This window comes from Pelophylax lessonae, assembly GCF_965119305.1.
Source record: "Pelophylax lessonae genome assembly, chromosome: 5".
Classification (NCBI taxonomy): Eukaryota; Metazoa; Chordata; class Amphibia; order Anura; family Ranidae; genus Pelophylax; species Pelophylax lessonae.
Window position 1 is genome coordinate 397,720,083 of NC_138772.1, and position 72,089 is coordinate 397,792,171.

Here is a 72,089-nt window from a genome sequence, read left to right on the forward strand (position 1 = left end):
TTTCAATAGTGAATACCAACCAAGAAACGAAAATGTGGAGCATCAGAGCTTTACTAGAGAAGAGGCCTCTGGAGCAACAGAGGAAAGAGGAGGAAATGCCAAGAAAGGAGACAAACTATAAGGAAGAATTTGCACTGGGATTTAGGAGGAAGATGTTGGTGAGGAAGGTGTTTTACACCAATGTCCCAGTGGAGGTGAAAGATGAGGCAATGCCTTGGAAAGAGGCAATTGAAGTGAAAGAACTGGATCTGGCAGTTCAGAAGACGAGAGAGATGCTGAAGGTGCTAGACACCAATGACTCAGCGCAGGGGAAAGATGAGGAAATGCGTCGGAAAGAGGCAATTGAAGTGAAAGAACTGGATCTGGCAATTAAGAGGACAAAATGGATGATGAAGGTGTTAAACACCATTTACCAAGCGAAGAGGACGTAAGTACACGTTTTTCTATATAAATTTATTTTAAGAATATATATATATATATGACAAATAAAGCCGTCACATGGCCTTCACGGAGGATTAGATGTCAGTATAATATAGAACTCATTCATCTACATGTCTTATAAACACCCCCAGGAATAAAGAAGAGAAACCACTGGGGGGGGGGGGCTTTTTATGCCCCTCTGACTTTCATATTACTCAAACTAAAGAATTAGATTTATGGAGATCCATAGGACTGATCAGTAAGCAGAGTCCCTCCAATATCCAGTGAGATTTTATATAACTTCTCACAGAGTTTCCATGTGACGCTTCTTACAAGTATCTCTACTACATGAAAATGTTTGGAATCAGTTATATTCTTATGTATAGAACCTATAACTCACATACCTTTCTTTCTTTGTCCTCAGGAGAACCATGCACAAAGTGGTCGCCCACAGGCTTATCAACAAAGTTCCCTCTCCATGTCCTGAGGAAATGCGCAACAGGTAAGTAAAGAACTCACTTAGAAGTCTTCTTTATAATGGAATTCTTTGGAAGAGATTTAAAATGCAGAGTTATTGGTGCTTAAAGAGAAAACCATTGAAGATAACCAGAGCCCAGCGATGTGCATTACAAATGTGCATTGCGCTCCGCCGCCTTCCGGAGTCTGAGAGTTGGCGGAGAACAATGAGAATAAATGGAGTTTGTGAGAGAAAAGGGAAAGCTGGGAGGAGACCCCGGTATGGTGATCTGTTAAAGTCAGATGACCGTCTCTCCTCTCTGCTGAGACAAGTGGAGGGAACGCCATGAACTAGCGCAGGCTACACATGGTGGCCCGCATTTTATAAATGAGCTGTAAAATGTAGGTTGCGGCATGCATAGCCCTACATAGTATACTGGAGATTGGATAACAATGTTCGCCCTTTGTTATTATGAACTCCTTAGCTTTGAGATTGTTTTCTTCTGGATGATGATGCTCCACAGACCCCTCTCACTAGATACAACCTTCCATTTATATGCATATGTAAAGGCAAAACTAGGGATGCACCGAAATGAAATTCTTGGCCAAAGCCGAATAATAATGAAATGCTTGGCCGAAGGCCGAATACCGAACGCGGTGTTTCGCATTTTTTCCATTTATTTTGCCAATTTTTAGGGGGCACGCTGATGGGCACATTTTATGTTAGGGGGCACTCTGATGGGCAAAACAAAACATTTAAATCAGCGTTGCTCTTAACATAAAATATGCCCATTAGCGTGCCCCTTAACATAAAATATGCTCATCAGCATGTCCCTTAGCATAAAATAAGGGGCACGCTGATGGCCACATTTTTTTTCTTTTTTTTTTTTAAGGGGCACTTTATAGGGCACTCTAATGTAATGAGCATGGCAAGTGGCAACAACATATGGCAGTCTGCACACTAATGCTTGTGCAGCTACCGTATTCTCCCCCAAATGTGCTCCACATACCTGAACTGCAGCCAGGTCGGAGCCAAAAGCCGCGAACAGGGGGGCGGGGCGTGCACACAGTGTCACGCTCGCTGGACCTAGTGTGCAGGAGCCGCAGTCAGGAGCAGGGGGCGGGACGCGCGCGTGACGTCACACCCCCTACTCGCGGCCGGACAGGACACCGGCGGTGTGTGAGCAGGGAGCCGGGAGCCACAATGAAGAAGGGGAGCGGTCCGGGCGGAAGCATCGCGCGGGCCGCCATTTAGTGACCGCCGCTGACATTGTTCGGCACAAAATTATTCGGCCTTTTGACTTATTCGGCCGAACACCGAAAGTGCTACTTTTTCTATTTTCGGCCGAACAATGTTCGGCCGCCGAACATTCGGTGCATCCCTAGGCAAAACTCTGTTATTTTTAGTTGGGATCGAGTGAGGAAGTGTTTGACCCTCTGCCAAGTTTTCATAGCTGCCTGTGTACCTGCTGGGGTCATTTTTCCCTCTACATTTCCTGGAGAAAATTGTCACTGAGACACAAAGTAAGGAGAAATCCAAAATTTTCGAGTTGCCATGACAGCAAGAGGTGGGGGAAAATCTTCCCAAGGGGACAATGTGGTGACATCTGTCCAAGATGAGAATTCTCCTCACTTTGAGTAGGTTTGGTCTTATTTCTTGTAGCATCACCAAGACGGGAAGCAATAGGAAATCAGCCTAATAGGACAACAGATAACAAAAAATAAGCGGATTGGGGATCTAACCCTTACCTACTCTATTCAATGCAAAGAAAAGTTTTGGCTAGACATCACTTAAGGAGAGGAAGGTTTAAGGAAATTAGAGGAATATTTTAGCTAATGGGCATCTTTAGAATAAAATATAAAGCTCATACATTCTCTGTTTTAGTTCACTTTAATCCCAAAATTTTGGCAAAACAAAATATTTCACATTACAATTTCTCTTACAGGATTCCTGCCAGAGCAGTGGAGCGGGAGAAGGAAGGAGTCCAAATGCAGCATTGTGTGAATATCTTGGAAAGGAGCGCTGATCCAAGAGAAGAGAAGAAAGAAGTCAAGAAAGAAAGTGTATTCAGGCGCTTTCTAAAATCATTCCGTAGAGACAAAACATCTGGGAGCAGCCAGACCCCAAAAGTAAGTATTCTATAATGGGAAGATGAAATGAGATCCTCTGCCAAGTTTTTATTGCAGTCTGTGTTCCCACTGGGGAGATTCACCCTTTATTTGTTCAGGTGACAATTCTAAATTTTAGAGTTATTACGAGAACAGGAGTTGAAGGTGGATCATCCAATGTTTTGGGAACTACAGTCTAAGATGGAAATTCCCCTCACTGTAGGGAGATCTCTTCTCACTTCCTGCTGGATCTCCAATTCAGGAAGTAAAGAGAAATCTCCCTAACAGGGACTGGACTGCAAAAAACCCAACTTGACAGGGGTTTAAGCCTTCCCCACTTCATCCAAACAAATAGCATATGCTGCTTCAGTTGGTCGTTGGGTTCCTATTAGGAGCTGGTATACCCCCTGAACACCCGATGGGAAACCCAACGGCCAACTGAGAGACAAAGTTTAGAATTTAGTTCTATTTTAAAATTTGTATATCAACCTTACAATTTTTTTTTTTTTTTTTAGATGTCAATTGTGAATAATGACCAGGAACCAAAGGAGGGAAGCATCAATGCTTTCCTAGAAAAGGGGCCTATGGAGAAAGATGAGGAAATGCATCGGAAAGAGGCAATTGAAGTGAAAGAACTGGATCTGGCAATTAAGAGGACAAAATGGATGATGAAGGTGTTAAACACCATATACCAAGCGAAGAGGACGTAAGTACACGTTTTTCTATATAAATTTATTTTAAGAACATACACAATATATACATGATAATTAAAGCCGTCACATGGCCTTCACGGAGGATTAGATGTCAGTATAATATAGAACTCATTCATCTACATGTCTTATAGACACCCCCAGGAATAAAGAACAGAAATCACTGGGGGGGGGGGGGGGCTTTTCATGCCCCTCTGACTTTCATATTACTCAAACTAAAGAATTAGAATTATGGAGATCCATAGGACTGATCAGTAAGCAGAGTCCCTCCAATATCCAGTGAGATTTTATATAACTTCTCACAGAGTTTCCATGTGACGCTTCTTACAAGTATCGCTACTACATGAAAATGTTTGGAATCAGTTATATTCTTATGTATAGAACCTATAACTCACATACCTTTCTTTCTTTGTCCTCAGGAGAACCATGCACAAAGTGGTCGCCCACAGGCTCATCAACAAAGTTCCCTCTCCATGTCCTGAGGAAATGCGCAACAGGTAAGTAAAGAACTCACTTAGAAGTCTTCTTTATAATGGAATTCTTTGGAAGAGATTTAAAATGCAGAGTTTTTGGTGCTTAAAGAGAAAACCATTGAAGATAACCAGAGCCCAGCGATGTGCATTACAAATGTGCATTGCGCTCCGCCGCCTTCCGGAGTCTGAGAGTTGGCGGAGAACAATGAGAATAAATGGAGTTTGTGAGAGAAAAGGGAAAGCTGGGAGGAGATCCCGGTATGGTGATCTGTCAAAGTCAGGTGACCGTCTCTCCACCAATCATTGCTCTCTCTCTATAGATGAGATGTAAAATGCGGGCTGCGGTATGCGTAGCCCTATATAGTATATTGGAGATTGGATATCATTGTCTGCCCTTTGTTATAATGAACTCCTTAGTGATGAGATTTTTTGATTCGGATGATGATGCTCCAGAGACCCCTCTCACTAGATACAACCTTCCAGTTAAAAAGTTTATGTAAAGGCAAAAATCTGTTATTTTTAGTTGGGATAGAGTGAGAAAGTGTTAGACCCTCTGCCAAGTATTTATAGCTGCCTGTGTACCCTGTGATATCTATCCAAGATGAGAATTCTCCTCACTTTGGGGAGATTTGCTCTCATTTCTTGTAGCATCACCAAGATGAGATGTAAGAGAAAATCTCCCTAATAGGACACAGAGAGCAAAAAATAAGTGCATAGGGGAGCTAACCCTTACCTACTCTATTCAAGGCAAAGAAAAGTTTTGTCTAAACATGCACTTAAAGCGGAGCCCCAACCAAAAGTGGAAATTCTGCTTTCAGCATTCTTCACCCCTCCTATGCCACATTTGGCATTTCATTATTTTTTTTCTTTTTGGGGGGGGGGGCAGGGAAAGGGGTACTTAGTTTTGAAATATACCCGCTGCCACTTCCGGTGAGGCTGTCTAGGTGATCCGAGCACAAGTTCTCACCCCCCCTCCCTGCAATCTTCTGGGACACATCACAGGTCCCTGAAGATTGCCCGACTATTGGGGAGGGGCAGTGTGACTCGTGCATGCTCAGTGAGCACCCGACTGTAAAGTCGCAGGCTGTCACAGCCGGAAGCCCACACTTGTAATGCCGGCACCAGGGAGAAGAGAGGCAGAGAACCGAGGGTTCAGGTGGCCACATCGCTGGATCCTGGGACAGGTGAGTGTCTGGTTATTAAAGGTCAGCAGATACACTTTTTGTAGCTGCTGATTTTTAATAGACATAAAAACGACTGGAACTCCGCTTTAAGGAGGGGAAGGGTTAAGGAAAGAAGATTTTTAACTAATAGGTATCATTTTAGTAAAATATAAAGTTTATAAAATCTGTTTTAGTTCATTTTAATCCCAAAATTTTCTCAAAACATTATATTTGACATTACATTTTCTCTTACAGGATTCCTAGCAGAGCAGTGGAGCCGGTCTTGGAAAGGAGCGATGCTCCAAAGGAAGAGAAGAAAGAAGTCCAGAAAGAAAGCGTATTCAGACACTTTCTAAAATTATTCCATCGAGACAAAAGATTTGGGAGCAAAGAGAAGGAAATGCCACGAAAAGAGACAAACTATAAGGAAGAATTTGCACTGGGATTTAGGAGGAAGATGTTGGTGAGGAAGGTGTTTTACCCCAATGTCCCAGTGGAGGTGAAAGATGAGGCAACGCCTTGGAAAGAGGCAATTGAAGTCAATGAACTGGATCTGGCAATTCGGAAGATGAAACAGATAGTGAAGGTGCTAGACACCAAAGAGGAGGTAAGTACAAGTTTTTCAATATAGATTTATTTTTAGGAACATATGAAATATATCTACGACAATTGAAGCCGTCAGATTGCCTTCACCGAGGATTACACTTCAGTAAATGATGTACCTAGTTCATCTTCATGTTTTATAGCACCCCCAGGTATAGAGAATAAAAATCACTGGGGGGGGGGGGGGGGAATTTTCATGGCCCTCTGACTTTCATATTACTCAAACTAGAGAACTGGATTCATGGAGATCCATAGGACTGATCAATAAAAGAAGTCCTTCCAATTTTAAGTTAGATTTTATATATCTTCTTACAAAGTTTCCATGTGACACTTTTTATAACTAGGTGAAAATGTTTACAGTTATATTCTTATGTGTGGAATCTGAGAGTTGGTGGAGAGCAAGAAAAAGCTGGGAAGAGATCCGGGTATGGTGATCTGTCAAAGTCAGTTGACTGTCTCTCCTCCAATTATGGATCTCTCTCTGCTGAGACAAGTGGAGGGAACACCATGGACTAGAGCAGGCTACACACAGGGCCCCACACTTTATAAATGAGCTGTAAAACGCAGGTTGTAGTATGTGTAGCCCTACATAGTATAACAGAGAGCACATAGCATTGTCTGCTCTGTTATAATGAACTCCTTAGTGGAAGAATTGATGGATGATGATTCTCCAGAGACCCCTCTCACTAGACATAACCTTCTATTTCAAAGCATATGTGAAGGCAAAACTTTTTTATTTTAAGTATGACATAGCGTGAGAAAGTGTTAGACCATCTGCCAAGTATTTATAGCCGCCTGTGCCCCTGTTGGGGTGATTTGTCCCTCTACATGTCCTGGTGACCATTGTCACTGAGACACAAAGACTGCCAGGTTTTTATTGCAGTCTGTGTTCCCGCTAGGGAGATTCCCCCTTTATTTGTTCTGGTGACAATCCTACATTGTAGATTTGTCATGAAAACAAGAGTTGAAGAAATGTGGATATGTAAATGCAGCGCTGCTTAAAAATATCAATATGAATAAATAAAAGTGTAAAAAACTGACGATCATATACTCATAATTATCATAAAATTATACAAACATATATTTCTAATAATCAAATAAATAGGATTAAATAAATATATTGTGCTTGAAATAAAAGTCCATTAATAAATCCTTCCGGAGTGGTGTGTCCTTCCCCAATATTTATAAAGTGCTTGAGTGCTTGATCTGTGCTTTACATGGGGTTTCCCCCTTCAGATGTCTACTTACCACTAAGTAGATATAAGCAGGCATGAATAATTAGACTTTGCACTCCGCATCTCCAATAAGGGAAGGAAAGAATGTTGCTGGAAGATCAAGGTTCATTCCCCGTGTCCTCAAGGAAAAAGACTATTCATAGTGAAGTTCGTTTAAACATCACATTTATTGGATATACAACGGGGGTTTATACTCACAAACATCACACAGTTACATGCAGGGAATAAAACAGAGCGGCTCGGTGGTGTGCTGATCCCACAGCATGCAATCCTCCGGCCGGAGATCACGTGGTACTCGCTCTACCTATCGCTAGACGCGTTTCGCTGTGACACACAGCTTCATCTGTAGCTGACATGAGAGGCGTACCACTCGGTTTAAGTATGTTGCATTGCCACTCCTACTTGCTTTCAAGTCCGTAAACTAATACTTTGTATTGTATATGTTGCTACTATTCTCAATTGATTGGAAACATCGGAGTGGATGCTTTCTTATGTGAATGCTAATAGAGATAATTTAAAACAGTGATTATCTTTATTTAATATTAACTGATTTTGTTTAAAAACAATACAGGTTACTCCTTATTGCCCTCTCCTGGTGAGACCTGTATTTTTTTTTTTTGGCAATAAAGGTTGATTCTAGCCCATACATCTTGCGATTGGTTATGAGCGATTCCATGTATATAGTTGGATTAAAATATCATTCTTAATTACACATGAATATTCAGTTTACAAGGCTGGGAAAATTAAATATCATAAGTAAATATATTATAAATACAGATTTATGCAAACAATTTATAGAATTATAAAATTTATTTTAAAAAGTCCTTAAAATTATTAAATACGTTAAAATTATTAAAAATCATTAATAAAACAATTTATATCTAGGTCAACATTCAAACCTTTAGGTGTCATACTGTCTAATTTATGAATCCACCATGTTTCATTTTGTGAGATGGCTCTTTTCATGTTAGTGCCTCTCCAATGTTTTTCTACCGTATCTATTGCACAAAATTTCAATTTACTCGGATCTTTATTATGTACATTTCTGAAATGGTTGGACAGACTATGCTTTTTAAAGCCTTTTTTGATGTTGGCAACGTGTTCTCTAAGTCTGATCCTGAGTTCCCTGGTAGTCCGTCCTATATACTGGAGTCCACATTCACACTCCAATAGATAGGTGACATGGGTGGTCCTGCAGGTTATAAACTTTTCTATTTTATATTGTCGTTTAGTAACATTTGATTTAAAGTGCGTTTCTTTTTTGGATTTGTTATTTTTTCTACATGTGCGGCATATGACACAATTTCCGCACCTGTAGAATCCTTTTTGATCTAGGAACGTCACCGTTTTTTTCGGAGGGTCAGGTATATTTTTAGCAATTTTGTCTTTAAGGATAGGTGGGAAACCCCATGTAAAGCACAGATCAAGCACTCAAGCACTTTATAAATATTGGGGAAGGACACACCACTCCGGAAGGATTTATTAATGGACTTTTATTTCAAGCACAATATATTTATTTAATCCTATTTATTTGATTATTAGAAATATATGTTTGTATAATTTTATGATAATTATGAGTATATGATCGTCAGTTTTTTACACTTTTATTTATTCATATTGATATTTTTAAGCAGCGCTGCATTCACATATCCACATTTTTAAAGAGCACTTGCACTTTTTTTGCAGCTAGCAGCTTTACTAAAAACACTTAATTTATTTATAGCACTGAGTGAGCACTCTTTCACTCAAATCCATAAGCGCAGGGTCCCTCAGTTCACATTTGCCAAAGTTCACTTAACTTTATCACCTGAGCAGCTATGGAATTGTTTGACTTTATATCAAAGAGGAAAATCAATACAGAGGAAATATTCTCCAGCAATCCCACATCATTAGACATTGGTCAAAGCTGCAAAGCATTAAAACACACCCTTGATAAACAAGTAAGGGTGTGGTGGGATATCACAACATTAGAGCAATATATCAAAGAAGGCATGACACCCAGAAGACTACGTTGGGATTTGGCCCCCAATGATGGTCTAGATAATAAGGAACTCAATGAAAGTTGGTATACCTTCTTTAATACATGCGAACAAAAATTGCTGGATCTCATCTTAGTAAGACGGAAAAACAAATTAAAAATGCTGGAAAGTAAGATTCTTAACTTAAAAGAAACACTACAACCACATGCTAACACCAACGAATATAAAGATAGAATGAAAAGCATACAAGAATTTATATCAAAATTAGACAAAGATACACAAAGGAAAAAAATAAAAAAATTCCAACGAGATTTAACTGATTACAAGGCAGGAAACATTTACAAATGGCAAGAGTTAATGGAGGAGGAGATCATTCTCTCAAGAGATTCGACTCCAGAAAGGGAAAGTGTTTCATCACCCTTTCCCTCTAATACTCCAACTCCAAGCACCTCTAGAGTCAATCAACCCCCCCAACAGTATGATGATACACCTCAATATAATGTATCCACACATAATAGGTTTGAACCTATTTATCAATACTCCCCATCCCCTAGACCAAGAGGTCCCCCACCTTACTACCATCAAGGTTACCAACATCAACCCTCATATAGGGGGGATTTTTGGAACAGGGGACAGGGCAGACCCCCTTGGAGAGGAAACAGAGGGAGAGGCTCATATTGGGGTCCACCAAGGGGCAACCCGTATTATTGGAGACCGAGAGGTTACCATCAAACACAGCCTCCATACCAAGGACCCCCTACACAACCACAACACAACGAAAGAAAAGAGGATGTAGAGGGGGGAAAAGGAAAAAGAAAACGAACCAACTAGGAGAGGGCATTTATAATTTGAGTAGCGTGACCCTGACAGATGAGGAGTTACGCATCCTTGATTTGGGGCTCAAATTTGCCCCCCCTAAAAATATAAACAAATTCAAGGCGTTCATTGACTTGCACAAATTTGTAAGAACATTGAATATTAAAAAATTCTTTGCAAACAAAATAAATGATAGATTAGAACAACCACAAGAAAGTAACATAGTACACAGTGGTCTTAAAAATAGATCAACATTCAACCCAAAAACGAATAACAACCAATGTTTAGATGTCTTCAAACTTATGGTACAGCAAGATATAGAAAGTATATCCATCCACCCTATCCAAGGAAGTAAAAAACTACAAAGAAGTATAGAATCACTAGAGAAAAAGAAAAGTATAGTAATAAGGCCTGCGGATAAAGGAGGGGGTATTGTAATCCTAGACAAAAAACAATATATGGATGAATTGGACAAAATAGTAAATGATAGTGAAACTTATGAGAAATTAAGAGGTAACCCGCTTAATAAACTCAAAGCAACACTGACCAAAAAAATAAAAAAGGCGTATAAAGATAAGATTCTGAATAAAAAGGAAATGAAATATTTAATACCTGAAGCTCCCAAAATGCCAATTATATACCAGGTACCAAAGATCCACAAAAATATGGAGAAGCCACCCGGACGTCCGATTATCAACGGAATAGAATCAATTTTTTCACGGGTAGGTGAATATGTGGATTTTCATCTACAACCATTGGCACAGAAAACAACATCCTACATTAAAGATAGCAAAGATGTGATCAATTATATCGAGCAATTAAAAATAACGGACACTACAATCTTAGCGAGTGTGGATGTCAATTCATTATATACTAATATATATCAAAAAGACGCCCTAGCAGCAGTCAGATGGGCTTTAAAGGCAGACAAGAAATTACCTCCGTCCCAAATTGAGTTTTTATTAGACATTTTAGAATGGGCCATGTGCAATAATTACTTTTGGCACTGCAAGCACTTTTACAAGCAAACTAAAGGCGTAGCTATGGGGGCTAAGTATGCCCCCACAGTAGCTAATATATTTATGAATAAATGGGAAGCTGACTACATTTTTAACAAACCACACCCACAATTAAAAGGTTTTAAAAGATTTATTGATGATATTTTAATTATATGGGAGGGATCGCAAGAATCCCTGTCAAAATATATAGAGTCTCTGAATATAAACAAATATCAGATTTCTTTTACAGCAACGATAAATGAACAAGAAATTAACTATCTAGATCTTACCATCTTCAAATCAAACAACCATATGTCCACCAAAACGTACTTTAAAAGTACGGACAGAAATAGTTACATACCAACCAGCAGCAATCATCATCCGAATTGGTTAGCAGCAATCCCAAAAGGACAATTGTTGAGACTTAGAAGAAATTGTCAATCTGAAAACGATTATCTGCAGCAATCTAATATGTTACTGCAAAGATTTAAAAATAAAGGATATAAAACCACAAATCTTAATCAGATCCAACAAAAAGTCATAAATATGGACAGAAAAGAATTACTTAAACCCAGAAATAAAGTAAAGAAAACCCATCAAATCGCCTTTTGTACAGATTTTAATCAGCAGTACAAGCAATTAGAGAACATTTTTAAAACTCACTGGCCCATTTTAATGAGAGATCCCACTTTTAAGAATATTTTACCAACAAAACCACGATTCATTTACAGAAGACCACCTATCCTTAAAGACAAAATTGCTAAAAATATACCTGACCCTCCGAAAAAAACGGTGACGTTCCTAGATCAAAAAGGATTCTACAGGTGCGGAAATTGTGTCATATGCCGCACATGTAGAAAAAATAACAAATCCAAAAAAGAAACGCACTTTAAATCAAATGTTACTAAACGACAATATAAAATAGAAAAGTTTATAACCTGCAGGACCACCCATGTCACCTATCTATTGGAGTGTGAATGTGGACTCCAGTATATAGGACGGACTACCAGGGAACTCAGGATCAGACTTAGAGAACACGTTGCCAACATCAAAAAAGGCTTTAAAAAGCATAGTCTGTCCAACCATTTCAGAAATGTACATAATAAAGATCCGAGTAAATTGAAATTTTGTGCAATAGATACGGTAGAAAAACATTGGAGAGGCACTAACATGAAAAGAGCCATCTCACAAAATGAAACATGGTGGATTCATAAATTAGACAGTATGACACCTAAAGGTTTGAATGTTGACCTAGATATAAATTGTTTTATTAATGATTTTTAATAATTTTAACATATTTAATAATTTTAAGGACTTTTTAAAATAAATTTTATAATTCTATAAATTGTTTGCATAAATCTGTATTTATAATATATTTACTTATGATATTTAATTTTCCCAGCCTTGTAAACTGAATATTCATGTGTAATTAAGAATGATATTTTAATCCAACTATATACATGGAATCGCTCATAACCAATCGCAAGATGTATGGGCTAGAATCAACCTTTATTGCCAAAAAAAAAAAAAAAAATACAGGTCTCACCAGGAGAGGGCAATAAGGAGTAACCTGTATTGTTTTTAAACAAAATCAGTTAATATTAAATAAAGATAATCACTGTTTTAAATTATCTCTATTAGCATTCACATAAGAAAGCATCCACTCCGATGTTTCCAATCAATTGAGAATAGTAGCAACATATACAATACAAAGTATTAGTTTACGGACTTGAAAGCAAGTAGGAGTGGCAATGCAACATACTTAAACCGAGTGGTACGCCTCTCATGTCAGCTACAGATGAAGCTGTGTGTCACAGCGAAACGCGTCTAGCGATAGGTAGAGCAAATACCACGTGATCTCCGGCCGGAGGATTGCATGCTGCGGGATCAGCATACCACCGAGCCGCTCTGTTTTATTTGCTGCATGTAACTGTGTGATGTTTGTGAGTATAAACCCCCGTTGTATATCCAATAAATGTGATGTTTAAACGAACTTCACTATGAATAGTCTTTTTCCTTGAGGACACGGGGAATGAACCTTGATCTTCCAGCAACATTCTTTCCTTCCCTTATTGGAGATGCGGAGTGCAAAGTCTAATTATTCATGCCTGCTTATATCTACTTAGTGGTAAGTAGACATCTGAAGGGGGAAACCCCATGTAAAGCACAGATCAAGCACTCAAGCACTTTATAAATATTGGGGAAGGACACACCACTCCGGAAGGATTTATTAATGGACTTTTATTTCAAGCACAATATATTTATTTAATCCTATTTATTTGATTATTAGAAATATATGTTTGTATAATTTTATGATAATTATGAGTATATGATCGTCAGTTTTTTACACTTTTATTTATTCATATTGATATTTTTAAGCAGCGCTGCATTCACATATCCACATTTTTAAAGAGCACTTGCACTTTTTTTGCAGCTAGCAGCTTTACTAAAAACACTTAATTTATTTATAGCACTGAGTGAGCACTCTTTCACTCAAATCCATAAGCGCAGGGTCCCTCAGTTCACAAGAGTTGAAGAAAGATCATCCGATGTTCTGGAAACTACAGTCTAAGATGGGAAATCTCCTCACCGAAGGGAAATTTCTCACTTCCTATTGCATCTCCAACTCAGGAAGTAAAGGGAAATCTCCCTAGCTGGGACTAGACTGCAAAACAAAAACTTGATAAGAGATTTAAAACTTCCCTACGCTATCCAGGCAAATGTTTGAATTTAGTTCCAGTATAAAATCTGTACATCAACCTAACTTCTTTATTTTCTTTATAGACTCCCATCATTGATGTGAAAAAAGCAGAAGAGCAGAAGAAGGAGCCAGAGAAAGAAGTGAAAGTGATAAAGCAGACGGAAGAGGTGGAGAAGACAAACACTTTCACTGAAGAGGACAGGATTCTGGAGGAAGAAGTGGAAGAGAAGAGAAAGACGGAAAGAAGGATTGGAATTCTCAGGGGTGAAAGGCATAGGATGGAAATGATAAGAAAGATGACAAGCGTGGAGGACCCAGAGGAGAGGAGGTAAGCAGACATTTTCCTCTGTAGATATACTGGGGGTTATTTACTGAAATTGCATGGTGCAAAATCTGGTGTCAGCTCTGCATAGAAATCAATCAGATTCCAGGTTTTATTGTCAAAGCTTAATTGAAGAAGCTGAAGTTAGAAGCTGGCTGGTTTCCATGCACAGCTGCACCCGATTCTGAGTGCTAACATTTTAGTAAATCTCCCCCACTGTATTGTTAGGCCATATGGAATATGTAAATATCATTTGGAGCCGTCACATTGCCTTCATGGAGGATTACACTTCAGTAGTAAAATATATAACGAGTTCATCTACGTGTCTTCCAGACACCCCCAGGTATAGGGAGCAGAAATCACCGGGGGACCTTTTCATGCCCCTCTGACATTCATAATACTCAAACTAGAAAACTGTAATTATGCAAATCTATAGAACCGATCAATAAACAGAGTCCTCTCCAATTTCCTGATAGATTAGAACAGAGGCAGATTTAGAACAATGGGATTGGTTTGTACCTATATGAGGGGCTTTGGGAAGAATTTGCCTAGACTGTTCGATAGATTTTACATTCATAAAGTTTTAGATATTACAAAAAATATATATATATATGGAAATGTATTTATTGAAGGTTATTTCAGAAGATTACGGAATATTTTGTATTCTCAAATCCAGGCAGCAGATGGAGCTCTGGATGACTTTTTATATTATTTCCAGGCTGGCGTTGCCTTCTTTGCTGAAATCAGCCTGTTTGCAGAACTCAAACTCCTAAGATGAAATTTCCAAATATAGGCAAACAAGTCAGAGTAATAATGCCGCTCCCTCTCTGCTCTGATTGGAGAAGTCATTTTAAACACAGAGAGATAGTATAAAAGTAATCAGCTTCCGCTGTACTCTTCTATTAGAATACCTATAAAGCTCCGTCATCTGAGACTCAGCATTCATTTTTTCCTTTTTTCTTTTTTTTTAAACCAGGGTTTTCTCTAAATAGTATAATAAATATAATAAAACGTTAAAAAAAAACATATACACTTTAAAATAAACCCCAAAATATTATGCTTTCCCTTTAAATATACATTTATTCCATATATCATTTCTCCCAAAGTTGGCATGTGATGATTTTACAAGTTCCTATAGTAAGCAGAGATGTTTGGAAGCAGTTATATTCTTATATGTAGAACCTATATCTCACATACCTTTCTTTCTTTGTCATCAGGAAAATCATGCAGCAAATCATCGCCCACAGGATCATCAACAAAATTGGCGTTCCCTGCAGGACAGAAAGACAGGAATCGTAAGTAGAAATTTCCTTTAGTAGTCTTATTTATAATGGAATTCTTTGGAAGGGATTTAAAAAGCAGAGATATTGCAGCTTATAAAAACCCGAAGCATTAAATATTATTAGAGCCCAGCGATGTGCTTTAAAAATGTGCATTGCACTCCACCTGGCTTCGGGAGTCTGAGAGTTGGCGGGGAACAATAAGAACAAATGAGGTTTGTGAGAGAAAAGAGAAAGCTGGGAGGAGATCCCGGGATGGCGATCTGTCAAAGTCAGATGACCGTCTCTCCTCCAATCATAGAACCCCTATGTGCTCTGCCATGAACTAGCTCAGGCTATGCATGATGGCCCAATTTATTTTTTAAATGAGCTGTAAAATGCGGGTTGTGGTATGTGTATCCCTACATAGTATAACGGAGAACACAGCATTGTCTCTATTATAATCACCTCCTTAGTGTAGATATTTTTGCTGTTGGATGATGATGCCCCAGAGACCCCTTTGAAGCCTTCCATTTCTAAGCATATGTAAAGGCAAAACTCTTTTTTTTTTGTTTGATATAAAGTGGAAAAGTGTTGGGCCCTCTGCCAAGTATTTATAGCTCTGTGCCCCTGCTGGCGTGATTTGTCCCTCCATATATTCTGGTGACCAATGTCACCGAGACACAAAGTAAGGGGAAACACTAAATTTTAGAGTTGCTATGACAGCAAAAGGTGAGGGAAAATCTTCCAATGGGGACAATGTGGTGATATCTTTCCAAGATGAGAATTCTCCTCACTTTGGAGAGATTTGCTCTCATTTCCTTTGGCATCACCAAGATGGGAAGTAATAGGAAATCAGTCTAATAGGACCCAGCAAAAAAACATCCGGGTTCTAACCCGTACCTACTCTATTCAAAGCTAAGAAAAGTTTTGGCTGGACATGCAGTAAAGGAGGGGAAGGTTTAAGGAAACATAAAAAAGATATGAACTAATTGACGTATTTTTAGTAAAATATAAAGCTCATGCATTCTCTGTTTTAGTTCACTTTAATCCCAAAATGTTAATAAAACAAAATCTTTAAATTAAACTTTCTCTTACAGGATTCTTTGCAGATGAGTTTTGCGGGAAGAGAAGAAAGAAGACTAGAAGGAAGACCCAATCAGACCCTAAAATCTGGAGGAGGAGGAGTGGAGGGGAGGAGGAGTGGGAGGGGGAACAGGAGGGGTAAAGGGCAAGAAAAGGAGTAGAGGAGGGGGAGGCAGAGGAGTGGGAGGGGAAGAGGCAGGGTGAGGAGAAGAGGGAAGAGGAGGGGTGAGAAAAGGGAAGAGGAGGGGAGAAGTAGGGGGAAGGGAAGGAGTGGAGGGGGGTGTGGGGGAGGAGAAGAAGAAGTAGGAAAGGGGGGGTAGGAGGAGGGGGGAGGGTGAGGAGTGAGAGGGGGAAAGGAAGAATGGGTGGTGAAGAAATGGGAAAGGAGTTTGACTCGGAGAGAAGAAGGGGAAGGGGGAGGATGGAGGGAAAGGAGGGAGGGTAAGGTCATATTCCTCCCCTTGCTTCTCCTCCGGGGGGGCGGAGGAGAAGGAAGGGGAAGGGAAGCAATGTGATCAACCCCTCCCTCTTTTCCCTCCATCCTCCCCCTTTCCCTTCTTCTCTTAATCCTCCTCCTTCCCATCTTCCTCACCACCCATTTTACCTGGCAGAAGGGGGAGAAGGAGGAGAAAGAGGGGGAGGATAGGGGAGAGAGATGAAAAAGAGGGGAAGAGGAGGTGAACGAGTAGCTGGAGAAAGAGGGGAAGGGGGAGGAAAGGGAAAAAGGAGGAAAAGGTATAAGAATAGTAGGTGGGGAGGGGGAAGGGGAGAAAGGGGAAGAAGAGGGGGAAGAGGAGGTGAAAGAATAGGAGGAGGAAGAGGGGAAGGGGAGGAGAGGGAAAAAGGAGGAAAAGGTATAAGAATAGTAGGTGTGGAGGGGGAGAAAAGGGAAGAAGAGGGGGAAGAGGGGAAGTGGGGGAGAGGGAAAAGGTATAAGAATAGTAGGTGGGGAGGGGGAGAAAAGGGAAGAAGAGGAGGAAGAGGGGAAGTGGGGGAGAGGGAAAAGGTATAAGAATAGTAGGTGGGGAGGGGGAGAAAGGGGAAGAAGAGGGGGAAGAGGAGGAAGAGGGGAAGTGAGAGGAGAGGGAAAAGGGGGGGGGGGAGCAGTGTTTGTGCTCCAAGGTGCATCACTGCTCGCAGTACTCTGTTCTCCGTGTTCCTCCATGCATGACCTGGTTTGGCTGACGACATTCCTGGCTCTCGATTCCGCATCGGCAGACGACCCCGGCATCGGCAGACGACCCACCTCTGGACTCTACCCCGGTTTGGATAACTACCCGCTTCTAGACTCGATCCCATCTTGAATGACTACCCCTCTGGACTTGATCCTGGCGGTTCCTGATTTCGCTCCTCACTCTTGTTGTGTTTTATTGTTGTTCTAATAAACTGCTTAACTTTACTTTCATCTTCATGTGGTTTTATTTCCTGGCACCCTGACACTGCCTCTAGGAGCACAAGGACACATCTGTACTGCCTTCACCGTGAACCCACCCACACACTCTCAGGAATATATTATTTTAGCAAATAAAAAACGGCAAGATAGACTAGGGACTGGCCGGGGGGGGGGGGAGGGATCACTTTGACGCAGTTGGTCGGCTTGAACGTGTATTGCAATATATATGAACTTAGAACTCCTATTTTATAAGCAAAAGTTTGCTTCAAGTAAGGGTTAATAAGTGGTTACACCTCCTAGTATTTCATGTGTTGTACAGTGCCTTGAAAAAGTATTCTTACCCTTTGGAATTTTCCACATTTTCTCATGTTACAACCAAAAACATAAATGTATTTTATTGGGATTTTATGTGATAGACCGACACAAAGTGGCCATAATTGTGAAGTGGAAGGAAAATGATAAATGATACAAATAAATCTGTGAAAAGTGTGGCTGCATTTGTATTCACCCCCCAGAGTCAATACTTTGTAGAACCGCCTTTCCCTGCAATTACAGCTGCAAGTCTTTTTGGGGATGTCTCTACCAGCTTTGCACATCTAGAGAGGACATTTCTGCCCATTTTTCTTTGCAGAATATCTCAAGCTCTGTCAGATTGAATGGAGAGCGTCTGTGAACAGCAATTTTCAAGTCTTGCCACAGATTCCCAATGTGATTTAGGTCTGGACTGTGACTGGGCCATTCTAACACATGAATATGCTTTGATGTAAACCATTCCATTGTAGCTCTGGCTGGATATTTCGGGTCGTTGTCCCATTGAAAGATCAATCTCCGCCCAGTCTTAAGTATTTTGCAGACTCTAACAGGTTTTGTTCTAAGATTATAAGCAGCGGGTGCAGAGCCAATAATAATAATGATCAGTCCGATGAAAAAATGGCCATAAATTAAAATGGATTTATCAAAAATAGTCCCCACACCCAATTCCATGAATCCTGGAAACACGCGTCACCACTGTGAGGGGGGAGGGGGTCCTGCTTACCAGATGGTTATGACCCTCAAATTATAGAGAAGTCAATACAAGTGTGTAGAAAGCCAATACACTCGATCAATGGCTAGACCAGATATCCATCGTATCATCTGTATTGAATCTACGGTTCACAAACACCTCCTTTCCAAATCCTTATTGCACTCACAGCCGGGAGGCGAACGGGAGGGACCAACAAGCCCTCCTCAGAAAGGTAGAAACACTGACATGGTGAAGTAGTTCTAAACAGTTAACTGTAAGTAAAAAATGATGTACACTCACATGTGAATAGAATAGATCAAAGCGTGTCTATCGGTACACAATAATGGCCGCGGCGTAGCGTGCTTGCGTCATGTCGTTCCCGCCTACAGATTTTATTTGTGTAATTTCTTCTAAGATTGCCCTGTATTTGGCTCCATCCATCTTCCCATCCACTCTGACCAGTTTCCCTGTCCCTGGTGAAGAAAAGCCTCCCCAGAACAAGATGCTGCCACCACCATGTTTCACGGTAGGGATGGTGTATTCAGAGTGATGTGTAGTGTTAGTTTTCCCCCACACATAGCGTATTGTTTTTAGGCCACAAAATTGGATTTTTGACTTACCGTAAAATCCATTTCTCTGATGTTCATTGACGGACACAGCTCCTGTCATTCTGCACCATTGGGTTATGCTGCCCCCTACAGTAGAAGGACACTGGGCAGAAAAAACTTCTGGCTACACCTATGGGGTATACTCCCTCCCCCTGCTATATTCACCCAGTTTTGTTACAAGCAGTGTCAGGAGAATTATAACTCCACAGAGGGGTGAGTGCTGTGTCCGTCAATGAACATCAGAGAAATGGCTTTTAGAGTCAAAAATCCCATTTTCTCTTTCATTCATTGACGGACACAGCCCCGGTCATTCTTCACCTCTGGGACTTCCCAAAGCAGTGTTAAACATGAGGGGTGGGAAAAAGAAAAAGATTCCAAAGGCTAAACAGTAGCCAACCAGGCAACAGGGGATCAACCAAAACAACTGGAGCCCACCCTAAAAACCTAATCCTGGCTTTAAAATTCTCCACAACTTTTTCCCTGACCTATCTGGTGTGTTCCTTGGCCTTCATGATGCTGTTTGTTCACTAACATTTTCTAACAAACCTCTGAAGGCTTTACAGAACAGCTGTATTTATATGGAGATTAAATTACACACCAGTGGACTCTATTTACTAAATAGGTGGCTTCTGAAGGCAATTGGTTCCACTAGATTTTAGTTAGGGGCATCATAGTAAAGGGGGGTGAATACAAAAGCCCCCCAACCTTTGACATTTATCAGAATCAGTCACTTAAATATACATGACTGTTTTTTTCTGGATCTGTAGACGCATGTATACACGCCCCCTGCCGGCCCACGCTGTAATTGGACACAGCAAGATTTTGCCAACAGGTTCCAGCCAATGATTTTGACTGAAACCTGCTGGTCGGGTGTGTCCAATCACAGCCCAGAGTCCTGCGTTGACAAACACACAGGACTCTGTGTAAACAGAAGAGTGATGTTGAATTTTCTACTCCCTGAAAAGCAGGGAGCAAAAAACAGCCAAATCTGCAAGTAAAAGCAGCACCCATTACACATTGTTACCTACACAATTAACCCCTTGATTTCCCCTAGATGGTAACCCCTTCCCTGCCAGTGTCATTAGTACAGTGTCAGTGTACAGTATTATCACTGATCATTGTATTAGTGTCACTATTGATGTCAGTGTCAGTTACCGTTCCTCCCAGCTAGCACCAGATTGTCCGCCACACTATCCCAGTCCCACACAAAGTCGCTGATCACTGCCATTACCAGTTTAGCGTCATAGCTGCGTAAATTCCAGTCTATATCCCAGTTTGTAGAAGCTATAACTGATACACAAACCAATTAACCATTTCCGGACCACCCGCCGCAGTTATACGTTGGTATTCTGACGTTAAATACCGGTGTCATGGCAGCAGATAGCAGATAGCTGCCATAACCCCGGCATTTTCTTACTCAGCCGGCGTCCCTCTTTCACATTAAGGTGGTCCCAGTGGCGGATACGCAGCGGGATCAATTTTATGGGCGGCAGGAGAGGTGCCCTCCCCCGTGGCTTCCCGTCGTTATCTTGCTTACCGGAGCCATCAGGAGCGGGGAAAATGATCCGATCCTCTGAGGTGCTGTGCAGGAAGTACACTGAGGGCAAGATGGCCGCCACTGGACTCTATAAACCTGAAACAGAGGTCATGGGACTTTAACCACCTCAATACTGGGCACTTAAACCCCCTTTCTTCCCAGACCAATTTTCAGCTTTTAGCGCTGTTGCATTTTGAATGACAATTGCGCGGTCATGCAACACTGTACCTACACCAAATTTATGTCATTTTTTCCCCACAAATAGAGCTTTCTTTTGGTGGTATTTGATCACCGCCAGGTTTTTTCTTTTTTGGTGCACAAATAAAAAAAGACAGAAAGGGTCCAAAGGGTGGTAATAAACAGCGCATACTCAGACTGGTAGTAAGCGGGGTCCCCCAAGGCTCAGTCCTGGGACCAACCTTGTACAATTTATTCATAAACAGCATTGAGGTCGGGATCTGTAGTTCAATATCAGTTTTTGCAGATGACACAAAATTGGGCAGGGCAATAACTGCACAGCATGAAGCAGATATCCTACAGTATGACCTGGACAAAATAACGGAGTGGGCAACGACATGGCAAATGAGGTTTAATGTGGAGAAGTGTAAGGTTTTGCACTTGGGGATTAGAAACATAAAAGCACAATACACGTTAGGAGGGGAACCCTTGGGAGAATCAAAAATGGAGAAGGATCTGGGAGTCTTGGTTGATGATAGACTAGGCAACAGCATGCAATGTCAAGCGGCAGCTGCCAAGGCTAGCAGAATATTAGCATGCATAAAGAAAGGGATGTATTCCAGAGATAAGACTATAATCCTTCCACTTTATAAAACTCTGGTCCGACCGCATCTGGAGTATTCCGTCCAGTTCTGGTCGCCAGTCCTCAGGAGGGATGTGTTGGAGCTGGAGAGAGTCCAGAGAAGGGCAACTAAACTAATTAGGGGATTGGAGAACCTTGATTATGAGGAGCGTCTGCAATCGCTTGATTTATTCTCCCTGGAGAAGAGACGCCTGAGGGGGGACATGATAGCAATTTTTAAATATCTCAATGGGGATCTAGGCTTAGAAGAAAAGCTGTTCAGTCGCAGGGATTGCATGAGGACTCGGGGGCATACAATGCGATTAGAGGAGAAGCGTTTTAACCTCAGGCAACGTGGGGGGTTCTTTACTGTTAGGGCTACAAGATTGTGGAATTCTCTACCACAAGAGGTGGTTTCTGCGGGAAGTATGGTGGCTTTCAAAAGACTATTAGACTTACATCTCAAGGATCAGAACATTCAGGGGTATGTGAGATGATTACAGCCACACACACCTACACAGGTTGAACTGGATGGACTATTGTCTTTATTCAACCTCACCTACTATGTAACTATGTAACTATGAGAAGTTTGAAAAAAAAAAAAAGTTTTTTTGTTTAGGTTATAAAATTTTGTAAATAGATACGTTTTTTCCTGCACTGCTGACGCCGCACTGACAGGCACTGATGAGGAGACACTGATGGGGTGGCACTGATGGGGTGGCACTGATATGCAGCACTGATAGATAGCACTGATATGCAGCACTGATGGGCACTGATATGTGGCACTGATAGATAGCACTGATATGCAGCATTGGTGGGCACTGATAGGCAGCGCTGATGGGCACTGAGCGGCGGCACTGATGGGCACTGATAGGCGGCACTGACGGGCACTGATAGGTGGCACTGATGGGCGGCACTGATCGGCACTGATGGGGGGCACTGATAGGCTGCACTGGTGGTGCAATAATGGGCACTGGTGGGCGGCACTGATAGATGGCAATAACAGGCACTGGTGGGCAGCACTGATAGATGGCATTGGTGGGCAGCACTGATAGGGGGGCACCACTGGCAGGCTCTCTGAGCCCTGTTTGCCATCCCTGGTGGCCATGGTGGGCATCCCTGGTGGTCATGGGTGGGCATCCCTGGTGGCTCTAGTGGCACCCCCTCCCCCCAGGGCTGCACTGGTAATCAATCATCTGATTACCAGCACAGACCCCCCCTGTGATCAGTGAGTACTTAGAAATACTCACTGATCCCCCCGGCTGCAGAATCGATCCTCTCCTCTTCTCCTCACTGACAGGATCTGTCAGGAGGAGAAGAGATCGAAGCCGTTACAACGGCTGTATTGACATTACATGACGGCTGTGATTGGACACAGCCGTCATGTGATCAGGAGGGCCAATCACAGGGCCCTCCTGCTGAGTCTTGTTGCTCTGTGTCCTAGGGACACAGGCACATCGAGATCGTGCCGCTGCCCATGCCCACGGCGGCGCGATCTCTCTCCTTCTGAAGGACGTTCCGGAACGTCCGATCAGAAGGACGAGACTCCCACCCGGCCGTATATGTACAATGGCCCGGGTGGGAGGTGGTTAAATGAGGCAAATCACTAACTGAGATACACAGAGATAAAATGAAAACATAGTAATTTATTGTACATTCAATGATTGATACAAATATATATCATCAGTTTCCAAATATGATGCAGACGTGTGAAGAAAAAAAAAAAGCTAACAGAAAAATGAATATAAAACAATTTAATGTAAGATAATATTGTGTAGAGAAGTACATGGTCGTCTCTGAATAATTATCATATAGGATTTATATGTTATTATTATATAGGATTTTTATAGTGCCGACAGTTTACACAGCGCTTTACAACTTGAGGGTAGAGCGTACCAATACAATACACTTTAATACAGGAGTAATCAGAGGGTCTCGCTCGTTAGAGCTTATAATCTAAGAATAATATATCTTTGTGGATCTACGCGTTTCATGGATCCATGTCCACTCATCAGGAGCTTGATGCATAAAGATACCTGGAAATATAGGTTTGTATAAAATGCAAAAAATCTCATATTTGTATTGAAAAAATAAATAAAAAATAAATGGGAGGAGGATGGCCTTAGCACTTACATGTTGGTATCAAAAATACATCCAGCATCTGGGGGGAGATGAGAGCACCAAAGCAAGAGGAGAGGGGGGGGGCAGCCAGAGGGCAAGCCAGGACATCTGGAACCATTCCATGAAATGTGAAAGCACATATAGACCAAGCTGATTCAGAAAAAAACGTATATTATGGGGTAATAAGAAGAAGAAGGGAAAGAAAAACCAGCCAAGAGCCCAGTGAGAAAACCAAAAAAAATATATATTGACCAAGATGGAAAATAGAGTGCAATGAGGGTAACCTTGGCCCCTCAAGGGTCTTAAGGGTCTTACCTCTAGTGTGAAGTGTTTATGAAAAGCAATCCCAGGGTCCCCACCACATAAGGAGGCTGAACAGAATGAAGGCCTGGCTGACCTCAGCTAAATACCGCAGAAATCACTCCACTCTATGGCCTTGGAGGACCAGAGGGGCCCATTTATTTCCTTGCTGAAAAAAATGTCAATTTTTTCTTTTTTTTGCTTTTTAGTGTAGATGTGAGGTGTGAGGTCTTTTTGACCCCAGATCTCACATTAAAGAGGACCTGTCCTGCTTATTTCTATAACAAGGGATATTTACATTCCTTGCAATAGGAATAAAAAAGATCACATTTTTTTTTTTTTAAAGCAACAGTGTAAAAAATAAAACATAAAAAGGTAAAATCAATAAGAAAAAAATGTATTAACCACCTCCCACCCGGGCCATAGTACATATACGGCCGGGTGGGAGTCTCGTCCTTCTGATCGCACGTTCCGGAACGTCCTGCAGAAGGAGAGAGATCGCGCCGCCGCGGGCACGTGCAGCGGCGCGATCTCGATGTGCCTGTGTCCCTAGGACACAGAGCAACAAGATGCGTCAGGAGGGCCCTGTGATTGGCCCTCCTGATCACATGACGGCTGTGTCCAATCACAGCCGTCATGTAATGTCAATACAGCCGTTGTAACGGCTTCGATCTCTTCTCCTCCTGACAGATCCTGTGAGTGAGGAGAAGAGGAGACGATCGGTGCTGCAGCCGGGGGGATCAGTCAGTATTTCTAAGTACTCACTGATCACAGGGGGGGTCTGTGCTGGTAATCAGATGATTGATTACCAGTGCAGCCCTGGGGGGAGGGGGTGCCACTAGAGCCACCAGGGATGCCCACCCATGACCACCAGGGTTGCCCACCATGGCCACCAGGGATGGCAAACAGGGCTCAGAGAGCCTGCCAGTGGTGCCCCCCTATTAGTGCTGCCCACCAATGCCATCTATCAGTGCTGCCCACCAGTGCCTGTTATTGCCATCTATCAGTGCCACCCACCAGTGCCCATTATTGCCCACCAGTGCTGCCTATCAGTGCCGATCAGTGCCCCCATCAGTGCCACCTATCAGTGCCCATCAGTGCCACCTATCAGTGCCCATCAGTGCCGCCAATCAGTCCCCATCAGTGCTGCCTATCAGTGCCCATCAGCGCTGCCTATCAGTGCCCACCAATGCTGCATATCAGTGCTATCTATCAGTGCCCATCAATGCCACCTATCAGTGCCCATCAGTGCCGCCAATCAGTCCCCATCAGTGCTGCCTATCAGTCCCCATCAGCGCTGCCTATCAGTGCCCACCAATGCTGCATATCAGTGCTATCTATCAGTGCCACATATCAGTGCCCATCAGTGCTGCATATCAGTGCCACCCCATCAGTGTCTCCTCATCAGTCCCTGTCAGTGCGGCGTCATCAGTGCTCATCAGTGCAGGAAAAAACGTATCTATTTACAAAATTTTATAACCTAAACAAAAAAACTTTTTTTTTGTTTTCAAACTTTTTGGTCTTTTTTTATTTGTGCACCAAAAATGAAAAAACCTGGCGGTGATCAAATACCACCAAAAGAAAGCTCTATTTGTGGGGAAAAAATGACATAAATTTGGTGTAGGTACAGTGTTGCATGACCGCGCAATTGTCATTCAAAATGCAACAGCGCTTGGTCTGGGAAGGAAGGGGGTTTAAGTGCCCAGTATTGAGGTGGTTAAAGTGCCCGTCCCTTCAAGCTCGCGCCTAGAAGCGAACGCATACGCAAGTCGCGCCCACATATGTAAACGGTGTTCAAACCACACATGTGAGGTATCGCTGCGATCATTAGAGGGAGAGCAATAATTCCATCCCCCGACCTCCTCTGTAACTCTAAACTGGTAACCTGTAGAAATTTTTTAAAGTGTCACCTATGGAGTTTTTTAAGTACCGATGTTTGTCGCCATTCCATGAGCGTGCGCAATTTTGAAGCGTGACATGTTGGGTATCTATTTACTTGACATAACATTATCTTTCACATTACAGGAAAAAAAATGGGCTAAATTTACTGTTTTCTTATTTTTTCATTAAAAAGTGTATTTTTTCCCAAACAATTGTGTTTATAAGACAGCTGCACAAATGCAGTGTGACATAAAATATTGGAACGATCTCCATTTTATTCTCTAGGGTCTCTGCTAAAAAAAAAAAATCATGTAAGGTTTGTAGGTTCTAAGTAATTTTCTAGCAAAAATTACTGATTTTAACTTGTAAACAACAAGTGTCAGAAATAGGCCTGGTCCTTAAGTAGCTAATATACAGTTTTTGGGATTTATTTATTTTTTATTTATTTTTTTCATTTTACCAAAGACATGGCAGAATACAATAAATCTAAATTTATGAAGACATTTGATTTTTTTTATATGTTTAACAGAAAGTAGAAAAATATTTTCCCAAAATGTTTGGTCTTTTTTCGTTAATAAAATAAATAATGTTTATTATAAAAAAAAAAATATATAAAAAAATCAGGTGGTAATAAATAATACCCAAAAAAAGCTCTATTCTTGTGATATAAATGATATAAATTTAATTTGAGTACAGTGTTGCATGCAAGCGCAATCACCAGTTAATAGCGCAGTGCTGAATAGCAAAAAATGGCCTGGTCATAAAGGGGTAAAACTTTGGTTAAAAAATGGTAGGGATAGCTGTAATTATTATTGAAGATCTCCAGGGAATCATCCAATCAGTCATGGAGGAACTCCCACCCAAAGGGAGACCACAGAAGACATAAAAGGGGTCCTCCGATGCCAGAACTCATATAGGGCTGCAATATATCTGCCAACCTATACAGAACATTCTGGGTTTGCCAAGTTGGTGATTAAAGCCAAGTTAAATTTCAACTTAACCCCTTCCCGTCCAGCCCCCTTTAAGAGGATTTGTACACCGAGGGGGGAAGGGAGGATTAGCCCATCACCTAACCACTGTGACAGTCACATGACCAGGAGCTGGTCCCACTGACTCCCAATCATTAGTAGGACAGGGAGGTGTCTTTGACAGCTCGATCACTGTGCTGGGAGCGTGCACTTAGTGCGTTCTCAGCACAGAAAACTCTCCTGTCCATAGACACATATGTGCGCTGTGTGGGCATTAATGCCCGCCCTCTTAGCGGCTGCACATATGCATTATGTGGGTGGCAAGAAGTCCTAAATTACGTACAGTATCTCACAAAAGTAAGTACACTCCTCACATTTTTGTAAATATTTTATTCTATCTTTTCATGTGACAACACTGAAGAAATGACACTTTGCTACAATGTAAAGTAGTGAGTGTACAGCTTGTATAACAGTGTAAATTTGCTGTCCCCTCAAAATAACTCAACACACATCCATTAATGTCTAAACCGCTGGCAACAAAAGTCAGTACCCCCATAAGTGACAATGTCCAAATTGGGCCCAATTAGCCATTTTCCCTCCCCGGTGTCATGTGACTCGTTAGTGTTACAAGGTCTCAGGTGTGAATGGGGAGCAGGTGTGTTAAATTTGGTGTTATCGCTCTCACTCTCTCATACTGGTCACTGGAAGTTCAACATGGCACCTCATGGCAAAGAACTCTCTGAGGATATGGAAAAAAATATTTTTTGCTCTACATTAAGATGGCCCAGACTATAAGAAGATTGCCAAGACTCTGAAACTGGGGTGCAGCACGTTGGCCAAGACCATACAGTGATTTAACAGGACAGGTTCCTCTCAGAAAAGGCCTCGCCATGGTCCACCAAAGAAGTTGAGTGCACGTGCTCAGCGTCATATCCAGAGGTTGTCTTTGGGAAATAGACGTATGAGTGGTGCCAGCATTGCTGCAGATGTTGAAGGGGGGGGGGGGGTCAGCCTGTCAGTGCTCAGACCATACGCTGCACACTGCATCAAATTGGTCTGCATGGCTGTCATCCCAGAAGGAAGCCTCTTCTAAAGATGATGCACAAGGAAACTTGCAAACAGTTTGCTGAAGACAAGCAGACTAAGGACATGGATTACTGGAACCATCGCCTGTGGTCTGAAGAGACCAAGATAAACGTATCTGGTTCAGATGGTGTCAAGCGTGTGTGGCAGCAACCAGGTGAGGAGTACAAAGACAAGTGTGTCTTCCTACAGTCAAGCATGGTGGTGGGAGTGTCATGGTCTGGGGCTGCATGAGTGCTGCCGGCACTGGGGAGCTACAGTTCATTGAGAGAACCATTAATGCCAACATGTACTGTGACATACTGAAGCAGAGCATGATCCCCTCCCTTCAGAGACTGGGCCACAGGGCAGTATTCCAACATAACGACCCCAAACACACCTCCAAGACGACCACTGCCTTGCTAAAGAAGCTGAGGGTAAAGGTGATGGACTGGCCAAGCATATCTCCAGACCTAAACCCTATTAAGCATCTGTAGGGCATCTTCAAATATGGGGTGGAGGAGCTCAAGGTCTCTAACATCCACCAGCTCTGTGATGTCATCATGGAGGAGGGGAAGAGGCCTCCAGTGGCAACCTGTGAAGCTCTGGTGAACTTCATGCCCAAGAGGGTTAAGGCAAAAGAGAGTATGTTATTAAAGCGCTCACAGGGGGTGCTGCTCTCTATTGTGGCTGCTAGTAGAGGCAAATGGTCGGGCGGGGTTCAGGCAGGACACTGGTACTTAGACGAGTTGTCAGCTGGAACAGCCTTGGGGGGGGAGTAGGGCTCAGATGCCTGGAGGCTGAGAGTGTTGGGCTGACCCCGGGTGTAAGGGGGGAGGGGGGAGGGGGAGTCCAGGTGTGGACGATCCACTGTTCAGTGGGTGGATGAGGATGGGTTGCACTCCGGGCTGCTCTCCGGGTGAGCGAAGCAGCTCAATGTTAATCATAAAAGAAAGGGGGAAAAAAGCGCCAGTAGAGTGCAGTTTTAAAAGAAAGAAGTTTTATTAAAAAAGGAACAGGTGACTCGATAATGGACTCACTTCAGTGCAGTCACTGTGGTGCCCTCCCTGGTGTTGGTCAGTTAGCTCGGTGCCTGCTCTGGGTCCTGATGCGGTCCAATCATCCGGGAGAAGTCCGGGGTCTCTCAGGCGACTTCCGGGTCGGATCGGCATAGGAGATGTGGAGCGTTGTGGAGGCTTCTTCCGGCTGCGTCTGACGTCACGGGGTGTCTGGGCTTTGGTGGGCGTATCCGGGCGTCACAACATGTTTCGGAGCATGCGCAACATGCCGCTGGCGGGCATGCGCACTCCTTTGTCAAGTGTCAAGAGGGTTAAGGCAGTGCTGGAAAATAATGGTGGCCACACAAAATATTGACACTTTGGGCCCAATTTGGACATTTTTACTAAGGGGTGTACTCACTTTTAAAATAAGTGAATAACAGCGCAAAAATGGTGTACCCACCCTCGTGGGGTAATCAATGTGTTGAATAATAGTGAAAAAATATTTTGACATAAATACTCTAAAATAACCTCTGGTGAAGTGATAAAAATCCCAATAAGTGAGCAATCAATAATCAATAATTAAATGGATACAAAACCAAAATAAAAATAAAAATAAACCAATAGTCCATAATATTAATAGCAGTCCATAAGGATGTTGCAGCAAGTAGCCAGTGAAAGTTCTATGAAGAAACAGCCAAATAAGGTGCTCAAGTGCTGGAAAACACACATATGCCACAATGGTGCGGTGCTATGGTGAGTGATTCCTCTCCCCCAAAGTGATTTCACTTACCGGACAGCGTGGACCCCCAGACCTTACGGTGTAAGGGTCTCACAAGCAGGGTCCGGTATATACTCCGGGCAAAAGATCCTTTGACCAGGGATGGTGACCAGTATGGATCCCCTAAGCTCTCTCAGCAAGTGTTAAGCCGTATATAAGGGAAGAGAAGGAATTCCAATAGTGTGATACTGCTATGACAGGTTTATTGGTAAAAAAAGAGAATAAGACTCACATTCCATAAAACAATACAGGCGATACAGGGTGAATAATCGGTAGATCCTATTCGGATGACGGTGTGCTGCGGGGCTTGGATCTACCGATTATTCACCCTGTATCGCCTGTATTGTTTTATGGAATGTGAGTCTTATTCTCTTTTTTTACCAATAAACCTGTCATAGCAGTATCACACTATTGGAATTCCTTCTCTTCCCTTATATACGGCTTAACACTTGCTGAGAGAGCTTAGGGGATCCATACTGGTCACCATCCCTGGTCAAAGGATCTTTTGCCCGGAGTATATACCGGACCCTGCTTGTGAGACCCTTACACCGTAAGGTCTGGGGGTCCACGCTGTCCGGTAAGTGAAATCACTTTGGGGGAGAGGAATCACTCACCATAGCACCGCACCATTGTGGCATATGTGTGTTTTCCAGCACTTGAGCACCTTATTTGGCTGTTTCTTCATAGAACTTTCACTGGCTACTTGCTGCAACATCCTTATGGACTGCTATTAATATTATGGACTATTGGTTTATTTTTATTTTTATTTTGGTTTTGTATCCATTTAATTATTGATTGCTCACTTATTGGGATTTTTATCACTTCACCAGAGGTTATTTTAGAGTATTTATGTCAAAATATTTTTTCACTATTATTAAACACATTGATTACCCCACGAGGGTGGGTACACCATTTTTGCGCTGTTATTCACTTATTTTATTATTCACTAAATCGTTTTGATTTATGCACAGCAGCACTTTTGGTTAAAATTTAGTCTACACCATAGCGCGGCACTAACCTTTCTTTGCACCACATGTACTCACTTTTGTTGCCAGGGGTTTAGACATTAATGGCTGTGTGTTGAGTTATTTTGAGGGGAGAGGAAATTTACACTGTTATACAAGCTGTACATTCACTACTTTACATTGTAGCAAAGTGTCATTTCTTCAGTGTTGTCACATGAAAAGATAGAATAAAATATTTACAAAAATGTGAGGGGTGTACTTACTTTTGTGAGATAATGTATAGTAGAAATCAATAACTATATATTAACAATGTATTTATAGAATTATAAATATAATAAACAATTAAGAAAATATAGAATAAAAAATGTAAAATAAAAAAACAAATATTCTTAGAGCATGGCTAAATCACAGAAAGGCTTAAAACTGATAGAATCGTTGAGGCACGGATATTTAGTTACAAAGTGTGGATCCACTTAGTTTCACGCTGCAAAAGCTGCCTATTCACATCCCCTCCTCTCTCATGTTTGGGTATATAATCAAAAGCAAAAATTGTCATTATGGATACTTGGAAGCCATGGTACAAGCCCATATGCCCGCTAATAGGGTCTCCAATTTCTTTTTTGTAACCAAAGAGACATGGTCTCTGAATCTATGGAAAAATGGTCTTTTGGTTTCCCCACATTTAGATCTTTATTTCTGTCCATTGGACAATATTATCTCTTTGGTATTCATCATGAAGCTGCAGAAATGACATTATTTGCAAGGTGCTGTACCAGTAATTCCTGTGTCACAGACCTTGGCCCGGACTGCAAATGACTATGGACCAACTGATCTTTCAGAGATCGACATCTTCTATATGTAAATTTAGGATATGAATTTACATATTTAGAGACCACATCAACAGCCACCAAAAGGTGCCAATATTTTTGAATAATATGGCGAACCTTTTTGTGCTGTCCTGAATAGTGTGTAATTAGCCTAACACTTTGGTCCTTTGGTTTATATTTTTTTGTATGAATCAGATAGTTCCGATCTTGTGATTTGGACCAATGATAGGCCTTTTTGAGACATGAGCGACTGTATCCTCTGTTTAGGAGTTGATTCTGTAATGCTTTAGCCTCAACCTCACAATCTGCCTGACGGCTGCAATTTCTTTTCAGCCGTAGGTATTGGCTGTATGGTATACTGGAGATTAGAGGCAAAGGATGAGAACTACCAGCATGTAAAATGGTATTCCCTGCAGAGGGCTTTCTATATGAGGAACAACCCATACTTCCATCCTCATTAATGAAAATTTGAATGTCCAAAGAATTAATAGATCGTTGGTCACAAATCATGGTGAGTTTGAGATTGTAGGTGTTAAAGCAGAGTTCCACCCAAAAGTGGAACTTCCGCTTTAGGGAGTCCTGACCCCCCGACATGCCACATTTGGCATGTCATTTTTTTTGGGGGGGGAGCGGGTACCTAGTTTTGACAGGTACCCGCTCCCACTTCCGCTCGGAGCGCCGCGGCGCCCTGAGCGGAAGTTCTCCTCTCCCCCTCCCTCCCTGCAATCTTCTGGGACACGTCAGAGGTCCCAGAAGATTTCCAGCCAATCACGGCACGCAGCGCGACTCGCGCATGCGCAGTGGGTACCCGGCTGTGAAGCCGCAAACTGTAACAGCCGGGTGCCCACAGCAGTGATGCCGGCGCCGAGGGAGAGGATCGAGGCTTCGGGCGGCCGCATCGCTGGACCGTTGGAGAGGTGAGTAAATGGCTGGAACTCCGCTTTAAGCTTAAGGATATCCAGGATACACAATAGTTCATCCCTGGATCCTGTGCAGATAATGAATAGGGATGATCGAATAGGGTAGTTAATGAATAGGGTAGATCCGTTGATCAGTGTCCTTACAGCTCAAGCCACAGCCAATCACAGTAGAAAGCACGCCCCTAGGGATACACACAGCCCCTCCCTCCCAAATAAAGTTAACCCCTTCACTACCAGTGTATTTTTACAGTAACAGTGCATATGTATAGCACTGATTACTGTAGAAATGTCACTGGTAACCCCAAAAGTGTCAAAAATGTCAGTCAAGGGTCCGATCTGTCCGCCGCAATGTCGCAGTACCGCAAAAAAGAAATCGCAGATCGCCGCCATTACGCGTTAAAAAAAAAAACAACAAAAATGACAAAAATCTTTCCCTTTGTTAGTAAACGTGATAACTTTTGCGCAAACCAATCAAAATACGCTTTTTGCGATTTTTTTTACCAAACATATGTAGCATAAAACAAATTGGCCGAAAATGTTAAAAAATTTTGATTTTTACATTTTTTGGGGGGGGAATTTCATATAAAAAAATGTGAAAAATATTGTTATTTTTGCAAAATGTACGCTCTTTTTTTGTTTATAGCGCAAAAAGTAAAAATCGCACGGGTGATCAAATACCACCAAAAGAAAGCTCTGTTTGTGGGAAAAAAAGGACGTCAAATTCGTTTAGGTACAGCGTCGCACGACCGCGCAATTGTCCGTTAAAGTCACGCAGTGCCGAATCGCAAAATACCCCCTGGTCGTTTAGCAGGAAAATCCTCCGGGGCTTAAGTGGTTAAAAGCCCGTGATTGGCCCAGAAACATCAGTAAAAGCCAATTGGAGTGACTAGGGGGTCCAGAGGCCAATCAGGAGTGAATACGCCCCCCATACGCCCCCCAGTATATAACACAGCCCCGCCAAACCTCTATCACTGTAATACAGAGGCTGTGGAATAGAGTAGAAGCATTTCTGTTACTCCTGCTGCTTGTAAAGCTCCAGTGTCATTTTGCAATTATTAGTGTGAGGAAAGGGATATGCAGTGTAGTTAGGGTACTATATACCACTATAGTTAAATTCAATAATCTAGTTTTTGTAGGGATAGTAAAAGTGTCAGGGTGACCGTAGACTAGTTTAGGGTGACCTGACTCTGCCATGTCAGGCTGACCGTAGTGTAGTTTAATGTGATCTGAATCTGCCATGTCAGGGTGACCGAACTCTGCCATGTCAGGGTGACCCCACTATGCAGATTCTGGGTTAGGGGTATACATATATATATATATGTATATATATACACACACACACATATTATATATATATATATATATATATATATATATATATATACCCCTATACAGAAAAAATAAATGCCCAAAAAACGCCTGAAAAACGCCCAGGTGTGAAAGGAGGGTAACACCATCCCTGCGCTACTTAAATTCTAAGAAAAATTATCTGTTTTTTTCTGGTTCTGGACATGCTACAGAGCTGAAACTTCACAGGTACACTTTTTAGACCCCCCAGACACTAAATCCAAAGAAATCTAATTTTTTTTTTCAATAATTATTTCAATAATTGTCTCTCTATCAGAAACGACAATTTTTAAGAACTTTTTTTTGCCTGATTCATAGTCGCTGGGGCATGACCCAGAACCCTAGGCACTTTTTAGGGGCATTTATTGGGTTTTAGGGCTTCAAAATTGTGTTTTTTGATTCCAGAAGTTCGGGTCCCATTGATTTCAATGGGGTTCTGGAATCCGAACCGAACTTTCGCGAAATTCGGGTGTTCTGGTCGAACTGAAATTTTCAAAAGTTCGATCATCCTTAATAATGAATAGTGATGTCGCGAACCTAAAATTTTCCGTTCGCGAACGGCGAACATCGGCAAATATTCGCTAACCGGGCGAACCGCCATAGACTTCAATAGGCAGGCGAATTTTAAAACCCACAGGGACTCTTTCTGGCCACAATAGTGATGGAAAAGTTGTTTCAAGGGGACAAACACCTGGACTGTGGCATGCCGGAGGGGGATCCATGGCAAAACTCCCATGGAAAATTATGTAGTTGACGCAGAGTCGGGTTTTATTCCATAAAGGGCATAAATCACCTAACATTCCTAAATTGTTTGGAATAACGTGCCTTAAAACATCTAGTGTGTGTATACGATCAGGTATGATGTTGTATCGATCAGGTAGTGTAAGGGTTACGCCCGCTTTACAGAGACAGACCAAACAACCGCAAACAGACCAGAACTGACCAAAATGGGACAGGAACTGGGCTTTAAGGGTTAGGTTTAGTGTTAGGGGCTAGGGTTAGGGTTACGGTGAGATACTTAGAGTTAGTAGCCCTACCCCTCTAACCCTAACCCTAAGCACTAAAAATAACCCTAACCTTAGCCCTGACCCTAACCCTAGCCCTAACCCTAATTCAATTTTTTTTCTGGTTCTGGACATGCTACAGAGCTGAAACTTCACAGGTACACTTTTTAGACCCCCCCCCCCCCCCCCGACAATAAATCACACACAAAACAGTTCTTAAAAATTGTCCTTTTTGATAGAGAGCCAATTATTGGAAAAATTTAAATAAAAATTAAAATAAAAAAAATCTTTGGATTTAGCGTCTAGGGGGTCTAAAAAGTGTACCTGTGAACTTTCAGCTCTGTAGCATGTCCGGAAACAGAAACAAATTACGAATTAGGGTTAGGGCTAGGGTTAGGTTTATTTTTATGGCTAGGCTTAGAAGGTTAGGGTTAAGGTTAGAGGGTTAGGGTTATGGTTAGAGGGTTAGGGTTAGGTTTAGTGTTAGGGGCTAGGGTTAGGGTTACGGTGAGATACTTAGGGTTAGAGTTAGTAGCCCTACCCCTACCCCTCTAACCCTAAGCACTAAAAATTACCCTAACCTTAGCCCAGACCCTAACCCTAGCCCTAACCCTAATTCTAATTTTTTTCTGGTTCTGGACATGCTACAGAGCTGAATCTTCACAGGTACACTTTTTAGACCCCCCAGACAATAAATCACACAAAAAAAATTCTTAAAAATTGTCCTTTTTGATAGAGAGCCAATTATTGGAAAAATTAAAAAAAAAATAAAAAATGTCTTTGGATTTAGCGTCTGGGGGGGTCTAAAAGGTGTACCTGTGAAGTTTCAGCTCTGTAGCATGTCCGGAACCAGAAACAAATTACGAATTAGGGTTAGGGCTAGGGTTAGGGTTAGGGCTAGGGTTATTTTTATGGCTAGGCTTAGAGGGTTAAGGTTAGAGGGTTAGGGTTATGGTTAGAGGGTTAGGGTTAGGTTTAGTGTTAGGTCAATAGGGTTAGGGTTACGGTGAGATACTTAGGGTTAGAGTTAGTAACTAGGGTTGAGCGAACACGGACTGTATTATTCGTGTTCGTACCGAATAATTGGATTTTTGTTACCCGAACACGGACCCGAAAACATTACTGTATATTCGGGTAAAAATCCGTGTTCGGTCGTTTTATTTCCGGGTTTTGTATGCATTGGCGCGCTTTTCATGGCGGGCTTTCAACAGCCAATCAACAAGCGTTTAACTGGTGTGCCTTAAGCCATCCCAGCCCTGCCTACTAATGTATTAGTAGCTGTGATTGGCCATCTGAAGCATGTGACCAAGTCTTTAAGTTCGAGGCCGAGCGCCGCTGCGTCATTCTGCTGTGTAGTTCAGGGACAGAGCACACATCATACGTGCTGGCTGCTGATTAGGGACAGACAGGCAAAACTCATTTGTGTCCGCATAGAATTGAGGGACAGGTCGGAGTGTGTTAGGCAGGGCGAGTTGTAGGGCATTTTAGGGAGAGGCTGCTGATTTTTAGGGTCAGTTTTCTACAATCGATTTTGCAGTGACCGATCTTATCAATCCTTTTAGGGAGAGAGGCTGCTGATATTTAGGGTCAGACAGTGTGTTCTACAATCAATATTGCTGTGTGGGGGGGGGGGTTTGCAGTGACCGATCTTATCAATCCTTTTAGGGAGAGGCTGCTGATTTTTAGGGTCAGACAGTGTGTTCTACAATCGATATTGCTGTGTGTGGGGGGGTTTGCAGTGACCGATCTTATCAATCCTTTTAGGGAGAGGCTGGATAGGCAGGTGTCAGTGGTCCACATCGATTTTGCTGTGTGTGGGGTGCAGTGAACACAATCTTTTTTGCCCACTGAGGAGGAGGGAGAAAAGTATTTTTCTATCAGTCACTGTGTGCAGCGTTTTTCCTTCAGCTGTGCTGTGCTGACTCTGATCATACACTGCTGTGTTCACATGTGCTATTATTGAGTGGTTTCAAAAATTATACACTTTTTTCTATTCCACTATTCAATATACAGCCTTGGGTTAAAAAAATTAAATTGTGGCCTGCAGCAGAGCTGAATGATATAAGACACTGCTGTTCACATGTGCTATTGATAAATCACACCAATTTTATATCATATTTTCTATTCCGCTATTCAATAAAAACCTTTGGGTATAAACAATTAAATTGCGGGATAGTCTGTGTTGGTACGTGTGAGATACACCTTTCCAATTTTTGGGGTTCATCTCATACTTCTGAAGATTTGAGGGTGCTGCCTGTTCCAAACTCCTCCTACTCCTCATCCTGCCTTTTAGGGGTACAAAAAATAATAATTGGGGCCTAGTCTGGTTCTGTACGTGTGAGATACATACACATTTTTTGATAATATTTTCTATTCCGCTATTCAATAAAAAACCTTTGGGTATAAACAATTAAATTGCGGGATAGTCTGTGTCGGTACGTGTGAGATACACCTTTCCAATTTTTGGGGCGCATCTCATACTGCCGAGGATTTGAGGGTGCTTCAGTCTGCCTCCTGCCTGTTCCGAACTACTCCTACTACTCATCCTGCCTTTAGGGTACAAAAAATTGTAATTGGGGCCTAGTTTGTGTTTGTACGTGTGAGATACACCGTTTTGCAAAATTTGTCCTATTCCGCTATTCAATATACACCCTGTTTGAGTGTAAAAAATTAAATTGCAGGATAGTCTGTATGGGTACATGTGAGATACACCTTTTTAAATTTGTTTGGCGCATCTCCTTCTACCGCCGAGGATTGCAGGGCGCTTCAGTTTGCCTCCTGTTCCCAACTCCTCCTACTCCTCTTCCTCATCCTGCCTTTAGGGTACAAAAAATTGTAATCGGGGCCTAGTCTGTGTTTGTACGTGTGAGATACACCGTATTATAAAATGTTTCCTGTTCCGCTATTCAATATACACCCTTTTGGAGTGTAAAAAATTAAATTACGGCATAGTCTGTATCGGTACGTGTGAGATACACCTTTTAAATTGATTTGGCGCATCTCCTTCCACCGCCAAGGATTGCAGGGCGCTTCAGTTTGCCTCCTGTTCCCAACTCCTCCTACTCCTCCCTTTAGGGTACAAAAAATTTTAATCGGGCCTAGTCTGTGTTTGTACGTGTGAGATACACCGTTTTTTATCCTATTCCGCTATTCAATATACACCCTTTTGGGGTAAAAAACATTAAATTGCGGCATAGTTTGCATATTTGACTGTGAGATACACCCGTGCGATACTGTTGTTGTTTTGTTCCGCTATTCAATAAACACCTTTCTAGGGCAAGATCTTAAATTACAGAAATATGAGGAGACCGTCAAATAGGGGCCGTGGCCTGGGTCGTGGTGCTGCTGGTAGAGCTCCTGTTGCAAGGAGAGGACGTGGTCGATCTGTGCCAGCTACACGCACAAGTGAAACACCTTCCTCAAGTGTTAGTAGGCGACAGAACCTGCATCAGTATTTGGTAGGGCATCATACGCCTCTAGAAGTGATGATGCCAGAACACGTAGAGGCGATAGTAGATTGGTTTGCTGCTGACAGTGCCTCCAGTTCCTTCACATTGTCTCCCACCCAGTCTACTGCAGAAAGGTCAGAGTTGGCACCTGCAGCCGATGTCCAACCGTCTTTCACCTCACCCCCTTGCAAATCAGGCAAGCAGTCTGAGCCCCAAGCCATACAGCAGTCTCTTCTTCTTTTTGTTGACTCTGTCAGCAGGGTTTCCCAGGGCCATCCACCTAGCCCTGCCCCAGAAGTGGAAGAGATTGAGTGCAGCGATGCCCAACCACTTATTTCTCAAGATGAGTACATGCAAGGACCATCGCAGCACGTCTCTGATGATGACGAAACGCAGGTGCCAACTGCTGCGGCACTCAGAATTGTGGAGACCGACAAGGAGGGCAGGGGTGAAGACTGGGTGGAAGATGATGTGAAGGATGATGAGGTCCTCGACCCTACATGGAATGAAGGTCATGCAGGTGACCTGAGTAGTTTGGAGGAAGAGGCGGTGGTCGCACAGAGCCAACAGCACAGCAGAAGAGGGAGCAGGGTGCAGAAGCGGAGCGGCCGTGCCCTAGACGCTACGCCTGCTACTGCCCAACGCAGCAAGGGAACGAGCGCACCAAAGCCAGCTCAAAGGAGTTCTCTAGCGTGGAAGTTCTTTAGAAAATGTGCTGATGACAGGACACGAGTGGTTTGCACCCTGTGCAATCAGAGCCTGAAGCGAGGCATAAACCTTCTCAACCTGAGCACAACCTGCATGATCAGGCATCTAAGTGCAAAGCACGAGCTGCAGTGGAGTAGACACCTTCAAAACCAAGAAACGTCTCTGGCTCATCCGGCTTCCTCTTCTGCTGCAGTCTCGGCCGCTCCAGCCACATCTGTAGTGATACCGGCACCTGCCACCCCGCAAACAGACGATCTGTCAGCAACACCACCACCTGAGTCACCAATCATCTCCACAATGTCCCGTGGAAGCGTTCAGCTTTCCATCTCCCAAACACTTCAGAGGAAGAGGAAGTACCCCCCTACCCACCCGCGATCCCTGGCCCTGAATGCCAGTGTTACGGAACAGGGCACCCCTGAGCAGGTACCTCCATTGACAGATGCTCCTAGTGCTTCCCGAGGGCTCCAAGCACTCCACCAGACACCGTAAGCACTTCAGACTCCACGAACCGCCGCAGCTTGGTTAGGGTCTTGGCATCTCCTACCCACCCTGGACCAACGACAAGGCTCCAGGTTCCTGTGGGTGAACCTCTCTTTCCCCAGAGAGTGCAGCAGAACAAGCTCTTACACAAGCTCTTACAAGAGCTTAGTGATTCTCTAAGGGAGTATGGAAGACCATAGCAATCCCTGAAGCAGATACCCCTAATAACGAGACAAAGCTCCGAGATGAGGGTAAAACAGGAACAACATCAACATTTATTGGAAGAACACAGCACACTTTTATACAGAAATTGGAACATCCTTCCCCCAACAACCGCTTTCCCATTGGTCAATTGCACAGTACTTGCAGTTCCCGATAAGGTCCTCTCCAACCCATGCAAATGAGGGCTTGAAAATGAGTCAATAGTGATTGGTCAGATAGCTTTGACCAATGCAAGGAGGGCTGCTATGCAAATGAGGACTTGAAAATGAGTCAACAGGGATTGGTCAGATATCTTTGACCAATGCAAGGAGTCAGAAGCCCCAGGGGGCAATCAATGTAAACTATAGTCAGACACAGAACAATGGTTCCCTAACGAGCCCTCAATACACATTACTCTGAGTGTCAATACCTCCCTTAGCAGACAACAGGTGAGGTCATTAGCATACCTGACAAAAGGTGAATGGGGAGCCACCTTCGACAGTAAGCAACATTTTCATAACTTCTAAAATATGCATCACATTCAAATAAAACTTACATTTTCAGAATCAGCATACTTCAAATGCAAACATAACCAAAAATCATGGAAATCCCTCCAGGGGTTAAAAAGTTAGACGGAAGTCCTTTTCTGACCGACCGCAGGCACATTTTCATGCCCAAATACAGTCTTAAAGGGGTAAAAAGCCCCTAGGTCCATAGTCATATTGCAGGAGGCGAGCAATCAGGCTTCTCCAACGCCCAGTGGCGAGATTGGTCTCGTCACAATATATAACACTGATATCTGTGCACTGAGTGTTATTCCCTATATATAACACTGATATCTGTACACTGAGTGCTATTCTCTATATATAACACTGATATCTGTGCACTGAGTGTTATTCTTTATATATAACACTGATATCTGTACACTGAGTGCTATTCTCTATATATAACACTGATATCTGTGCACTGAGTGCTATTCTCTATATATAACACTGATATCTGTACACTGAGTGCTATTCCCTATATATAACACTGATATCTGTACACTGAGTGCTATTCTCTATATATAACACTGATATCTGTGCACTGAGTGCTATTCCCTATATATAACACTGATATCTGTACACTGAGTGCTATTCCCTATATATAACACTGATATCTGTACACTGAGTGCTATTCTCTGTATATAACACTGATATCTGTACACTGAGTGGCAGTCACTATATATAACACTGATATCTGTGCACTGAGTGGCAGTCACTATATATAACACTGATATCTGTACACGGAGTGCTATTCCCTATATATAACACTGATATCTGTACACTGAGTGCTATTCTCTATATATAACACTGATATCTGTACACTGAGTGCTATTCCCTATATATAACACTGATATCTGTACACTGAGTGCTATTCTCTAAATATAACACTGATATCTGTGCACTGAGTGGCAGTCACTATATATAACACTGATATCTGTACATTGAGTGCTATTCCCTATATATAACACTGATATCTGTACACTGAGTGCTATTCTCTATATATAACACTGATATCTGTACACTGAGTGCTATTCTCTTTATGTAACACTGATATCTGTACACTGAGTGCTATTCCCTATATATAACACTGATATCTGTACACTGAGTGCTATTCTCTATATATAACACTGATATCTGTACACTGAGTGGCAGTCACTATATATAACACTGATATCTGTACACTGAGTGGCAGTCACTATATATAACACTGATATCTGTGCACTGAGTGGCAGTCACTATATATAACACTGATATCTGTGCACTGAGTGGCAGTCACTATACTGGGGAAGGAAGGAACAATCCGTCAGTCTGGTTAGTGATTATAGACACACAACGCACTAAACTGCTGTCATTATCACACTGACCTCCTGCTACACACAAGGCAGGTCAGACTGGCTACCTCCGAGGTGACTGCGCCCCACTCTGCAGCCTCCTCCCCTGAGGGGCAGTGATGTGTGGCTCCGCCCCAGGCAGAGGGGTGGCCAGAGTGCCTGTCCCTGCCATCATCCCTCTCTGATCCATCCTCACTCGCTCCTCTGATAGCCGCATCAACCACCGGCAAGGATTCCATAATTCAGTGCCTCGTGCCTCCTCAGGGTATAAATGTTCTATTTTGTAGGAGAAGCCGTGAGCACCTCAAGGGGCGGACTGAGCCTCCTATGGGCCCCTCCCCCCCTGACCCCGGGCCCGAATGGTCAGCCCGCCTCTGGTTATATGATAATGTTGAATAATAATTCCCAATAAGCCGATATTGATTGGTCTGTGGAATCGTTATCGCCTCTCCAAACTATGGGATATTATTAATGATTTTGTATTGTTTAGTAATGGTGGCGATCAGCGACTTATAGCGGGACTGCGATATTGCGGCGGACAAATCAGACACTAACTGATACTTTTTGGGGACCAGCGACACCAATACAGCGATCAGTGCTAAAAAATATGCACTGTTACTGTACTAATGACACCAGCAGGGAAGGGGTTAACATCAGAGGCGATCAAAAGGTTAACTGTGTGCCTAGGGGGTGCTTTCTCACTGCGGGGGAGGTGCTTTCTCACTGCGGGGGAAGTGCTTTCTCACTGCGGGGTAGGTGCTGTCCCACTGCGGGGGAGGTGCTGTCCCACTGCGGGGGAGGTGCTGTCTCACTGTGGGGGAGGTGCTGTCTCACTGCGGGGGGAAGTGCTTTCTCACTGTGGGGGGAAGGTGCTGTCCCACTGCGGGGGAGGTGCTGTCCCACTGCGGGGGAGGTGCTTTCTCACTGTGGGGGGAAGGTGCTGTCCCACTGCGGGGGAGGTGCTTTCTCACTGTGGGGGGAAGGTGCTGTCCCACTGCGGGGGAGGTGATGTCTCACTGTGGGGGAGGTGCTTTCTCACTGCGGGGGAGGTGCTTTCTCACTGTGGGGGGAAGGTGCTGTCCCACTGCAGGGGAGGTGCTGTCCCACTGCGGGGGAGGTGCTTTCTCACTGCGGGGGAGGTGCTGTCCCACTGTGGGGGAGGTGCTGTCTCACTGTGGGGGAAGTGCTTTCTCACTGTGGGGGAGGTGCTGTCTCACTGTGGGGGAGGTGCTTTCTCACTGTGGGGGAGGTGCTGTCTCACTGCGGGGGGAGGTGCTTTCTCACTGCGGGGGGAGGTGCTTTCTCACTGCAGGGCAGGTGCTGTCCCACTGCAGGGGAGGTGCTATCTCACTGCGGGGAGGTGCTTTCTCACTGCGGGGGGAGGTGCTGTCTCACTGCGGGGGAGGTGCTTTCTCACTGCGGGGAGGTGCTTTCTCACTGCGGGGGGAGGTGCTGTCTCACTGTGGGGGAGGTGCTGTCTCACTGCGGGGGGAGGTGCTTTCTCACTGTGGGGGGAATGGCTTTCTCACTGTGGGGGAGGTGCTTTCTCACTGCGGGGGAGGTGCTTTCTCACTGTGGGGGAGGTGCTTTCTCACTGTGGGGGAGGTGCTTTGACTAGGGGACGGCATTGATCCACTCCTCCCCCCACTGACAGAAGGGTTTTCTGCCTTGGTTACATAGACAGCTCGCCGTTCTGCCTGTGTCCTGTATAATGGGCGGGGTCGGCGGACATTGAGAGGGCGGTACCCACCACAGGGCTCCGGCTATGTGTGATGACAGAGGGGGCGGGTCACAGCCAGTGCACACGTCACCCAGACTCGGAAGGGTCACATGACATACAAGGTACATGATCCGGCACAGAGCGCCCCCCTGCCGCAGTATATGTACGGTGGACGCTCCCACAAGCGGTTAAAGTGATTCTAAAGGAGGAAGTTTTATATCTTCATGTATTATATGTGTGAAGGTAAAAAAAACCTTCTGGGTGCAACTCCGCCCCTCAGCCCCTCCCTATACTTACCTGAGCCCCATCTCCATCCAGCAATCTGCACAGGAGCCTTGGCTGTCCCGGGACTTTCTCCTCATTGGCTCACACAGCAGCGGGAGCCTGCCAATCACAGCAAGTGAGCCAATGAGGAGAGAGAGCAGGGGGCGGGGCTGAGCAGTGTTCTGTATACATCTAAGAGAAGAAAAACCAATGAAGTCACGTGAGAGCTTGTATGCCCCGCCCACTCCTGAGGGGGCGGAGCTTGTCTCCCAGGAGCCACGGGACCAGCTAAGAAAATACTCTGCATTAGTGACCAAGATTACAGAGGAGCTCCGCCCATATATACCCATCTGATATCATAAAGAGGAGCTCCGCCCACATATACCCATCTGATATCATAAAGAGGAGCTCCGCCCACATATACCCATCTGATATCATAAAGAGGAGCTCCGCCCACATATACCCATCTGATATCATAAAAAAGGAGCTCCGCCCACATATACCCATCTGATATCATAAAGAGGAGCTCCGCACACATATACCCATCTGATATCATAAAGAGGAGCTCCGCCCACATATACCCATCTGATATCATAAAGAGGAGCTCTGCCTACATATACCTATCTGATATCATAAAGAGGAGCTCCGCCCACATATACCCATCTGATATTATAAAGAGGAGCTCCGCCCACATACACCCATCTGATATCATAAAGAGGAGCTCCGCCCACATATACCCATCTGATATTATAAAGAGGAGCTCCGCCCACATATACCCATCTGATATCATAAAGAGGAGCTCCGCCCACATATACCAATCTGATATCATAAAGAGGAGCTCCGCCCACATATACCCATCTGATATCATAAAGAGGAGCTCCGCCCACATATACCCATCTGATATTATAAAGAGGAGCTCCGCCCACATATACCCATCTGATATCATAAAGAGGAGCTCCGCCCACATATACCCATCTGATATCATAAAGAGGAGCTCCACCCACATATACCCATCTGATATCATAAAGAGGAGCTCCGCCCACATATACCCATCTGATATCATAAAGAGGAGCTCTGTCTGGATATAGTATTACAGGCTGCCATATACTGATATACTAGAGAGGATCTCCGCCTAGATACATTGTTACCGGTCTGTACTACTTATGAAGTGATGATGGGGGTAGTAGTCGCACTCTTATAGGTCACGGTTGAGCTGATGACACCTCCACATCTTCCCAGCTCTGCTCCTTCTTCAGGGGGTTTGTAGAGCGATCTGTGACAAAGAAAGAAAATGAAATTTACCGACTACCAATCTCCTCCCCGGGGTGTCATGAGGACCACCGGAACCCCCGATACATGAGGACAATCAGAACCCTGGATACACACATACCGTATCTCACAAAAGTAAGTACACCCCTCCCATTCTATCTTTTCATGTGACAACACTGAAGAAATGAGACTTTGCTACAATGTAAAGTAGTGAGTGTACAGCTTGTATAACAGTGTAAATTTACTGTCCCCTCAAAATAACTCAACACACAGCCATTAATGTCTAAACCGCTGGCAACAAAAGTCAGTACACCCCTAAGTGAAAATGTCCAAATTGGGCCCAATTAGCCATTTTCCCTCCCAGGTGTCATGTGACTCATTAGTGTTACAAGGTCTCAGGTGTGAATGGGGGGCAGGTGTGTTATATTTGGTGTTATCGCTCTCACTCTTTCATACTGGTCACTGGAAGTTCAACATGGCACCTCATGGCAAAGAACTCTCCGAGGATCTGAAAAAAGAACTGTTGCTCTACATAAAGATGGCCTAGGCTATAAGAAGATTGCCAAGACCCTGAAACTGAGCTGCAGCACGGTGGCCAAGACCATACAGCGGTGTAACAGGACAGGTTCCACTCAGAACAGGCCTCACCATGGTCCACCAAAGAAGTTGAGTGCCGAGCTCAGCGTCATATCCAGAATTTGTCTTTGGGAAATAGACGTATGTGTGCTGCCAGCATTGCTGCAGAGGTTGAAGGGGTGGGGGAGGGGTCAGCCTGTCAGTGCTCAGACCATACACCGCACACTGCATCAAATTGGTCTGCATGGCTGTCATCCCAGAAGGAAGCCTCTTCTAAAGATGATGCACAAGAAAGCCTGCAAACAATTTGCTGAAGACAAGCAGACTAAGGACATGGACTACTGGAACCATCTCCTGTGGTCTGATGGGACCAAGATAAACTTATTTGGGTCAGATGGTGTCAGGCGTGTGTGGGGGCAACCAGGTGAGGAGTACAAAGACAAGTGTGTCTTCCTACAGTCAAGCATGGTGGTGGGGGTGTCATGGTCTGGGGCTGCATGAGTGCTGCCGGCACTGGGGAGCTACAGTTCATTGAGGGAACCATGAATGCCAACATGTACTGTGACATACTGAAGCATACTACCCCCCGCAGTCACTTCCGCCAGCACTCACAATGACAGCAATTCATTCATGACTGGACGCGTCTTTGTTGCCGTTGCTCATGCACAGTCCCAGAGGCAGCCGAGCGATCTCCATCCCACTACCAGAGAGAGCCGACCTACTGCTGTATAGCTGGTTCATGTCTCTCTGGTGGTTGGATGCTGATGTTGCGGCTCCCTCTGGTGGTGGGAGGGCGGTAGTGCAGCTCCCATCTGTGTATCCTGATCACTGAAAGTAGAAAAAAAAACTCCAAATAACTCTTCCTGTACTCTATGTGATTCAATAAAAAGTGTATTCAACTAAAATTACACCCAAAACCCCCAAAAAAAATTTTCATCACCCCCACCCCCATCTTCATGCACATCCATAGGTAAATACAGGCGTCAGGGGCGCCAACACACAAAAACATGGATTTCACCACACATGCTACACGCCGGAGTGACATCAATAATTCCAGGCCCATTATTCATGGTTATCCATGGCTTTTATAGCGCCCCCCTATGGAGAATACAGGGAAAAAATATTTCTCATCATTTTACTGACGCACCCAATTTTACCATGTCAGGAATCTATTTACTCGGCTCAGTGATCCTCATATCTGTATCCGGGGTTCCAGTGATCCTCATGTCTGTATGTGGGGTTCCGGTGATTCTCATATCTGTATCTGGGGTTCCAGTGATCCTCATATCTGTATCCGGGGTTCCAGTGATCCTCATGTCTGTATGTGGGGTTCCAGTGATCCTCATATCTGTATCTGGGGTTCCGCTGATCCTCATATCTGTATCTGGGGTTCCGGTGATCCTCATATCTGTATCTGGGGTTCCGCTGATCCTCATATCTGTATCGGGGTTCCGGTGATCCTCATATCTGTATCTGGGTTCCGGTGATCCTCATATCTGTATCTGGGTTCCGGTGATCCTCATATCTGTATGGGGGTTCCGGTGATCCTCATATCTGTATGGGAGTTCCGGTGATCCTCATATCTGTATGGGGGTGCCGGTGATCCTCATATCTGTATCTGGGTTCCGGTGATCCTCATATCTGTATCTGGGTTCCGGTGATCCTCATATCTGTATCTGGGTTCCGGTGATCCTCATATCTGTATGGGGGTTCCGGTGATCCTCATATCTGTATGGGGGTTCCGGTGATCCTCATATCTGTATCTGGGTTCCGGTGATCCTCATATCTGTATGGGGGTTCCGGTGATCCTCATATCTGTATGGGAGTTCCGGTGATCCTCATATCTGTATGGGGGTTCCGGTGATCCTCATATCTGTATCTGGGTTCCGGTGATCCTCATATCTGTATCGGGGTTCCGGTGATCCTCATATCTGTATCGGGGTTCCGGTGATCCTCATATCTGTATCTGGGTTCCGGTGATCCTCATATCTGTATCTGGGTTCCGGTGATCCTCATATCTGTATCTGGGTTCCGGTGATCCTCATATCTGTATCGGGGTTCCGGTGATCCTCATATCTGTATCAGGGTTCCGGTGATCCTCATATCTGTATCGGGGTTCCGGTGATCCTCATATCTGTATGGGGGTTCCGGTGATTCTCATGTCTGTATCTCACAATAAAGGGGACCTCTCCTGCTTATTTCTATTACATGGGGTGTTTACATTCCTTGTAATAGGAATAAAAGTGATCTAAAGAATTTATTTTTAAAGGGACAGTGTAAAAATAAAAAATAAAACGTAAAATCACGCGCAGAAGCAAATGCATACGCAAGTCACACCCACATATGTAAACCGTGCTCAAACCACACATGTGAGGTATCGCCGCAATCGTTAGAGCGATAGCAATAATTCTATCCCTACACCTCCTCTGTAACTCTAAGCTGGTAACCTGTAGACATTTTTAAAGCATTGCCTATGGAGATTTTTAAGTACCAATGTTTGTCACCAATTCCACAAGCGTGCGCAATTTTGAAACGTGACATGTTGGGTATCTATTTACTCTGCGTAACATTATCTTTCACATTATAGAAAAATATTGGGCAAAGTTTAAGGTTTTCTTATTTTTTAATTTAAAAAAGTGAACTTTATCCCAAAAAATTGTGTTTGCAAGACTGCTGCGCAAATACGGTGTGACATAAAATATTGCAACGATCTCCATTTTATTCTCTAGGTTCTCTGCTAAAAAAAATCATGTAAGGTTTGGAGGTTCTAAGTAGATTTCTAGTACAAAATACTGATTTTAACTTGTAAACAACAAGTGTCAGAAATAGACCTGGTGTTTAAAGCGGAGTTCCACCTGAAAACATTTCTTTAGATAAAAATCCCCCCGGGACAGTCAGGGTTGGTGCATTCCACAATGGATAGCCTCTGAACTGTACCGGGTCGCTCTTACCTTTTAGAAGAAATACTTACCTTGAAAATGTCTTGTCCAGCGCTGCCATCTAAGGTGTGGGCAGCTGAAGCCGGAGCCTCCTCTTCGGTCCCAGAATGCACCTGCATCGGCCCCGCTCGTCATGTCCGGTGCAGGCACGTCATTCCTGCACAGCTTCTGGGGATTCCTGGGAGCGATGACATTCAGCTCCCAGGAATCAATGCAAGCAGGAAGTGAAGGCGGCGGACGAGTCCACAGAGGGAGGAAGAGGAAGGAAGGGAAGGATAATTTAAGGGTGGAACTCCGCTTTAAGTAGCTAATATACAGTTTTTGGGATTTTATTTTTTTTCATTTTACCAAAGACGTGACGGAAAACAATAAATCTAAATTTATAAAGGCATTCAATTTTATTGGATATGTTTAACAGAAAGTAGAAAAAATTTTCAACAAAATTTTTGGTCGTTTTTCCTTAATAAAACAAATAATGTTTATTATAAAAAAATAAATATAAAAAAACCGAGTGGTAATAAATAACACCCAAAGAAAGCTCTAATTGTGCGAAATAAATTGTATATATTTAATTTGAGTACAGCGTTGGATGCAAGCGCAATCACTAGTTAAAGTAGCGCAGTGCTGAATTGCATAAAATGGCCTGGTCATAAAGGGGGTAAAACTTTGGTTAAAAAAGGGCAGGGATAGCTGTAGATATTATTGGAGGCGGCTATAAGTTTATTCTTATTGTGCTGTAACCCCCTTGTATTATATATACTGAAGATCTCCAGAGAATCATCCAACCAGTCATGGAGGAACTCCCACCCAAAGGGAGACCACAGAAGACATAAAAGGGGTCCTCCGATGCCAGAACTCATATAGGGCTGCAATATATCTGCCAAACTATACAGAACATTCTTGGTTTGCCAAGTTGGTGATTAAAGCCAAGTCAAATTTCAACTTAACCCCTTCCCGTCCAGCCCCCTTTATCAGGGTTTTTACACCGAGGGGGGAAGGGAGGATTAGCCCATCACCTAACCACTGTGACAGTCACATGACCAGGAACTGGTCCCACTGACTCCCAATCATTAGTAGGGCCAAGAGGTGTCTTTGACAGCTCGATCACTGTGCTGGGAGCGTGCACTTAGTGCGTTCTCAGCACAGAAAACTCTCCTGTCCATAGACACATATGTGCGCTGTGCGGGTATTAAACCCCACCCTCTTTGCCGCTGCACATATGTGTTATGAGAGTGGCAAGAAGTCCTAAACTACATAAATACATTCACCAGAAAATGTGCTCAGATGCCACAACCACAGTCAAATCGCCATGGGGTTTACGTTTAGCATGGGCTGAGGGTCCATAGTCACATTGCAGGAGGCGAGCAACCAGGCTTCTCCAATGCCCAGTGGCGAGATTGGTCTCGTCACATGTTCCAATTGCTTGGTAACACAAATTGTGAATCAGCCAATCACATGGCAGCAACTCAGTGCATTTAGGTATCTAGACGTGGTGCAGACAACTTGCTTAAGTTCAATCCCAGCATCAGAATGGGGAAGAAAGGGGATTTAGGTGACTTTGAACGTGGCATGGTTGTTGATGCCAGACTGGCTGGTCTGAGTATTTCAAAAACTGCTCATCTACTGGGAATTTTCACGCACAACCATCTCTCGGGTTTACAGAGAATGGTGGGAAAAAGAGAAAATATCCAGTAAGCGGCAGTTGTGTGGAGGAAAATGCCTTGTTGATGTCAGAGGTCAGAGGAGAATGGGCAGACTGGTTCTAGGTGATATAAAGGCAACAGTAACTCAAATAACCACTCGTTACATCCAAGGTAGGCAGAATACCATCTCTGAACACACAACACATCCAACCTTGAAGCAGATGTATAGGAAGGACAGGGAAGGTAGAAGAGGGGGAGGGGGGTATGTCTCTATATCAAAAATGATGTAAGGGTGGTAGAGAGGAGTGACATTGTGAATGGGACGAGGGGGGAGGTGGAATCCGTGTGGGAAGAACTCCACAGGAAAGAAGTGGGAAACTAATAATGGGGGTATGTTATAGGTCCCCCAACCTAAGGGAGGAGGAGGACCTGGACCTCCTATCACAGTTAGGAATGGCGGAGAGGCAGGCAAATTACATCATAATGGGAGACTTCTATTATCCAGATATTGACTGGGCAGAGGGGACAGCTCACTCATTAAAGGCCCGTCATTTCATGAATGACTTACAGGACAACTTCATGTCTCAACTGGTGGATTCTCCTACTAGAAAGAGTGCATTGCTAGATTTATTCATTACAAACGATCCAAGTCTGATCTCAGATGAGGCAATACGGGACAACTTGGGATCTAGCGATCACAGGATGATCACATTTAGCGTAGATCATAGGAAAAGGAGGCACAAGGGGAGCACAAGAACTCTAAAATTCAAAAGGGAAAACTTTTCTGAACTGTGCTCAATGCTACAGGACATCAATTGGGACCTAACCCTAGAAACATTGAACAATGAGAAAAAAATGGGAATGTTTTAGGAACATATTAAACAAAGGTATCACAGAGTGCATTCCAATGGGTAATAAATATAGAAGAGTGAAGTTTAACCCTGGGTGGCTAAACCGTAAAGAAGAGAAAAAAATTGGCATTGTCAGCATTCCAACAATACAAGGAATGCAACAAGAAATGTAAGAACAAAATCAGGGCGGCTAAAAAAGACTACGAGAGACACATAGCAGAGGAGAGCTAAAAAAAATCCCAAGGAATTCTTTAGATATAATAATAGTAAAAAAGTGGGATCAGAACACATTACCCACATAAAACAAAATGAACGGAGGATGGTTACAGATGGCACAGAAAAGGCAACTGTACTAAATGCTTTCTTCTCCTCAGTTTTTACACAGGTTGCCCTCACCTGCCCTCTGTCCTGCCCCCTTTTGGGGGACACGGGTGTATTTTTGGGTAGGGGGGCTTTTCTGATATTGGGTCAGAGAGTGGGGGGTGGGTGTCACTGTCGGCCCCCTTTTGGGGGTGCCTGTACCTTAGTGCTTGGGGGGGTCCCCATCTGGTGGATGCCTGCTTCCCTGGGGTCCAGTGGAGTCCTGCGCCGCCATTTTGCCATGGATGCTGCATTCCCAGCTTTGGCGGCCATGTTTTTGGTTTACCATTGAGAATAGCGGCGGCCATTTTCTTGTAGTCCGAGTGCAGGGATGTGCTGCGGGGGATTCTAGTGTCAGTGTCTGTGCTTCCTTTCCCTCTTTCATAGCAGTTTGGCAATCTGGGGTGGTGAGTCTCTGTGGGTATACGATCCTTCCTTCCCATTAGGGAAAGGAAGCCTTGACTGCTGGAAGCATGGCATCACTGTGGGTGTGAACCTAAAATAGAAGTTAAGAAGCTCCATTAGGATTGGCTACAAAGGCCTGATGTGAGTGGGTGGAGCCTGAACTCTAGGAAAAGGCTACGCTGGGGCACATCCAACTGCTCTGAGGAGATTCAGCGGCCACAAGAGTTGCTAGGTGAGTATCCCTCCTCTGTTCCCAGGCCCCTCACTACCAAATTTCACAGGAGTCCCCCTTCCCCCATGCTCCTCTACCATCATGGACACAGAACTAAAAAAAAAAAAAAAACGTCTCCTGTGCTAGATAAGCATAAAAATTGGTGAAAAATAAGCAGCTCACACAGACCAATAAAAAAAGTCCAATAGCAATAATAATTGAGGTAAGAGACATATAAATGAATCATAGTCGATGTATAAAATTATACACCCAAGGTGAATAGCTGGAAAAATAAATAACAACATAAATTTAAGTGTGCATAAAGTCCATACAAAGATGATGGAAATAAGGTGATGAAAACAATATCTGATGATGAGATAAGCAATTGTATTGAGGGAGAACCACAAGTCCCAGCATGTGGATAGAGATCACAATACTCTCACAGCAAGACGAGAAAGGCCACCAGTGAGTATGGGAAGAATTGGTCGCTTACCGGAATATATTGGCTTCCAAACTAATGGAAAAACCAATAGCACTTAAGAAGGATTAATCGCACCAGGCACAGATCACCCCAGATGTCAGTTTAGGTAAGCTTCCAGACAGGTAAGTAGGCACAGATATATATATAAAATGAACACAAGCATACATAGCATAATACCATCTAAAAATAATTCCATTTATTATAAAATAGTGCACTCACATAGTTGATGTAAAAAACAGTCATACAAAAACTCCAAGGAGAAAGCTAAACGGCTGCAGCGTTCGTGAGTAAAGCCGGCCATGGGGCATGGTGACGTGACTGCTGTTTACAACAGCAGACTGTGGTTCTCTCTCCCTAAGGAGCGATCGCGGGTGCCCGTTGGCAATCGCGGTAACCAGCCACATGGATTGGCTTACCCGTTGCCTAAAGGGGGCGAGCGCACGCCTCCAGCGGCGCATGCACGCCCCCGGAGCGTTCCCGCGGACAGGTAGGGCGGTTTGCACAGCTGAACCAGCCTGCCGCATTTATCAATCAAACACAGCCAATGACATCTCCAATACCATGTCCGCACAACCTCTGACATTTCCTGTACCTTGTCCGCACAGCCTCTGACATCTCCTGTACCATGTCCGCACAGCCTATGACATCTCCTGTAACATGTCCGCACAGCCCCTGACATCTCTTGTACCATGTCCGCACAGCCTATGACATTTCCAGTACCACGTCCACACAGCCTATGACCTCTCCTGTACCATGTCCGCACAGCCTATGACATCTCCTGTACCATGTACTCACTGCCTATGACATCTACTGTACCATATCCGCACAGCCCCTGACATCTCCTGTACCATGTCCACACAGCCTATGACATCTTCTGTACCATGTCCGCACAGCCTATGACATCTCCTGTACCATGTCCGCACAGCCTATGACATCTCCTGTACCATGTCCGCACAGCCCCTGACATCTCCTGAACCATGTCCACACAGCCTATGATATCTCCTGTACCATGTCCGCACAACCTATGACATCTCCTGTACCATGTTCGTACGGCCCCTGAAATCTCCTGAACCATGTCTGCACAGCCTATGACATCTTCAGTACCAGTCCGCACAGCCTATGACATTTCCAGTACCAGTCTGCACAGCCTATGACGTCTCCTGTACCATGTCCGTACAGCCTATGAAATCTTCTGTACCATGTCTGCACAGCCTCTGAAATCTCCTGTACCATGTCCGCACAGCCTCTGACATCTCCTGTGCCTTGTCCGCATAATCTATGACATCTCCTGCACCATGTCCGCACAGGCTCTGACATCTCCTGTACCATGTCAGCACAGGCTCTGACATCTCCTGTACCATGTCCGCACAGCCTACGACATCTCCTGTACCATGTCCGCACAGCCTACGACATCTCCTGTACCATGTGTGCACAGCCTATGACATTTCCAGTACCATGTCCGCACAGCCTATGACATCTCCTGTACCATGTCTGCACAGCTTATGACATCTCCTGTACCATGTCCGTACAGCCTATGACATCTCCTGTACCATGTCCGCACAGCCTATGACATCTCCTATACCATGTCCGCACAGCCTCTGACATCTCCTGTACCATGTCCGCACAGCCTCTGACATCTCCTGTACCATGTCTGCACAGGCTATGACGTCTCCTATACCATGGCCGCACAGACTATGACATCTCCTGTACCAGGTCCGCACAGCCTATGACATCTCCTGTGCCATGTCCGCACAGCCTATGACATCTCCTGTGCCTTGTCCGTATAACCTATGACATCTCCAGAACCATGTCCGCACAGGTTCTGACATCTCCTGTACCATGTCCACACAGCCTCTGACATCTCCTTTACTATGTCCGCACAGCCTTTGACATCTCCTGTACTATGTCCGCACAGCCTACGACATCTCCTGTACCATGTCCGCACAGCCTACGACATCTCCTGTACCATGTCCGCACAGCCTACGACATCTCCTGTACCATGTCCGAACAGACTATGACTCCTGTACCATGTCCGAACAGACTATGACATCTCCTGTACCATGTCCGCACAGCCTATGACATCTCCTGTTCTATGTCCGCACAGCCTATGACATCTCCTGTTCTATGTCCGCACAGCCTATAACATCTCCTGTGCCATGCCTGCACAGCCTATGACATCTCCTGCACATGTCCACACAGCCTATAACATCTCCTGTACCATGTCCGCACAGCCTCTGACATCTCCTGTACCATGTCCACACAGCCTATGACATCTCCTGTACCATGTCCGCACAGCCTACGACATCTCCTGTACCATGTCCGAACAGACTATGACATCTCCTGTACCATGTCCGCACAGCCTCTGACATCTCCTGCACATGTCCACACAGCCTATAACATCTCCTGTGCCATGCCTGCACAGCCTATGACATCTCCTGCACATGTCCACACAGCCTATAACATCTCCTGTACCATGTCCGCACAGCCTCTGACATCTCCTGTACCATGTCCACACAGCCTATGACATCTCCTGTACCATGTCCGCACAGCCTATGACATCTCCTTTACCATGTCCACACAGCCTATGACATCTCCTGTACCATGTCCACACAGCCTATGACATCTCCTGTACCATGTCCACACAGTCTCTGACATGGGGTTCAGAGCCAGCTCCTCGGTCCTGCTGGTGGCAGCGGTGGTGGCTAGACTGGTGGTGGGATTCTCTCACCTATAGTGGGCAGAGACGGCACCCTCAGTGTCATAGGAGGACCAGGTGGCACGGTGGTGTCAGGAGTTTATGGCACACTTCTGTGACCCCAGTAGAGGATATGAAGGAGAAGAGCCAGGACACCAAGACCAGCATAGAGCTCCTCATCATGGAGACTCTGGGTGAGGTGTGCTGGGCCCTGGAGAGGGCAAACAGGGGCTTCACCTTCACTGTGGAGCGCTGGGAGAGGAAGGAGGGTGAGTGCCATATAGCCTGCTGATCCCTGTCCTGGGGTGGATCATTTCAGTCCTCTGCCTGCCTTATACTGTCTATGAGGGTGCTGATTACTTACAACTCCGCTTATATACCACCCATGCCACAGGATCCTGACCCCTCACTTAGAACATCCCCCAAGTGAAAAAGTAGTAAATTGATATTCTTACATCCCCCTCCCTTTAAAATATATATTATAATTATTATTATTATTTTTTTCATTTATATAGCGCTAACAAATTCTGTAGCGCTTTACAATATTCCATTACAAGCAAGTGGGTCCCGAAAAATAACTGAATTCAGAAGTGGGTGTCCGCCCCAAAAAAAATTGGGAAGCCCTCCTCTAAGGTGTCTGCTTTCAGAAAAGATACCATGTCTGAGGGGGTGTTATGTAATCCTCAGTGCTAAAATTATTTATTTTAACATGTGAACAAAAAAAACATTTCAAACATTTCCCTGGGCTCAGCCTAACTGCCAGTTGGTTCAAGACAGGAGGAGCTACCATTTAGAAAAAAAAAAAAAAAAAAAAAGCTCTTGCTAGTTTTTTTTTGTGTGGTCATGATGACATTGCAAAAAATGCTCTAGCAGTGAAAGGGTTAAGGTCATGTGACTACATTTCCCTGGGCCCAGCTCAGCCTAACTGTCAGTTGGCCTGAGATGGGAGGAGTTACCACATAACGAAAAAAAAAAAAAAAAAACTGGTCATGTGACTCAGTCAACACTATATAAATAGGAGAGCGCCCCCAGCAGCTCACTTGAGATTTAAGCTTTAAGTAAGTAGGCTGCTTTTTTTTTTTTCTCTCCTCCTAATATTTCCTATATTCTCCTATTAATCTGATTGGAATCAAACTCCAACCAGATCTTCTATCATTATTTAATACTTTTTAATGGATTTTATTGATTTTAAATATAATTGATAAAAAGATAGATAGATGGAGAGATAGATAATAATTATGTATATACAGGGACATGCAGTTAGCTTGGATTCTCTAATTAAATCCTAACTGACGTTTCTGTTTAAATCATCCCAATACATTTCAGAGGCATTAACCCCTTGGAGACCATTTTTATGGATCTTGTATACATGTAACAATCAGTATTTTTTTTGTTTTGTTTTTTTTTGCTAGAAAATGCCTTAGAACCTCCAAACTCTTTATTTTTTTTTTTGTTTTTTTTTTAGCAGAGACCCTAGAGAATAAATTGGGGGGGGGTTTCAGTTTTTTATGTCGCACGGTATTTGCGCAGCAGTTTTTTTAAACCACTTTTGGACCGGGCCTTTTTTCTGACACTTGTTGTTTATGAGTTAAAATCAGAATTTTTTGCAATAAAATTACTTGGAACCCCCAAACATTTTTTTTATATATATATATTTTTTAGCAGAGATCCTAGAGAATAAAATAAAGATTGTTGAAATATTTTTTTATCACACCGTATTTGGGCAGCAGTCTTAAAAACGCAATATTTTTGGGAAAAATTCCCTTTTTTAAATTAAACAATAGAAAACAGTAAAGTTAGCCTAATTTTTTCTATAATGTGAAAGACAATGTTACGTCGATAAATAGATACCCAACATGTCATGCTTCCAAATTCCGTACACTCGTGGAATGGTGACAAATATTGGTACTTGAAAATCTCCATAGGCAAAATTGAAAACATTTCTACAGGTTACCAGTTTAGAGTTAGGGCTCTTTCACACGGAGCGGACTGCATTGCGATCCGCTCCGGCACTTTTTTTTTTTTTTTCACGGAGCGGATGACACTTGTGGCTCCGTATGTCCGCATATCATCCCATCCGTTTGTGGATGATATACGGACATAATGTAAGTCTATGGGCATTGCGGATGTCAGCGGATGACACCGCTGACCTCTGATTTTGCGTCCTTTCCGTTTTTTTTAACGGAGGAAAAAATAGGGTTCTGTTCCGTTCTAAAAAACAGAACAGAACTGAAAGGAAGAAAATCGGATGTCAGCGGATGGTCATCCACTGACATCCGCAATGACATTGACATTCATTATGTCCGTAAATCATCCGCAAAAAAATAGGATGATTTGCGGACATACGGAGCGCCCGTGTGAAAGGGCCCTTACAGAGGAGGTCCAGGGATAGAATTATTGCTCTCACTTCAGTAATTGCGGCGATATCTCACGTGTGGTTTGAACATCGTTTACATATGTGGGCGCGACTTGCGTTTGCGTTCACTTCTGCGTGCTAACGGGGAGGGGCGCTTTCATTTTTTTTCCCCTATTTTTTTATTTTTACACTGGATTTTTGTTTTAAAGAAAAATTTATTCCTATTACAAAGGATGTAAACATTCCTTGTAATAGAAATAAGCAGGACAGGTCCTCTTTATTGTGAGATCTGGGGTCAAAAAAAAACCTCTCATCTACACTAAAAAAAAAAAGAAAAAAAAAAATTGATCTTGAAAAAAAAAAAAAATGGGCTCTATAAGGGTCCTTTCACACGGCCGCTCCGGATGGGATGATTTGCGGACATAATGTAAGTGAATGGCACTGCGGATGTCAGGGGAATACCATCCGCTGACATCCGATTTTCCTCCTTTCAGTTCTGTTCCGTTTTTACGAATGGAACAGAACCCCATTTTTTCTTCCGTGTAAAAAACGGAAAGGAAGGAAAATCGGATGTCAGCGGTGTCATCCGCTGACATCCGCAGTGCCATATACTTACATTATGTCCGCATATCATCCGCAAACAGATGGGATGATATGCGGGCACACGGAGCGGATGACAGAAATGTCATCGGCTCCGTGGAAAAAAAAAAAAAAAAAGTCCCGCAGCGGACCTTTCACACGGAGCGGCCGTGTGAAAGGACCCTTAATGAGATGCTAGGAAGCGACATATGACGTCGCTCCAGTCCTCCAAGACTATAGAATGGAGCGGGGGCCATCTTGCTGATTGAGGGGACAGCAGACCAGATCGTTTGCCCCGCTGCCGGCGGTAAGCGGGGAAAACGACCAGGAAGTGGCGGGAAAGGGGGCACCTCTCCCGCCACCCATAAGGGTGATTCCGCTGCGATTATGCTGCTGGGACAACCCTTATGTTAAAGTGAACCGCCCGCAATTTCAAAAAAATACCGGGGTTCAGGGCCATCTTTACCACAGTCCAAAAGGGGCAGCCGCCCCAGGCCCAGTCATTGTTTTGGGGCCTAAAGCAGCTCCCCCTTGAGCCCACACTGGCCACAAATAGTTAATAAGGGGATTTCGGAGGGCCCAAAAAAATGTTTGCCCAGGGTCCAATCAATATTAAAGACGGCCCTGCCGGGGTTATGGCACTTTTCCAATACCTTAAATTAGTGAATTAATATATACTGATTATTGATCAATTAAAAAGTGTATCTTAAAAAAAAAAAAATGATTTTTTTTTTGTTAATGTAAACAAAAAAAAACAACATTTTAAAAATTGCTCTGGCAGTGAAAGGGTTAAGGTCATATGACTGCAGTTACATTTTAAATTTCCCTGGGCTCATCTCAGCTTAACTGTCAGTTGGTTCAAGACAAGAGGAGCTACCGTATTGGAATAATTAAAGAAAAAAACAAACTGAATATTTTTTCTTTAAAGTAGAGACCCTAGAGAATAAATTTGGGGATTTTGCAGTTTTTTATGTTGCACGGTATTTGCACAGCAGTTTTTTAAATCAAATTTTTTGGGGAAAAAAAATACCGTATTTATCGGCGTATAACACGCGCCTAAATTTTAGGGCAGAAATTTCAGGAAAAAAGCTGAAATTTAAAATAGCTTTCAAGTCAGAACATTTTTTTAAAATTAAATGTAGTCTTACCAGTGCCCACGAACGCAGCCTCGCCAGTGCAGTGTCCATACATGCAGCCTCGCCAGCACCAGTGCCCATAATTGCAGCCTCACCAGCGCAGTGCCCATACATGCAGCCAGCACAGTGTCCATACATTCAGCCAGCGCAGTGTCCATACATTCAGCCAGCGCAGTGTTCATACATGCAGCCAGCGCAATGCCCATACATGCAGCCAGCGCAATGCCCATACATGCAGCCTCACCAGCGCAGTGCCCATACATGCAGCCTTGCCAGTGCCCATACATGCAGCCTTGCCAGTGCCTATACATGCAGCTTCGCCAGTGCCCATACATGCAGCCTCGTCAGCACCCATTATTGCAGCCTCGCCAGCGCCCATAATTGCAGCCTCGCCAGCGCCCATAATTGCAGCCATGCTAGCGCCAGTGCCCATACATGCAGCCTCGCCAGTGCCCATACATGCAGCCTCGCCAGTGCTCATAATTGCAGCCTCGCCAGCGCCCATTATTGCAGCCTCGCCAGCGCCACTATACAAAATCACTTGTCCAGAAAGCAGCCAGCGCTGAAAGGTAGTAGGGGGCGGGCGGCGCCGAGGAGAAGGAAGGAAGCGCTGTTATCGGAAGTCCCGGCGCCTATGATTGACGTCGGCATAGGAGGCGGGACTTCCGATGACAGCGCGTCCTTCCTTCTCCTCGGCACCGCCCGCCCCCTTCTACCTCTCAGCGCTGCTAGTGCTTTCTGAACTTTTTTTTTTCTTATATCGGCGTATAACACGCACTGCTACTTTTTCCTCCATTTTTAGGAGGAAAAAGTGCGTGTTATACACCGATAAATACGGTACTTTTGAATCTTAAAGCAGAAAAACCCACAAAAAATTCCCCAACTTTTTGTTACAATATAAATGGTAAATAGGTAAAGTAAATAGATAGCAAACATGTCACGCTTTATAATTGCGCACACCCGCGCAATGGCAACAAACGGCGTAAATTTTACTAACTACAGGCGATGCTTTAAAAGCGGTTATAGGTTATCACCTTAGACTTACAGAGGAGGTCTGGCCCTAGAATTACCGCCCCCATGATATGATATTCGCAGGGATAGCGGACGATCGCTGCCTGTGTGCATGTGGGACCGACACATGCGTTCGTCTTTGCGTGGGCGGGACGGAGGCACTTTTAATTTCTGCATTTATTTTATGGTTACACTGTCACTTTACATTTTTATAATCACTTTTATTGCTGTCAGAAGGAATGTAAACATATTTGTGACAGGAATAGTCATGTGACAGGTATTCTTTATGGAGAGATCTGGGGTCTATAAGACCCCAAATCCCTCCTCTGACCTTAAAAGCATTTGATCGCACCAAGATCGCTGTGTTTGAATCCTTTTGATTTTTAAAAATAATTTATATGGCAGACATGATAAAATGCATTACATGGGGGGCTTTTTGTCTCATATATGATACAGAAAAGTTTAGTACAAAAAAAAAATTAAAATAAAAGTGTCAAAAATTAAAGTTGCACCCAAGTGTTTAAAATCCCCCCAAAAAATGATGAGCCCCACCCCCACATACATGCTGTGATGAAATGAAATGCACATGTCGGAGCACCTATGCACCAAAACCTCTATTGTGCTCCATGTTACATATCGCCCGGCGCCGGAGTGAGATGAATAATTTTAGGCTCATTATTCATTATTACCTCCAAACCGATGACCAGTTGGGGCTTTAAAAATCATTCTCTATGGATAATATACGGTTTGTCGCCGTTTTATGCGTGCACGCAATTTTAAGGCTTGGCACGCTGGTTATCTGTTTAGTCTGTGTGACCTCATCTTTTATATTCTATCAATAAATATGGTAAAATATTACATATGTGCGCGCTAAAATCAACTTCAGCGTATTTATTACTGACATTTTTGTGTTTCATAAATCGTTACGCAAATATTGTGTGACATATAAAATTGGAACTGCCGTTATTTTATTCCCCGGAGTCTCTGCTTTCAGAAAATATATCATGTCGGCGGGGGTGGTATATCAGTTTCTACAATTATTTTGAAATCAAGTAAATAACAAAAAAAAGATCTGGCAGTGAAAAGGTTAAAGCTCCTTGGTCATGTGACTGCAATTTCAAATTTCCCTTAACTCAGCTGAGCCTAACTGACACCAATACCAAATATGGGCACTGACTCCGCCCATTGATGACATCACAGGGTAGTAAAATGTCTATAAGGAGAGACAGCGCCACCTACTTCCAGTTGTGAGTTGAGCTTCTGGTGAGTAGGACGTGTTTTTCTCTCCTCCTAAGATTTCTTCTATTCTCCTATTAATCTGATCTGATAGCGATCAAACTCCAACCAGATCTTCTATAAGTAAAAAAAAAAATGCTCTAGCAGTGAAAGGGTTAAGGTCATGTGACTACATTTCCCTGGGCTCACCTCAGCCTAACTGTCAGTTGGCCTGAGATGGGAGGAGCTACCAAACAAGGGGAAAAAAAAACTGGTCATGTGACTCAGTCAACACTATATAAATAGGAGAGCGCCCCCAGCAGCTCACTTGAGATTTAAGCTTCAAGTAAGTAGGCTGCTTTTTTTTTCTCTCCTCCTAATATTTCCTATATTCTCCTATTAATCTGATTGGAATCAAACTCCAACCAGATCTTCTATAAGTCCTTATTAATCTTATTGCAGTTTATTGATTTTAAATATTATTGATAAAAAGATAGATAGATGGAGAGATAGATAATAATTATGTATATACAGGGACATGCAGTTAGCTTGGATTCTCTAATTAAATCCTAACTGACATTTCTGTTTAAATCATCCCAATACATTTCAGAGGCATTAACCCCTTGGAGACCATTTTTATGGATCTTGTATACATGTAACAATCAGTATTTGTTTTTTTGCTAGAAAATGTCTTAGAACCCCCAAACTCAATTTTTTTTTTTTTTTTTTTTTTTTTTAGCAGAGACCCTAGAGAATAAATTGGGGGGTTTTGCAGTTTTTTTATGTCACATGTTATTTGCGCAGCAGTTTTTTTAACCACTTCTGGACCGGGCCTTTTTCTGGCACTTGTTCTTTACAAGTTAAAATGTTTTTTTTTTGCAATATAATTACTTAGAACCCCCAGACATCATTATTATTTTTTTTAGCAGAGACCCTAGAGAATATAATGGAGATTGTTGCAATATGTTTAATCATACCGTATTTGCGCAGCAGTCTTATAAACGCAATTTTTTTGGGAAAATAAATCTGTTTTTTTTAAATTAAACAATAAGAAATTACATTTGTAAATTAATAATTTTATTATAATATATAAATTATAAATTAAAATAAGAAATAAAAGGGGGTGGTACCTTGATATGGGCGGAGTCTTTCTCTGCACAGCCGGCATTGGACACCACATAGAGGTGACCCTCGAAGGTGTTGGGGACGATGAGGTCATCAATGATCCCTCCGCTCTCATTGGTGAAGAGAGTTAGTGTACCCTGCATAGGGAGGAGATTGGTCAGTGACGGCTCTGACATATACCGCAGCGATGTGCAGAAACACTGAGAGATTCACATCAGTCTCTGTACCAGAGGAGCTTACACTCTAATGTCCCCTCCCCCACAGTCACATCAGTCTCTGTACCAGAGGAGCTTACACTCTAATGTCCCCCCTCTTCCAGTCACTTACTAATATTATATTTTTATATAGCTCTGAACCAGTCACATCAGTCTCTGTACCAGAGGAGCTTACACTCTAATGTTCCCTCCCCCACAGTCACATCAGTCTCTGTACCAGAGGAGCTTACACTCTAATGCTCCCCCCTCTCCCAGTCACTTACTAATATTATATTTTTATATAGCTCTGACCTATACCACAGCGCTGTACAGAGATCACTGAACCAGTCACATCAGTCTCTGTACCAGAGGAGCTTACACTCTAATGTCCCCTCCCCCACAGTCACATCAGTCTCTGTACCAGAGGAGCTTACACTCTAATGTCCCCCACAGTCACATCAGTCTCTGTACCAGAGGAGCTTACACGCTAATGTCCCCCACAGTCACATCAGTCTCTGTACCAGAGGAGCTTACACTCTAATGTCCCCCACAGTCACATCAGTCTCTGTACCAGAGGAGCTTACACTCTAATGACCCCCACAGTCACACACTATTATTATTATACAATTATATAGCATACATGATAGAATGCATCACATGGAGCACTTTTTGTCACCTATATGAGGAGCAAAATTCATTTTAAAAATCTTTTAAAATAATGTGTAAAGAATTATAGTTCTACCCAAGAGCAATCCTCCCCTACCCCAGTTTTTGAGCCCCGCACCCACATACATGCACGTATGAACTAAAATGTTGGGGGCGCCTATTGCGCTACACATGTGACATATCGCTGCACACGCCAGAGTGAGATCCATAATTCTCAGCCGTTATTCACAGATAAGAGTTAAGGTCATGTGACTTAATTTCCCTGGGCTCAGCTCAGCCTAACTGTCAGTTGGCCTGAGATGGGAGGAGCTAACATATAAAAAAAAAAACTGGTCATGTGACTCAGCCAACACTATATAAATAGGAGAGCGCCCCCAGCAGCTCACTTGAGATTTAAGCTTCAAGTAAGTAGGCTGCTTTTTTTTTTTTTTTCTCTCCTCCTAATATTTCCTATATTCTCCTATTAATCTGATTGGAATCAAACTCCAACCAGATCTTCTATCATTATTTAATACTTTTTATTGGAGTTTATTGATTTTAAATATAATTGATAAAAAGATAGATAGACGGAGAGATAGATAATAATTATGTATATACAGGGACATGCAGTTAGCTTGGATTCTCTAATTAAATCCTAACTGACATTTCTGTTTAAATCATCCCAATACATTTCAGAGGCATTAACCCCTTGGAGACCATTTTTATGGATCTTGTATACATGTAACAATCAGTATTTTTTTTTTTGCTAGAAAATGTCTTAGAACCCCCAAACTCAATATTTTTTTTTTTTAGCAGAGACCCTAGAGAATAAATTGGGGGGTTTTGCAGTTTTTTATGTCACATGTTATTTGCGCAGCAGTTTTTTTTAACCACTTCTGGACCGGGCCTTTTTCTGGCACTTGTTCTTTACAAGTTAAAATCAGTTTTTTTTTTGCAATATAATTACTTAGAACCCCCAGACATCATTATTATTTTTTTTAGCAGAGACCCTAGAGAATATAATGGAGATTGTTGCAATATTTTTAATCATACCGTATTTGTGCAGCAGTCTTATAAACGCAATTGTTTGGGGAAAAAAAAACTTTTTTTTGTTTAAATTAAACAATAAGAAAACAGTAACGTTAGGCCAATTTGTTTTTTATAATGTGAAATATAATGTTATGCAGAGTAAATAGATACCCAACATGTCATGCATCAAAATTGCGCACACTCGCGAAATGGCGACAAACGCTGGTACTTAAAAATCCCCATAGACGACACTTTAAAAATTTCAACAGGTTACCAGTTTAGAGTTACAGAGGAGGTCCAGGGATAGAATTATTGCTCTCACTCTAATAATCGCGGTGTTACCTCATATGTGTGGTTTGAACATCGTTTACATATGTGGTTGCGATTTGCATATGCGTTAGTCTTAGTATGCGCGCGAGCTAACGGGGACAGGGCGCTTCAATTCTTTATTTTTATACTTTTTTTTTTTTTTTTTAATTTTTGATCCCTTTCATTCCTATTACAAGGAATGTAAACATCCCTTGTAATAGAAATAAGCATGACAGGTCCTCTTTATTGTGAGATCTGGGGTCAAAAATACCTCACACCTCACATCAACACTAAAAAAAAAAAAAAAAAATTGTTATATCTTGAAAAAAAAATGGACTTTATAAATCGGTTGCTAGGAAACGACGTATGATGCTCCAGTCCTCCAAGGCCATAGAGTGGAGTGGGGGCCATCTTGCCCTCACTCGACTTCCTGCATGAGGGGACAGCGGACCGGATCATTTTCCCCGCTGCCGGCGCGTCTGCTAAGCAAGGAAAATGACCAGGAAGCGGTGGGAGGGGGGTGCACCTCTCCCGCCTCCCATAAGGGTGATCCTGCGGCGAATATGCCTCTGTGACCACCCTTATGTTAAAGCGGACCGCCCGCAGTTTAAAAAAATAGCGGGGTTATGGCAGCTATCTGCTATCTACTGCCATAACCCTGATATTTAAGGTCAAAGTACCAACATAAAACTCGGCGGTCCCGAAGTGGTTAAATAAATTTTTTGGGCAAAAAATTGACTTTTTTGAATCTTGAGTCAAAAAAAAAAAAAAACACAATACAATACGAACCAAAACTTTTTGTTACAATATAAACAATGATGAAACATGAAGTAAATAGATAACAAACGTCACGCTTTAAAATTGCGCACACCCGCGCAACGGCAACAAACGGCGTAAATTTTACTAACTACAGGCGATGCTTTAAAAGCGGTTATAGGTTATCACCTTAGACTTACAGAGGAGGTCTGGCCCTAGAATTACCGCCCCCATGATATGATATTCGCAGGGATAGCGGACGATCGCTGATTGTGTGCATGTGGGACCGACGCATGCGTTCATCTTTGCGTGGGCGGGACGGAGGCACTTTTAAATTCTGCATTTATTTTATGGTTACACTGTCACTTTACATTTTTATAATCACTTTTATTGCTGTCAGAAGGAATGTAAACATATTTGTGACAGGAATAGTCATGTGACGGGTATTCTTTATGTAGAGATCTGGGGTCTATAAGACCCCAAATCCCTCCTCTGTCCTTAAAAGCATTTGATCGCACCAAGATCGCTGTGTTTGAATCCTTTTTATTTTTGAAAAATAATTTATATGGCAGACGTGATAAAATGCATTACATGGGGACTTTTTGTCTCCTATATGATACAGAAAAGTTTAGTACAAAAAAGAAAGAAATGAAAATAAAAGTGTCAAAAATTAAAGTTGCACCCAAGTATTTAAAATCCCCCCAGAAAATGATGAGCCCCACCCCCACATACATGCTGCTATGAAATGAAATGCACATGTCGGAGCACCTATGCACCAAAACCTCTATTGTGCTCCATGTTACATATCGCCCGGCGCCGGAGTGAGATGAATAATTTTAGGCTCATTATTCATTATTACCTCCAAACCGATGACCAGTTGGGGCTTTAAAAATCATTCCCTATGGATAATATACGGTTTGTCGCCGTTTTATGCGTGCACGCAATTTTAAGGCTTGGCACGCTGGTTATCTGTTTAGTCTGTGTGACCTCATCTTTTATATTCTATCAATAAATATGGTAAAATATTACATATGTACGCGCTAAAATCAACTTCAGCGTATTTATTACTGACATTTTTGTGTTTCATAAATCGTTACGCAAATATTGTGTGACATATAAAATTGGAACTGCCGTTATTTTATTCCCCAGAGTCTCTGCTTTCAGAAAATATATCATGTCGGCGGGGGTGGTATATCAGTTTCTAAAATTATTTTGAAATCAAGTAAATTACAAAAAAAAGATCTGGCAGTGAAAAGGTTAAAGCTCCTTGGTCATGTGATTGCAATTTCAAATTTCCCTTAACTCAGCTGAGCCTAACTGACACCAATACCAAATATGGGCACTGACTCTGCCCACTGATGACATCACAGGGTAGTAACATGTATATAAGGAGAGACAGCGCCACCTACTGCCAGTTGTGAGTTGAGCTTCTGGTGAGTAGGACGTGTTTTTCTCTCCTCCTAAGATTTCTTCTATTCTCCTATTAATCTGATCTGATAGCGATCAAACTCCAACCAGATCTTCTATAAGTAAAAAAATAAAAAATGCTCTAGCAGTGAAAGGGTTAAGGTCATGTGACTACATTTCCCTGGGCTCAGCTCAGCCTAACTGTCATTTGGCCTGAGATGGGAGGAGCTACCAAACAAGGGGAAAAAAAACTGGTCATGTGACTCAGTCAACACTATATAAATAGGAGAGCGCCCCCAGCAGCTCACTTGAGATTTAAGCTTCAAGTAAGTAGGCTGCTTTTTTTTTTTCTCTCCTGCTAATATTTCCTATATTCTCCTATTAATCTGATTGGAATCAAACTCCAACCAGATCTTATTGGAGTTTATTGATTTTAAATATTATTGATTTTTATATATATTTTTCAAACTCTATTAGATGTATAGAGGTATATAGCTAGACAGACACTGATTACAGGGACAAGCCATCACCTTGGCTGCGCTCATTTTAAATCCCAACGGACATTTCAGTTGAATTCCTCCCAATACATTTCAGGGACATTATAGGAAATGTCGGTACAACTGAAATATCAGATTTGGGGTGGGCGGAGCCTTCGTTTTTAGTGACCGCTTCAGAAATCTCTCCAAATCATAAGACATCATTGCTTGTCCATGTTGGTGAATAATTCTATGGGGGATCTAACCCTTACCTACTCTATTCACAGCAACAAATCATTGGCTAGACATGACTTATAGAAGGGAAGGTTTATGGAAACACGAGGGAGACATCAACTAATGGACAGCATTTTAGTCAAATATAAAGCTCACACATTCTCTGTTTTATTTCACTTTCATGCCAAAATTTTAGCAAAACAAAATATATTAAATCCAACTTTCTCTTACAGAATTCCTTGCATAGCATTCCAGCTAGAATAGAGAATAAAGAAGACAAAATCACGAGCGTTTCTACAGCACTTGAGCGTAGCAAAACTACAAAAGTAAGTATCCTCTAACGCAGGGGGACCGAAATAAAATTCATGGGGTCCGGTCAGAAAAATGTTCTTCCAGCGGAGGTCGGAGTGTCATATTGGTGCTATAACTCCACATGATATCCTCCAATCGCAGCCCCTCATGCACGTCACAGCGCCCGCACACAAACACCCCTTTAGGGCCACACACAGATCACACCTTTTTTTTTTTCAACTTTATTGAAATGTCAAAATTTAATTTAATTTTTGTTCATGGACCGCAGATCAGAAACAGTCTGCATTTCCCACTGCACTGCTCAGCACTCAGGGGGGATGGTACAGTGTGAATAGGACACATAGAAAACAATTGTTTTCTATTACCCTTGCAGAGACCTGTGTTTTGCTAGTGCAGAAATCACAGACCCCCCTTTTACATCAGTGTCCTCTGCCCCCCCCCCCGCCCCCCTTCACATCAGTATCTTCAGTACCCCCCCCTTTTACATCACAGACTGTCATCACAGACCCCGAATCACAGACTGACCCATCACAGACCCACCTATCACAGACCCCCCATCACAGACCCCCCCACCACAGACTGACTTATCACAGTTCCCCTAAATCACAGATCCCCCCAATCATAGAACTCCCCAATCACAGACCCCCCCACCACAGACTGACTTATCACAGTTCCCCTAAATCACAGATCCCCCCAATCATAGAACTCGCCAATCACAGAACCCCGCCATCACAGAAGCCCCCCCCAATCACAGAACCCCACCATCACAGAACCACCCCCCCAATCAGAGAACTCCCCGCCCAATCACAGAACCCCCCCCAATCAACCACAGAACCCCCATCACAGAACCCCCCCCCCCCAATCACAGAACCCCCATTACAGTCCTCTCTCGATATTAAACTGTTCTTTTCATAACAATACAGCACCTTCACAAACCGACCCATCACAGACCCCCCACCCCAGACTGACCCATCACAGACCCCCCACCCCAGACTGACCCATCACAGACCCCCCACCCCAGACTGACCCATCACAGACCCCCCCACCCCAGATTGACCCATCACAGACCCCCCACCCCAGATTGACCCATTACAGACCCCCAACCCCAGACTGACCCATCACAGACCCTCCACCTCAGACTGACCCATCACAGACCCCCCACCCCAGAATGACCCGTCACAGACCCCCCACCCAAGACTCTCCCGTCACAGACCCTTGCAACAATGCAACCAATCACCTGCTTAACTTTAAAGTTCCGCCCTTTGTACAGAGTGCCTGTGCTTCCAAGTTTTTATTGCAGTCTGTGTTCCCGCTCGGGAGAGTCCCCCTTTATTTGTTCTGGTGACAATCCTATATTTTATAGAGTTGTCATGAAAGCAATAGCTGAAGGTGGATCATCCAATGTTCTGGGAACTACAGTCTAAGATAGGAATTCCCTGCACTTTAGGAAGATTTTTTTCTCACCCTCTGTTGCATCTCCAATTCAGGAAGTAAAGGGAACTCTCCCTAGCAGGGGCTAGACTGCAACACCCCTCCCCCCAAAAAAATATGAACAGGGGCTTAAGCCTTCCCTATGCTATCCAAAACTAATAATACTGCTTCGGTTGACTGTGGGGTTCCTATTAGGAGCTGGCATGCCGCCTCCACACCTGATAGGAAACCCAACGGCCAACCGAGAGACAACGTTTGGAATTTATTTCCATTTTAAAATTTGAACATCAACCTAACGACTTTTGTTTTTTATATTTAGATTTCAATAGTGAATACCAACCAAGAAACGAAAATGTGGAGCATCACAGCTTTACTAGAGAAGAGGCCTCTGGAGCAACAGAGGAAAGAGGAGGAAATGCCAAGAAAGGAGACAAACTATAAGGAAGAATTTGCACTGGGATTTAGGAGGAAGATGTTGGTGAGGAAGGTGTTTTACACCAATGTCCCAGTGGAGGTGAAAGATGAGGCAATGCCTTGGAAAGAGGCAATTGAAGTGAAAGAACTGGATCTGGCAGTTCAGAAGACGAGAGAGATGCTGAAGGTGCTAGACACCAATGACTCAGCGCAGGGGAAAGATGAGGAAATGCGTCGGAAAGAGGCAATTGAAGTGAAAGAACTGGATCTGGCAATTAAGAGGACAAAATGGATGATGAAGGTGTTAAACACCATATACCAAGCGAAGAGGACGTAAGTACACGTTTTTCTATATAAATGTATTTTAAGAATATATATATATATATATATATATATATATATATATATATATGACAAATAAAGCCGTCACATGGCCTTCACGGAGGATTAGATGTCAGTATAATATAGAACTCATTCATCTACATGTCTTATAAACACCCCCAGGAATAAAGAAGAGAAACCACTGGGGGGGGGGGGCTTTTTATGCCCCTCTGACTTTCATATTACTCAAACTAAAGAATTAGATTTATGGAGATCCATAGGACTGATCAGTAAGCAGAGTCCCTCCAATATCCAGTGAGATTTTATATAACTTCTCACAGAGTTTCCATGTGACGCTTCTTACTAGTATCTCTACCAGGGGCGGACTGATAACCTATGGGGCCCCCGGGCAATATGAGATCATGGGGCCCCCCTGTGTCCATGTCCATGAGTACACATGTTGCAGCAGGAGTTAAACCCCCTGTTGCTTTTGGTGGGTTATCGTGACCCATTCAAGTGAATGAGGCCCACTCAGCAAACACCCTGCAACCATGTGCAATGCACATAGTTTCAGCATGCTAGTGTGTGATTCAAGGAGTTGAAGCAGGTAATGAGGAGGCAATACAACGCCTTCTCATTGCCTACTTTAACCCTTTTTTTTTTTTGCTGTACTGCACAAGGTTGCACAGCCTTTGCAATGCAGCCCCATTCACTTGAATGAGTTATGCTTGGCAGGTGCTACATCTGCCAAGCGTGACAGGACATATAATTCCTGATGCGGATGCAACATGTGTACACCCCTGGCCCTTGCAGTTAAAGGGGGTGTGGTGGGGGTGAGTAAATACAGGGCTCAATTCTGAGGTTTTCCTGCCCCCAAACTGCAAATTTAAACAGGCCCTTGCTGTCCTGAACAACCTATCCCAGTTGGTGTTTAGGGGACCCCTTGAAAGAGGACAGAGAGGGACCCCTGAGATAAAGACAGAGAGTGACCCTTGGAATAATGACAGAGAGTAGCCCCTGGGATAAGAACAGAGAGGGACCCCTGGGATAAGGACAGAGAGGGGCCCCAGGGATGAGAGCAGAGAGGGTCCTGGAATGAGAACAGAGAGAGGGTCCTAATATGAGAGCAGAGAGGGGGTCCAGGGATGAGAGCAGAGAGGGGGTCCTGGGATGAGAGCATCGAGGGGGCCCTGGGATGAGAGCTGAGAGAGACCCCTGGGATGAGAGCAGAGAGGGGGTCCTGGGATGAGAGCAGAGAGGGGGTCCTGGGATGAGAGCAGAGAGGGGGTCCTGGGATGAGAGCAGAGAGGGGGCCATGGGATGAGAGCAGAGAGGGGGTCCTGGGATGAGAGCAGAGAGGGGGGGTCCTGGGATGAGAGCAGAGAGGGGGGTCCTGGGATGAGAGCAGAGAGGGGGCCATGGGATGAGAGCAGAGAGGGGGTCCTGGGATGAGAGCAGAGAGGGGGGTCCTGGGATGAGAGCAGAGAGGGGGTCCTGGGATGAGAGCAGAGAGGGGGGTCCTGGGATGAGAGCAGAGAGGGGGTCCTGGGATGAGAGCTGAGAGAGACCCCTGGGATGAGAGCAGAGAGGGGGTCCTGGGATGAGAGCAGAGAGGGGGTCCTGGGATGAGAGCAGAGAGGGGGCCATGGGATGAGAGCAGAGAGGGGGTCCTGGGATGAGAGCAGAGAGGGGGCCATGGGATGAGAGCAGAGAGGGGGCCCTGGGATGAGAGCAGAGAGGGGGTCCTGGGATGAGAGCAGAGAGGGGGTCCTGGGATGAGAGCAGAGAGGGGGTCCTGGGATGAGAGCAGAGAGGGGGTCCTGGGATGAGAACAGAGGGGGGGTCCTGAGATGAGAGCAGAGAGGGGACACTGGAATGAGAGCTGAGAGAGACCCCTGGGATGAGAGCAGAGAGGGGGCCTTGGGATGAGAGCTGAGAGAGACCCCTGGGATGAGAGCAGAGAGGGGGTCCTGGGATGAGAGCAGAGAGGGGGCCCTGGGATGAGAGCTGAGAGAGACCCCTGGGATGAGAGCAGAGAGAGACCCCTGGGATGAGAGCAGAGAGGGGGTCCTGGGATGAGAGCAGAGAGGGGGTCCTGGGATGAGAGCAGAGAGGGGGTCCTGGGATGAGAGCAGAGAGGGGGCCATGGGATGAGAGCAGAGAGGGG